At 26.1% G+C, this 63,522-nt stretch overlaps 2 protein-coding genes across 2 annotated transcripts; one reads left to right on the top strand and one right to left on the bottom strand.

Moving 5' to 3' along the window:
• Positions 1-12,438: 12,438 nt before the first annotated feature.
• Positions 12,439-20,872, top strand: LOC107170052 (uncharacterized). The gene is made up of 2 exons (XM_015520059.2): positions 12,439-13,019; positions 19,494-20,872. The coding sequence occupies exons 1-2, from the start codon at positions 12,593-12,595 to the stop codon at positions 19,991-19,993; spliced, it is 927 nt and encodes a 308-aa protein (XP_015375545.1). The 5' UTR covers positions 12,439-12,592; the 3' UTR covers positions 19,994-20,872.
• An 8,136-nt stretch (positions 20,873-29,008) lies between these two features.
• LOC107170051 (uncharacterized) lies at positions 29,009-48,952 on the bottom strand. The gene is made up of 5 exons (XM_015520058.2): positions 48,848-48,952; positions 32,267-32,432; positions 30,292-30,405; positions 29,303-29,387; positions 29,009-29,230 (listed from the first exon to the last, which is right to left on the bottom strand). The coding sequence occupies exons 2-5, from the start codon at positions 32,406-32,408 to the stop codon at positions 29,149-29,151; spliced, it is 423 nt and encodes a 140-aa protein (XP_015375544.1). The 5' UTR covers positions 32,409-32,432; positions 48,848-48,952; the 3' UTR covers positions 29,009-29,148.
• Positions 48,953-63,522: the final 14,570 nt, after the last annotated feature.

Here is a 63,522-nt window from a genome sequence, read left to right as displayed (position 1 = left end):
GGTACGCATATATTGTAAGAACTGCTAGTCATGGTTTGAACAAGATTGGTTGTAATATATTAAACACATATTTAGCATATATAATTTATTATAATATATAGTCTGTAAACTTGAAGTCAAATCTAGTATATGTTTTTATTGTCTTTATTACAATTATTATGATGTTATCATCATTATTTTTGGGAAACAGTTATTTATAAATATAAGTTTAATTTAATTTAATTTAATTTTAATTTAATTTTAAATGATCGTGATGTTTGCTACCTAGTATTTTAATTTGCATATACGTTTACGTAATCATTGTAACGATTATCTATGGTAGGTATCTAATATAGCATTTGAGATCTGTAGAATTTATTTTTGGTTTTAAAAACAACTGCAGTTTAAATATAAAAAATAATTGACTGTTGAGTCACATTTCAAAATCAACTATAATATTTATCTTATCTTAGTGTAATGGTCATCAGATCTATTTGTCCTGGCCAAGATCCGGTTTATACATTTAAACGACATGTTCTATTCACTAGTCATTGTTTTCGTACGGAAATATTTGTGCTGTAAGTTATGATTTGTAAACCCCACATATTTATATTGAGATCGATTTCACTTTTATAGTTTATGCTAGATAGGGGACATGGAAGATATTATGTTTAGGTGGGATCATCTTATTATTGTACAATACACTCTACTCATCTACGTAGGTCGTGACACAAAAACAAGTTATTATAAAATTGGAAAATAAATTAGAAAGCTTCAAAGGAAGATTATAAGGTAATATGTCTCAGAAATGTATACTGCTATACATGTGCGCCGAAGATACTATGTATTGAAAATATTACCAATCTAAAAAAAAATGTTATTATTGATTGTACGCTTAATATAATATAAGCTAATCATACATATTTATATATAAATAGTATGATTTTCGCATACGAAATTGGTAGATTATAATGTTTCTAGGCGTTTTCAGTAGCAAATAATATAGTAAACATTTCAATAAGAAAAAGGAAACTATTCAAAAGAAATCAACACTAACACAAGCGCTAATCGTGTTTGCTGTAATGTAGGTGTACAAAAATTAATTATGCTCGATATTTTACCGATATCATTGTCGTCGATAATGTGATATCGGGTGGTGTGTAGCATTCGAGGTGGATAGTATAATAGTGTTGAATTACTCACCTCAACAGTATAACACGATAATACGGTATATTATTTTAAATAAATTCCAACACCAGGGTAAGCTTTTAGAATTCCGACAACTAACGATTATTTAAAAATGTAATATTTTTCTTAACCGTTATACTTAAACTATTAAAACCATAACTAGTTTACGAGTGAGACGCACATGCATATTATATAGATGGTGCAGAACACGTTTATATTAAATTTACCGGAACTATATAAACATAATATAATTTTTGAAATTTTTATAGGTGGTTCTTGGTGAGCTAGAAAAAATTACCCATTCAAATCAAATAACGTTTGAGTAACTGTTTATTTATAAATCTTTACGTGTGAATTATGATGTTATACCTATATTTTAATGACATACCTAGGAAATTTTTTTTAAATTTATTGATAACAATTAATAGTGTATTGTACCGTTATAGTTATTGGGTATTCATTTGATTACCATAGAAATAAATAAATCTCAGCTTTTTAGCTGCAAATCAAAGATTTTTGATTTTGTACACGCATGCGTATTATTTTTAAATTAAAATGATAATAAATTATTAAAATAATTCAAATTTTTTATGGTAAAAATTAATTTCTAACAATTGTAACCATCATAATATGTATTCATTTTTAATGCTCGTCCACAATAAAAAATTCATCTACATCAAAATATTGATAACTAAATATCTACCTAATAGGTACTTAAGTAATGAAGAAATCGATTATATTCACTAACTATAGTAAATAACGGGTTAAACAAGTTATTAAAATATTGATATAGTAATGCATGTATCATAGGAATTCTTAACATTAAATATTTTCTTTAAACAGTTTTTTTCTCACTAATTACTAACGCAGAAATCATAGTTTTTTGAGATAGGTTAACATTTTAAACAATTTTAGTTTTTAATACCAAATCCAAAAATTATTTTAATTAAAAACCCAAATTGAACTAATAGAAAATATAACGACGAAAGTTTCAAATTAATAATATATTAAAAGTTCAATTTTTATTTATTACTAAATCTGCAATAGTTAAGTAATGTATTTCTTACTTTAAAATTCAGACGTATCTTAACAATTTTATTCGAAAAATATTTAGTTTAGTTAGGAGGTCACATATCCCAAAAACCATAGTTAAAAAGCATTTTAACCATTTGAATCTTTGCTTGAGTAGTTATCGGCACATGCTGTTTACATATATTTTTATGATTTTAAACAGGGTAATTAACTGATTAATCATGAATAATTACATTTTATACACTATATTTACTATATTTACATGCTAATTTTAATCATTAGAGTACTATACTATTGTCTATTAATATCTAAATTTTATTTCTTATCTCCCTACATAGGCGTGCGCACGGGGCGAGCCGGGTGAGCCCCGGCTCGACCGGAATCTTTTAAGGGGCATATAATAACATAATTTCAAATGTATGTAGGTATATATAAATATTTAATTATGACAAAATGCTCGAGGAGATCATTACAACTTGACGATTTTATTTGTCGTAATAGTAAAATAAAATTAGAAATATTTGTGTACCATTAAATCGATTTTATTGATTTATTCATTTAACAAAAACACTGTGCAAAGTAATATGTACTATGGTCTATGACTAGCGAGTTAGCTGGTTGGTTAGCTTAGTTAACTCGTTAACTGTAAAATTAGTTCAATCTGTAGCAGGAATGATTCGTCTAGAGTTTACACCTAAAATTATTTCAATTCTATCAACATTTGCTAATATCCCCGAAGAAGATGTTAGTATCTGAGATAAAGCTTTTAAAATATTTACCTGCTACCGATGGTAAACCGAATAGTAACACTAATAATGAATCAATTCATGAATGGCTAGAATATATGAAAGCAAATAATTACATAAAATCATTTAATGGATTTTTTACTCTACTGAAATTATTCAGTGTAATACCAGTTACAAGTTGTTCCTGTGAACGGGTATTTTCTAAATTAACAATAGTAAAAAATAAGTTAAGGAGTACTATACATCAAGACCGACTTAATAGTTTATTATTAATATTTACTGAACAAAAACTAACATCTATAGTATTAATATTGACATGGTCATTGATAAATTCAACAAAATTAATGGAAATAGGAGAATTAATTTATAATTCTTAAAATATTGAATGTAATAACTAATAAAGTAATAACACATTGTAATATATGTAATATATACAATATATGTAATATAATATTATGTATGTACAATTTTTTGTTCATTAAACCAAGTTTTTTTTTTTTAATTTTTAGGTATTTTGTTTTCTTCATAATATTTTATTTTAAAAAAAATATGTCTAGAAATTAGCTTATTAATGTTGAGTGCACGTACATTGTACGCCGTACAACTTGATTTTATTTACTCAGTTTTTAATTTACAATTATAGTATAAATTAATGGGTTTTAAATATATATATATAGGGGCACTGTCCAAGTATTGGGGCATTAATTGTTACTAGGCTCGACCGGAAATTGAAGTCTGCGCACGCCTATGTCTCCCTAGCAATGAATTCTGCAATAATTTGGTTCTAGGTCGCTTTGTACGGTCGAGCATTAAAAGTGCGAAACGCGGACACTTTGTACGGTCGGGTAAAAAGGTATATTGCAGAACCGCGGACACTTTGTACTATTATATACATAAAGTATATATATTATAAATATAAGTTATATACCTCAGTAGTAAGTATGTATAATATTATAAATTATAACGTAAATTATTAAAATATAAAAATTAAAAATTAAAAGTAAATTGTTTCATCGTATGTTAATAATGATCAAAATAATCAAATAATCAATAATATTATTATAAATCTTAATTGTATTATAATATTAGATATCAGTTTTAAAGCAAATTAAAAATGGCTGTAATACGATTGCGCGCGGTCCTTATCAACGGTACCTTTTTAGGTGTACGATTGCGCTTGCTAAATTATTTTTGCTTCTAAGCAACGTTGCCAAATATACAGATTATAGGTGCATGGTAAATATCCGAACTTTTTAGGTAGATTAAGTGTGAATATAAAGTATCTGTTATTTTTTGTAACTATTTGTACTATTTTTAACTTTTTGTACTATTTTTGACTGATTAATTGACACGTGATGCCACGTTTATAATGTTATTAGAAATAAATACAATAACAACATATACGACAAATAACAAATTTTTTTATAATTTTTTAATAATGATAATTATTTTAAATTTTAATAATAAATCGGCAACGTCGCATCCAATTTCACGCGCAATCGTACACTTTTGAATAGTCAAAAGCATGTTCTTTGTTATTCCGGCACCGTGCGCAATCGTATGCCCAAAAAGGTAAAACGCGCGCAATCGTACTCCACCGTTAAAAATGTGTACAATATAAATATGTCATAATGACAAATAAAATATAAAAATGAAAAAAAATCATTAAAAACTACATGCATAGTACCTATAATATGGAAATATCTCAAAATGACAAGTAAAGTATAATATTGACAAAAATTTTAAAAAACTACATAATATTGTATAGTATAATAGTATGAAAATATGTCAAAATGGTATCAAGCTTAGATAAAAAGTGCACATACATAATTATTTAATATTAAGGGTTTAATAAATCAATTTTAGAATAATTCGTCAAAATGAATTTGATTTGTACTTCCTTTGTTGTTAATTGCGCATTGCTTCATCTCAGTTTTCGCGTTGTTAACGGCACAGAATGTTAGTTCATCCAATGGTTTTGGGTCGTGTTGATGTGATACAAATTTAGTAAATACGGTATACTAAAAAAAATATATATATATATATATTTAAGTTAAATTCATATTATTTGACGTTCACAAATAATAATACAATCGTAATTTATATACAAATAGTACCTATAATATTTATAATAAATATTTTTGTATAACAACAACTATGATATATCTACACAGTTAAGAAATAAAAATAAAATATTTATATATGAGGTACTTACTGGTTCTATAAGATTTGTAGAAATTTTTCCTACACACGTGATGACTGAACATTTCCATCTTATATCATTCAAATTTTTTCTTAATACCGTATATTCAAAACGATCTTTAACAAGTTTTGGTCTTAATTTACTGGAATTTGTTGTTGCCATCGTGAAGATTTCGGTAGTGACAGTGTCTTAGTGAAATGCATTTCAACGATAAACGCAAATGATAAGTATTTAACGTAGATATCGCGATTGTGAAATATACATAATGATAGACTATTATCGATGTATATGTACCCATGAGATTCCCCAGATTATATAAAATGTATTTATAACATTTTTAGTAAAATTTTTCATATATAATATATAGTATTATTTACTTGCTAACTTAGGTATATAACTTATATTTATAATATATATACTTTATGTATATAATAGTACAAAGTGTCCGCGTTCTGCAATGTACCTTGTTACCCGACCGTACAAAGTGTCCGCGTTCTGCAATGTACCTTTTTACCAGACCGTACAAAGTGTCCGCGTTGTACATTTTGAACAATGGACCGTACAAAGTGACCGTTTGTCATATAATTTATAACATTTTAATTGCGTGTGATGATTTTTGTTACCTGGTAAATTCCTTGGATCAAGTAAGCGATGAGTTGATTTAATATATAATTGCATAAATGTTGTGACTGTATGTATGTGTTTAAAAACCACACAAAAACTAAGGTCCTAACAACACCTTTAGAACACATAGAGTCTAAGATTTTTGTGCATATGTATAATATTTGGGTCTATGTAAAATTTAAACTAGTTGAGTCCATATTCAAACTAACTGAGTCCTACCAGACTCGGGAAAGTTAATAAGAAAAATATTTCGGGTACGCTTAACGCTTGAGCTTAAATACCCTTAGATAGGTTTTTTATTCATTTTCAAATGATCATAATATTATACATAAATATAATAATATGTTGTATTAATAAGATGTTTAAAATAGTAAGCTAATTAATGTTATGGTTTACTTATACAAAAGATTCAGAAAAACCTAAGCGATAAACTTGGTATATACCGTGTGTTCAATTTTAAAGGTAACAGGAAATATTTCGATCGTGTGACCTTGAATTTGATTCGGGGTTTTTATACTGCATATAGGACTTATAAATACATATTTTTTTAATAAATTCAAATTTTTAATTTTTTTTTATCAGCGCATGCGCAGTAAAATAAAAATTTCTTAAATAGCAACCACTACTTTGGAGACCGGATTTCGATTTCTTTATTTTTTCTGAACAACTTTGATCTTTACAGTTTGTTGATATCTTCAAAATTGCCATTTTTATGACGGTCGGAAGTTTTAAAATAGTTAATTCGTAAATATCGCATTTTTCAACGGTCTATCTTAATTTATAGGTATTTATAGGTATTATTATAACAGTTTATTTTTATTAAAACTACTAAATTATCTACTACTATTATCTTAATTTGTTTTTAATAGTATTAAGATAGACCGTTGAAAAATGCGATATTTACGAATTAACTATTTTAAAACTTCCGACCGTCATAAAAATGGCAATTTTGAAGATATCAACAAACTGTAAAGATCAAAGTTGTTCAGAAAAAATAAAGAAATCGAAATCCGGTCTCCAAAGTAGTGGTTGCTATTTAAGAAATTTTTATTTTACTGCGCATGCGCTGATAAAAAAAAATTAAAAATTTGAATTTATTAAAAAAATATGTATTTATAAGTCCTATATGCAGTATAAAAACCCCGAATCAAATTCAAGGTCACACGATCGAAATATTTCCTGTTACCTTTAAAATTGAACACACGCGGTATATTTAAATCTAGGTATTTTTTTGTTTGTGACAACTATACTTTTTCTCTCATTTACTTTTTTTTCTTTGGATATTATAGCATAATTTTTTCTGGTTAGATTCTATTAATGTACTGACTCAGGTTCAACAATGTTGGTATTGCTGTTTCAACCAGAACTATAGAAATCCATTATTAGCTTATACAAAATAAAAATAAAATTACGTGGACTCAATTGACACATTTTACTTTTCTAAAGTATGAACTCAATTAATATATATTATATTTTCCTCGTTCAGTGATGGAACTCAGTAATTATACACCGGCTTATAAAATAATAATAGATTGATTAGGTTTGGGTACCTAACGATTAGATACTTTGGATACCTACTGTTTAAAATAAATATTTAAATTAATTATTATGAATTCAGAGGTATATTAGACATAAGCGTAGATAGGTATCTGTATATACCTACCTTGCATCGCGTGTTACAACTTAAGATTAGGTAGTCAATACAACATAGCAAGTGTTTCGATATCTTTATAATTACAGTAATAAAGAAAACTTTCCTTTTTATCATGAATACAATTTGAATAAATCAAATATGTTCTACCAAATAATTATAACGTTTAACAATTATGATAAAAATATTGGTAGGTACCGGGTACCCATTCATTATTTTAAACTATTACAAAATGATCTCTCCAATAATTAATGACCTCAAAAAGATACAATTGTATAATTTGATACATGATGCTATCGATTTTCCTAATTCAGCATATTAAGTTATATTAAATAATATTTTCAATCCCTGTCAAAACATAATTAGATAATAATAGATTTACTAGGTACCATTATCATCATAGCTATTAATATTACAAGTTATTACTATAGCAATCATAGCTTAATACAATTTATATTCAAATAGTCATAATAACGTGGACATGAAAGTAGTGATTGTAATAACGATCAGCAATAAGCCAATAATTTACAATATTATTGAAGTTGGAGATGTCATATTATGATATGGCATGAACCTTTATTAAATCATCGAACTTAACACTACATTTATACAACGATGAAAATTACATACAATAATTATTATAGATTAACTAATTGCAGATATAAAATATAAATTATAAAAAAATATCATTTTTAAAGTACCTATGGTTATTATGTCTATATGAATTTATAAATTATAAATGTTAATTACCTATGAATTATTTGTATATCCATCACCAATGTACCAATACAATTAATATTTTGATACCTTTATAATTTAATATTATGTGCATGATGTCTGTTAACTAGTATGTGAACTGTTTTTAAAACAACAAATATGAACAATAACAACGCACAAAAATCGATTCATAATAGTATGTACATAATCATAATTCATACCTGAACCTATTACAATTATATAATATTGTAAAACCTAAAAATAGATTAATTAATTTATTATTATTATTATTTTGTTCCAAAAATACTACTATATTACTATAATAATATTTACTGTTACTACAAGAACCTGAATCTTATGAAAAAAATTGGTACTCGGACTGGAAAATTAGAAATCTTCATGTAGATTTTTTCACTGTTAGGCTTATTTTTCAAAAACTTTTAATTGTATCTAGTTCTTGTCAAATGTAAAAATGTTGTTTTCGGAATATAATTTATTCCACTTCACCAAAAAGACTCAATTAAGTAAAGTATGAGTGATAGTCTGGATAGTTCATCAAAAGTTACTATGTTCATGAAACACAACAAGTTAGGTAGTTAATAAAATATTTATTTTTTGATAACTTAATTAATACAATTTTATTTTATTCTAATAAATGAAAAATTTATTTGTATTCATATGAATTCTATTAATAACAAATCATAATATTAATTTATTACATTGTATTATATTATCACATATCAACGTTTAATTTTTTTGGTGACTTATTCAAAATTATTTACGGCCCTATAATGGTTAAAAAATAAAAATACACCAGTATTTAACTAATATGTATTATGTCAAATTCTAAATAGGTATAGTATATATCATATAGTAGGGGTGGTGAACCCACGACGCGTGTGCCAGTAATGGCCAGTTTATCAAATTTCAATGGCACCCGAAAAATTAAAATTTCGAAAACGTATGCTATTCCTAAAATGTTGCTTGTAAAATATTCAAAGAAATAAATTATAAAAATTTTAAAAATTATAATATTTCTTTGTAAAAATGTAAAACTGATTAAGTATGTTACTATATATTATCACTATATTAATTATGTTCTATTTAGTGTTTACAAACTTTAGGCGCGTGGAAAATAGCCAAACCTTTGATTGCAAACATTTGGCACTAGACCCAAAAAAGGCTCGCCACCCCTGGATATACACTATTGTCTGTTATTCATTGAGGTTGCATATGACTCAATATGAGGAAGGGACGTAATGCTCGAGTACTCCCTCCCCTAATATTGTCACCTGTCGGTATTTATATATATCGTTTCACGTAGGTATATTTAATTTTTTATCATATTTAGTTGGAGTCCTCCTTCTCCCGTGTATGATGTGTTAATATATAATAGCTTAAACAATTAGTATGTAAATAAAATTGTATTTAAACAGGTGCACAGTTTCACAACACTAACTTTTATAAATAAATATAATTAACATAATATTTTTGATATCATAAATGCACCTTTAAATCATATGCAAATTATACATTAGCAAAAACTAAGGATGGTCTATAACAGAGTGGTCCTACCCACGGCCCTCAAAGACTTTTTTTTCGTTGACTCCAAAAATCGCACATTTTTAATTTCGACCCCAAAAAGGTTATACTTACCTAGATTAGATATACTTAATAGTTTATTAAAAAAAAAATGTATTTACAAGTATTCAAATTAAAAAAAGCGGGTAAGTCGTGTATGTCGCTCTGCTGTACAGTATATAGGTTACAGGTAGGTTACTGTAATGGATGGAATTAAATTTGAATCCAATTATATTATATCATTGTATACAAAAAACGATTCTGAGCGGAGAGTCTAGGATATATTATAGATTATTAAAAATTACCAAATATTAGATTTAAAAAGATAAATTTTTATGAATTTCTAGCTTAAAATAATCTGCGAATTTTTGTGATTTTTACGTATGATGTCAAAATTCAAACATTGAATGCTTGTAAAAAAAATTGTGACTATGTATTTTTAATATTTTTCAACTGCTATTGTAACAATATGTTAGAAGCCTAGTATTATTATATATACTTATATATTATTATATAATATGTATTATTATTTTTATCGATGATAATTCAAAAAAAACTAATAATAATGGTCGAAAATTTCATGTGCCTTTAAATAGTTCAACTTAAGTTTGAAAATTGCATGGTGGATAGAATATACTTATATAAATTTAATATTTGGTGAAAATTTCATGCATCTATGGTCATTTGTTTTAACGTTACATCAAAAACCAAAATCGATTTTGTCGAAAACTGCAGGATTGTGCGTAAAATTTCCCGTTTTCCCCTTAATTTTTAGTTTGTTTATCCCGATTATTTAGAAAAATATTAAGAATTTTTTACTTTTGACTCCTCAAAGTACCAACTAGATTCACTTTCTGATCGAAGGAGGTACTAAAGTCGAAAATCGAAGCACTTTTACTGCCCCTAAACGTGATGACAGACATAAAAAAAAACACACACACATCATTGTAAAATCAATACATTCCTCGCTCCACTCAAAATCTAAAAATGTAAAAATGTATTAAAACAAAAATATGCATATTATATACAAATATTCTCAAAATTAAAAATTATAAAAATGCATTTAAACAAAAATTTAAAAATGTAAAGCGTGTACAATTTTTAAAGTTTAAATGGCTGAAATATATTACCGAAATTTTTAAAAAATTTCAAACGATCTCCACCTAACACCGCCAAACCACATTTCCACTATTACACACTCTAAATTGTCGAATATTAACCACTTGCCCCCTTTATTACTCTCAATTATTTTAAAATGCATTATTATGTCTAATTAAAAATATTTAAATAATTTAATAACACTGCAAAAAACCACTAAATACCTATCGGTAAGCACTGTATATGTATACTGTATACACAAGAGACAAGACCGACTAATAAAATAATAACTAGTGGTGACAAAAATCTTAAAACGTGTTGGCATGATTATTACAATAAATCTTAAAATCTTATCTCATCTTATCCGTTAGTTAGCACTAAAGATAATGTGCGGTTTTAACCACTATAAGTTTGGCGTATTTTGTTATATAATGACCGAAAAAGTGTGCGGTTTTTGGATGCAACTTCCCCCCCCCCCCCCTAACAATTTTAGATCACATTAATATAAAAAACTCGCAATATGATCGTATACAATTTATACGATCATATTACGAATTTATAAGGGCGCCCGGGAATTGGGCCACATTTTAACTACCTAACTGTTTCATATAAAATATTTATTTACATTTTAATACCCGTAGATAGGGCCATAAAAGTATAGCACACAAATATACTATTAATATGAATATTATAATTTTTTTTTTTTTTTATTATTAAAAAAAGGCCTCGGCTTCTAGGCCATTGGCTACTACAGATTTATGGAGTTACATTGGAATAAAGTTGCTTAATATTAATATACAATTATTTTATAGATGGTTGATTAAATTAGAATTGATTATGAATAAAATCGTGTTCTGGATGTTGGCTAGCTGAAGGGCTTTGGCGAGAATGGATGGTGCTCCTGCTTCCCGTTTTTCTAGAATATTATAATAATCTAACCAAGGTGATCAAATAATGTTAACACATTTTCTTTTATTTATTCTTGTTTTTCTCGATCACTATAAAAAATGCTGAAAGTTTTCAATTTTAACTTCTCATATATAAGAATCACCTATAAAAATTAAACCTCCATCGAAGTTTATGATCAGAACACTTTTTTACCAGAAAAGTTGAGAAGTTCAAGTTATACAAATATTCTCAAATATCTCGACGAAACGTTTGAAATTATAAGACTACTAAAAAAAAACATCTTATCGATTTTCAAGCCCCCCCCCCCCCCCCCAATGAAAATCCCTTGGTACGCCACTGAATATCTTCTATATACACTGCTGTGACGTCTTTGACGGCCGGAGAGACCTGCTCTTTAATAACATCATGCGCGTGTAATATAATAATAATATGGTAGTATAATATTACACCTAAAAAAATAAAATCTGTACACACGGAAAACGAAGCCGCCCGAAACGTGTTGGGTAGGTTTACCGCGGGTGGCGGCGGTGGCTATTGCGCATTTTCTGATAATCTAGTACCGGTATCGTGCGCGCGCGCGCGCGCTTTTCTACCGCGCGCGTGAGCTACTTCCGCGAAACTGGTCACGTCCGGACCGGGCTGCCCGTCGGCGGCGCGGCGGCGGCGCGGCGGCGGCGACTGTGCTTCTATAAAGTCACCGGACATCCATTCACAATCATTCATTGCACCGTTCATCGTCGGGGACCGCGGCCGTGCACACACGTCGTTCCACGCCGAACGAACGCCACACGCGCACATCATATTATCAAAATATTGTTTACCTACATCACCGCGACACTGCACACCGTTCGCCTGTCCACCACGATGGTCAAGTACGCAGCAGCGTTAGTGTTGGCGGTCACCGTCACCGCGGCTCTTGCGGCCGAACAGACAGTGCTGTCCACTGAACAGCCACAGCAGAACGGCGCCGACGGCGACGTGTCCTGGACCGAAGTGATCGCGTGCTACAAGAAGCCGCAAGCGGCCATCGGATGCCTGGAATCGCGCATGAGCCGCGCCATGAAGTCGATGCGCGACACGGCCGTCGGACTGGCCCACAGCGACCCGGAAACCGCGGCCGAGGACGTAGCTGGCGTCGGCAATCTGGTCCAACAGATCGGCGATTTCATCACGTACGGCATTTCCAGTTACTTCCATGGCGGTGACGGCGGCGGCGGTGGTGACGTTGATGAAACTTCAGCGCCTTCCACCGGCGGGTCACCTGTCAACGCGCCGAACGACCTCGACGAAGGTGAGTTGTCTTCTATATATACGTCTTACATTACATTATTATCATTATTATTATTATTATTATTATTATTATCGTATAACACACTCACCTATACCCACTCGTAATTGCCCACACCATTTGCCGAATAGGTAATATATATTATTTCACTGTCTCGATTCGACTCGTATGTCAAACACCACGATAGTACTCAACCATCGATCACATATTATATTATAGAATAGGTATTTAGTATTTACAGCCCGTCGGTAATAGGTAATTTCGATTTTTTCACTCGTGGTCCAACAGGTGTTGATTATACTTGCGGATATCAATAGTTTTCATATATAGACAGTATGACGCTCATAATAATATGTTTTTTATAGATACCGCAAAATTTATTTACTACGATTTTAAAATGTTTTTTACTTTTTTATGATAAATGTCGACATTGAATTACAGTTTTTGCTGACTTTTCGACTGTCATGGCCGTATTCCGACCGTATTTACACCAAACTATGTACCTTACTGTCCAATTATTATTACGATATTATTATCTTACCCACACTCAATTTGGTGGCCAGTTTGTAAAAGGATTGTTTTAGGCACAAACTGGACATGAATCATGTAATCGCGAGTTTAACGTCAAAACAGAACATTTGAATAGGTGCATTATTATATTCAGATGTCACGCCGACGTCAACAATATTAATTACTACCCATTTTCTCTCATTTGTTCATTAAAATATACATAGGTAGGTACAATCGTTCGTTTAAATCTTTATCGTTATGTATGTAGGTATACTAGGTAGTTGATATTCAATTCGAAACTATAGTCGCGGATAATTCGCAACAAATATTTTTATTTTATTACGAATAATTTAATTATTATCGTCGCTAATACAAAATACGTTTTATAATTAATATACATTTCTAAAACTCAATAAACTAGGAAATTCAAACGTACCCATCACGTTGAAAGCAGCTCTCGGAGCCTCCATGCACGGGTTCTCAAATTCTTAAAAAAAACCAATCTCTATAATAAAATCTAAAAAAAAAAATTGTGTATACTAATTGTGACTGATATATTAATGCTGATATAAAAAAATTAAAAAATAATATATAATATAATTCAAAAGTTTTTAATTAAAAAAAAAAAAAAAAACAATTATTATTATAATATCTTATTTGGATTTGGGACATCAGCATAATGTTATATATTTCATATGTATCTTTAAACAATGAAGACATCGATCCTCTTACAATAATAACGTATGAATGAAGAATTATTTTTTACTACCTATATAGTTAAGTACTATCATGAATTACGAGCTTATGATTCATACAATAACAATACCTACCTACATTATGTTTACATTACGCTACACCATAACAGCTATTAAAAGTTACTATTAACTAAACGATAATAATAAATATATTATTTATGTACCGGCCATCATGTGTGTGTACCTATAGTAAATACAATTTTTCATTTGGCCTGTGGCGCCTTCAGATGAAATAGTGTTTTATTGCCTATTAAGATATTATTAGATATTAAACTAACATGAAATATTTACTTTTTGAACCAATCTAATGAAATAAGATGAAATTTGAAATTCGTGATACAGTTACCGTAAATTCAATTATGCTGCATAATGACTAATGAGTTATACATGACAATCCGATAAATACAATTTCATTAATTATTGCATAATCTGCAGCTGTTAGAATAAACACTATTAAATATTAAAAAACTTGAAATTATAGTTCGTACATATTAGGTTGTTTTTTTTGAAACATTCTATCCAAAGACTATATGCATAATATGATTTATGAACACAATAATTGAAATTGGCAATTAATGAATAACGATTTTTAATTAATGTTACATTTGGTGCAGTTATAAAAATATCATAGTAAATAAAACTGTAACCAATAATATTCAAACACCAATTAAAAATAATTGTTGATACATTATTCAGCTAGAAATTGAGAATTACAATTTTCATCACGGTCATTGTTTCTCTGTAATGAATAAAAGAAAACATACAATGTACATTTCTTAACTCATCAGTCATCACCTACTTTTTATTGGTATTCTTCCATTCATCTTGTAACAATAACTATTTATAACCGAATAATAAAAATGAATAAAATACACACAGAATAGGTATAGGACATAATATCAGTTGTTGTGAATTGCACATACGATCACTTATAATTATGTGTATACCAACGAGAGCATAGTTGTAGAAATGGATATATTGATACACGTGGGAGTGACATTGATCGGAGCCCGATCGAACAATACTTACAATCATTCTCTATAGGTAGTGAAATAACATTTTTTTTAAATTGGCTCGTGTCTTGTCATCACTCATGACACTCATCTAGACACAATTACTGATCTACGATTGAGTTTTCCATTTTTTGTTTGTTCGATGTTTGTCCACGGGTTTTATTAAAAATATATATTTATATTTTTATCTTTGCGAAGTGAAAACATTCACGTATTGTTCACTCCGAATGAAAATCTATGGGTACATACCTAACTCATGTTTAAATAATCACACGAACGATAATGGTCCACAAGGCCACCGGAACACAGATACCTGAACACATATTAAATGCACATAATATTATATTTTATACACCATGCCCGCCTTCGTGAATATGATGATACTCTGTGCCTTATAGACTTTCACCGCAGTTGTTAACACCTCTTGTCTAGTCACGTGTTTATTATACGATTTCTCGAAAGAGATTCTATAAAAACAATTGAATAATATCTGACGACCAGAGCCGGATTGGTTAGGCGAGCTACCGAGAAAATCTCGGTGGATCGCTTAAAGTTAGGGCCGGTAGTGTCAGAGTGTGGGTGAAAATAAATACATGTTAGAATAAGTAAATAAGTTTGTATCGGTTTTAGACGTAATAAACCAATAAAAAATAATAGAGACCCAAATTTTGGGACAGTGAATATGTAAATGGGCCGCTTAGAAGTGAAAATCTCGATGGGCTGATGTATACCAATCCGGCCCTGCTGACGACAGTTGTTTTCTGCCACCAAAGGCTATAATGACCGGCATACATTTTTCACCGCTGCCCACAAGTGAATTTCTTGTGAACAAAACGTACATGCTTAACCTAGATTATTTTTTTACACTCATTTTTTCCAGAGAATAATATTAATAATCAATAGTGGACAATTGTATGTATAGGTATTGTATTTAACTACTGAAATTCGTGTGAATAATTTCATGTGGCCTTTGAGTCGGATTTCTTTAATATTATGTAGGTACCTATCCCATTGGTTATTAATTATTGGTCGTTAGCTAGCATTTTCATCGCGGACATCGTACTTTGAAACATTATAATACTGTTAATTTTTGTGGGTGGTTGGATTTTTTCAAAATTTACCAACAAACCAGTTTCCAAAAGTGTTACGGATGAGGACAAATAATAAGACGCAAATATTCGGAGAAAGAATATTATTAATGTTAGTCCCGAGATGTCAAACCAGTTTGTTCGATCCTAAAAAAATATGTTAATTTATGTATATGTTTCACCGTTGAGACTGGGACACTTAAAATACCGTAGTCGGAAACTAGTTGGACTACTACAGTGCGTGTTAAAGAGTTCCCATATTTGTACGAGTATTTAATCACACAATGAGTGAATCCGTATAGACGTCATGGAAATTCTATCAATGCTATTAATATATTTTTGATTTGCCGACCACGATACTCAAACCGGATGTTCGTATATTTATAAATTATAACGTACCTACATAATTATATGTACAAAAAAAACTTAAAAAAAAAAAAATTAAAACGTCCAGGTAGAAAGTTTGATATGTGTTGTATTTTATTAAATTGTAACGAAGGAGGTGTCTATACTGGTATAATGGTTACCTACGTGTCCTTAGCTTACCGTCTATAACTTGAACAACTCACAGCAACAATTATGTTCGATTAATAATAATATTAAAGAGATCTGCATAGAACTCGTTTACAAAATAAACCGGTCGTTCCCATAACAATTTATGCACTCCAAAACGTAATGTTTCAAAAACCGTTAATGGTTTTAACGGGAATTAGCAATTTAATACTGCTATAAAATTAGTTATGTGGATTAACAGTTAATGCTGCATCGACGAGTTATAGGATGTTTATTATTCATTATTTCATTAGGTATATTCAAATAACATATCACATGCAATGAAAATATGTAACGTACCTATTATAAAACATTATCACATATCGTGTAGACTGTAGGTTAGTGGTGCGTTCAGTATAAGTATGATTTTTCGTATTAAAATATAATTTTCACGTGTTGTTACTTGTTTTTATTTCATGATAACTGGTATATTGTGTATGAAACATAGTGTGTGTTTAATGTCGAATCTTTTTATTTAATGCAATTGTTTATAATATGTTTATGATGGTTGAAAATTACTATTCCATGCGAATCTTATATTTATTTCGACGTGTTACCAACATTTTTATAAATGCGTTGGGTGCTTAATAATTTCACAAAATTATATAGAGCGTAAAATATAAAAGTGAATTGATCATATTTTGACTTTAACTTTTTGTTTGATATTTTCCATACACCTACTTTCATAGCACTCATAAATTACTACATTTAAAAATTAATCATTTACCTACACATATTTTAACATTATAAATTATCGCGTGAATTGTTCGTTTTTTTACTTGATATTGAGTTCTGATAAAGGAAACAATAATCCGATGAGATTGAAACAAACTCATATCCAAAACATACTATCATTAACAAGCCATACATGAATAATAAATAATCTAAGGGTTTAAAAAATATAATAATAACACGGCAATGTGTCAATAAAAATTATGTAGGGAAATTATTTTGTTACTTTTTTGAAGTGCATTCAAGTTCATAAGTGTAAAGTATTATTACATTTTAGTATATTGTAGTATTCAAATAGTCACAAGAGAAATCTTGAACAAAAAAACAGATTGAATAAGATGTACTTGACATTTTTTTTAAAATAAAGTATAGAATGTCGACTGTCTCCTCTACATAATCTCACTAGTAGAAGTTTGTGTGAATTTCTGTCGGACTATGTAGGCTGTAGGCATTAGGTACCCCTTTAATGTTAAATTATGTCAACCGGATTTTTCCATACCGGTAATCAATTATAATTTATAGCATCTAGTTTTAATCGCCTGAATTTTAGTACCTCTGAAATAAACCAGTTTTAAACACAAATATATTATACGCACTAAATAAGATTGTCGGATTTATCTTTGTTAGGCACTAGATATCTATTTTCAGTAATTTACCTCTTCTTTTAGATAAAGTCTAAAAACATGACTTATATAGGTAGCAAAAGCAAAAATTGAAATTGAAATACTATAAGTTGTATAATATATATTTTTCTATAAAAAATCTACTTGAAAATATTTATAAGTTTATCAGTTTTTTTATAACTCGACAAATATAAATTTTATATCTACGATTTTTTAATTTCTAAAATCTATTTCAATCGATTTAATTGTTGCATTTTAAATCAATATAATGATTTAACATAAAATATAGCTAGGTACGTACATGATATATTTTAATCTATATTAAGTTATTGGATTAAACCAGTTTAAACACCACTGAAAGTACCTAGGTATTTAAATTTTAAATTTAATAATTACCTAATAATTTCACTTATGCAGTTATGCGCACTTATTTAAATATTTTTCATAATTATTGACCAAAAACCAATAATTTACATTCGTTAATTATTATGATAACCATAATTAATGCTGATAATATTAAATTTCTCTCAAAAATAACAAATTTAGAACATTTCTTATTTAAATATTTAAACGTTATTAAAATCAAAATCAAATACTCTTTGGTTTATTTATCTATCAGCAGTTAGTTAATTACTGTTTTCGTACCTGTACAAATGAAAATTCACTTACCCCATTGAACACTCATCCTGCTTTATATGCATATATAGATAATTGGAAACATGGACATGAAAGAAATAGATGTGCAAGGTTAATGCCACTGTCAAGGGTATAATTTCCATAACCAAGTGATTATTTATTCCAGTGTTTTTATTATACTTGATTATATGTAGGCCAACTAGGTTCAAATCAACATGTCTTCGACTTGGGAACCGGTTGTAAATAAAGATAGATTGAAATCAGCCGACAATAAATTAATTAAACTAGGTCACATATCCGTCGTGCCGTTTGAAAGCAGCCGTTTTTTTTTCGATCAACGACCTAAGCTCTCCAACAAGATTAAGACAATCTTGTCTCGAATGTTTCCGTTTTCTGTGCATTCCTGTAACTATTCCAGTTTTCTTCTTCTGTAATATCAGAGATGCATTTAAATTAAATTTACTGAATGCAGAACGATTAAATTAATAGATTTATTGATTTTTTTAAAATTAATTTTAACTCAGATAAAAAATAAAATAGATGCTTAATTTAAACTTTTTTTTTGCAGGCAGAGGACATCATAAGAAAAAGAAGATCCAAAAGGAAATCAAGAAATTCGTGTTGAAGGTGTTGTTTGGTATCTATCTGTTCAAACAAAAGATCAAGATGATCATCATGACAATCCAATCGATATTGATGAGCAAGTTCTTGATCATCGCAATGATCTACGCCATTTCCAACACTTTCAAGATTTGGTACGATATCAAGTGGAGTAAGCAAGGTCACCACGACAAAGTTGTGTACTACGAGAATGCTCACCACCAACACCACTATGAGCCACCAGAGCACGGAGAGTATGATGACCATCACGACCATCACGGTTGGGGAAGTAACATTTGGGGTAGGAGTATTGTGGCCACCGAGCCTTCTGTGATGGAATCATCCAACGGTGGTTCACCTGGTTCTCAAGATGGCATTAGCCGTTATATCAGACGAGTGTCCAGGACAGCACAACCCCAGGCTGCAGCACAATCTATGGCCTATGGAGGTCAAATTCCAAGTCAATGAACACCCACGCTTTCTAATATATCTTCACCCTAACCAAAACTATAGAAAATATTAGGATTTTTTTAAATTTTTTATGTCTCTATTTTTCCAACTATTACATTATTTGTGAACTTGAAAGAGTGACGAGTGTAATACAATTTACAATTTAATATGTATTCGTCCGAAGCTAATTATTCAAATGAGCCGATCACGGGAATCGGCAATTTCATAGACAAACTCTATCGTCTGATTATATACAAATCAAAAGACGTCATGAGAAAACATTCTTATTCTGTGGAAAGTAGTTTTCCTGTAATTCCTAAACTAGGCCATAATATAATTATCATTAACTCATAACATATGCACTCCTTATATTTACTATATATTATACTTTTATTTAATTAGGATCATAATCGTCCTTAATAAAATAAATTTAGTATTATATATAGTTTGACAACTCATTAGTCTGGTCAGTTAGATTATATTTAATAATTAATTTGAAACTATTATAGTGTTTAGTGTAAAAGACTTCTGTTTGTTTACTTAATTTAAACTAATATATTTCACTTAAATTAATGTTTAGAAAAAAAGTTAGTTTGTCGTTTATATGATAATCATGAATGTCACAAATATAACAAGCATGGCACAAACGGAATAAAACCTGACATAAGACATTGCTCAATATTTTTGGTTTCAATAACGATAGTTTAATGTCAATCAATGTATTAATTTAATTTATATATCAAAAGGATGATGTTAAAATACAAATTATTGTTCAGAATAATATTATGCATTCATATATACTTATTGTATTATTTATTTATTTATTTATTAATTTATTTAAAAATATTTATTATATTATTTTTTTTTTATATTGTAAAATAAAAGTTTTCATCCGAATCGTTTTGTTTTAGCCTACTATTTACTTCAAATAGATATTAGAATATACATTGGTATTTTATACGTATTATGATATTCAATAACAGTTAGGATACTGTAAAAAAATTAAGCGTCTACAAAAATAGATACTAGATATCAATATCTGCAATTTTTAATACCTAACCTAACCTTGAGGTGCTGATATGTTGTGTGACCGTTGAACAAATATTTCAACCACGAGGAAAATTAAGAAATAACAAAAATTCAACTTATAGGTGTACGTGAAAAAATGAAAAGTGATTTTATTAAAATTTGTGAATTTTGAAAGAATCACAAAATTACAGCGATCTCAAAAGCGTTATAATATTATATTTTTCAATATTTAAACCACTGCAAAATGTACGAGTATTATTAATAACTAACGCAATTTCAGAGCTTTGGTACGATTTGTTAATATAGTTAGCAATTTTAAAATTTTGTTTTCTCTCATTTTAACCATGGTATGTATGATTTGCTTACAAAACTTGCAGATTTGCGTATGAATCGTATGATGCTATAATGAAATAAAATTTAAAATAAAAAAAATCGTCTTTATATTTTGATAGATAGTAGGTACCTTATACCTATACAAAAGTTAAGATGTTGATGTATTTGGGTCTCTAAAAACTCCAAAAAATTAATTGAATATAATAAAAAGTAAATTATTCTAAAATCTTTATCACGGGAATTTATTTATTTATGTCTTATGGACTGAGTTCTTTTTTATACCTACATAAATAAAAATATACAGTTTTTATTTACATTTATAACATAATATTCCTAAACACTATTCATCTTTTGAATAATTTTCATTCCTTTTGAAACTAAATTGGTGTCTAATTGGTGCAACAATTATATTTTACAGATAAGTGATAAGGATAACACATTCTTTCCTTCCTTCCTTGGGTATTGTCAGCCACTAGGATAACACATAGATAGATTAGATAATACGTCCTTCAAATAAAGTTGAAATTAATTTTAAGTGGAACCTAAAATGTTCAATTTTGACTCAAACTATATATTTAGTCAACAACGATTATTTTACATAGTATGAATCTGAATATAGTTTCAAGTCTCAATACAGATATAGGCAAAACAATTCACAGATTAATGGCTGTTGTGATGTTGTATATTAAGAAAAGTATTATAGGTAAGTAAATAATGTATAAACTTTAATTATACAGTTAATCACAAACAGACAATTAAAGAAAGCATGCTTGAATCAAATAATCTTCTATATAGGTAGTAGTTTTCATGTTACCTCGTGTAAGTCTTATGCGATACCAACACTAGCTAATGGTTTATACGTTTTATATGTTTACGGTTTATATGTTTATCAATTATCATTATATCAAAAGGTAGCAAATAGAATATGATACAATATTGGCATAGAAAATTCCTATAGAAAATAAAATATTATTTTAAGTAAATTAGTCATCAGTCATCAGATGCGTTTCATTTTGTAGTACCCAATGTCACTTAGTGCAGTACTTATGTCGTGACAGCTTATAACAGGGGTTGAAAATTATTAGAATTCCACGGCTAAAAATTACCTTTTTGTTCTTCGAGCGTACCATGAAATTATTATATATTATTTAACCAAAATATATATATAAATGTAATATGAATATTTTAATTTTTGCATAGCATCAAAACTTTTCGTGTGCCATGGATTTGCCATCCCTTGTCAGTAGGCTGATAGGTATAGATACCATTACAAATATATCTGTCAAATGTATGCATTGAATATCACAGTGCAATATGTAGCATTGATATGTCTATTTTTTAATACAACTGTACCAATATCATTTAAAAGTATCTTCTCCCGTTACATGCAATTAACAATACTGTTACCTATAGTGATATATATATTTTTACTTCGGTATAAATGTGGAGTGTATAAACGTTTTCCTACAGTTTTTATTCTTTGAGTTGTTTTCAAAATATTTTAAACGAATTACTTTTTGTGAGTTATTATTACTATAAATTAATTGAAAAGAAATTTATTTTAGAACTAACCTAGTTCTTATACAATACCATAAGTCTTAACTATTTATATAACTGATAAATATGTTTTATTTACTATTTAAATTTTAAGTTCATAGCCATTTAATTCCTAATTAAAAAATAAACATTTAATTAAAATACCAACTGTGCATCAATAAAAATTAACTAGGTATATTAAAAAAATAGAAGAACATTTTTAGAAAATATCAATGAGAAAAAAAAATATTCAATCTTAAATTTTTGTTGCTACCTATAAATTGTAGCACGTATAATAATATGTATTCATGTCTTTTCATCGATGTGATAAACACTATGGATAGTTTGTTATTACTGTGTAATGAAATTAAACATAGCAATAAACCTATTTGTGATCATACTGGTGTAATAGGAAAATGCTCTTAAAATATAGCTATACCAGGTACCGTTTGGTTACCTATTGGACTTTCTGGAAACGTATAGCTGGTTGTGTTCATTAACTATATGATAACTTTACTGGAATGCTCACCCGCCATAAGACCAATGTAAACATAACCGAGATAGCCTGTTAGAAAAAGACAGCAGATAAGAATGGTGTTGCTATCTCTTTTTATCACACTATCAATACGACACTGTTTACCAATAAATAATAATAATATCGTTCGTTTAACGTTTTGTTCTTTGTTCTAAACTTTTGTGCATGTTCAATACATTTAAATTTGAATTGAGCTTGATTTATTTTATAATTAATAATTATTTTTATTGTATGCTTTTATTTCAACATTACTGCTTATTTATACTCTTATTTTTTTTTAAACTTATTTATCATAATCTAATATTGTAAATTTTTGATGTATGGTTTTATTTTTATTACCTATGCTTTAATGGTTGTATGAATGCTTTTAAATGTAATAAATCAATTATAATATTTTGCTATGGTTCCTTATACAATTGAATATTTTGCTAGTTTATTTTATGTAAAATATTTTTATTAATATATAGTTTTATTGTCATTACAGGAAAAATATCTAGCTGAAGTCAACTCAACATAAGTTACCAAGTTAATAACTTACACATTATATAACTTCAAGGTTATGACTATAGTTAAAGTATCTACAATTTCTTATAGTATCTTTAAATAATTATTTATTTTAGGGAATTTTGGCCAAGATGTATAACAAAAATCTATTGAAGATTCTAGTTTACCTACTGGATCTTTCCAGTAGTAATCGTAGCTAGATTATACATATACAATTTTAAATTAAGTTAGGAAATAGTAAGAACAATAATTGAGGTAAGTTGTAGGTACAGCTTCAGATAAGTAGTGTAAGTAACTTTTCTTTCAATTATGTATAATATTATAAATACAATGTTTTTATTTTAATAAAAATCAGATTTTCGTCATTTTATATGCTTATAGTTATGAATTAAAACCGTCTAACTTTAGATTTAAAACTTAATATTTTATTCCCAACATTTAACATACAATTCCCTAAAACTTCCTTTACATTTGTATGACAAATGGACACTAAGTCCACAAGAAAAGCATGCTTCTTTCAATACTTGTTATAGGTATTATAAATTATAAATTATAATTATTTATATTCTATCAATGTAATCATAAATATTTTGTGGAAGTTAAAAAATAAAATATAAAGATACCAAATTTTAAGAACCAAACTAAAGTCTAAAAAAATATCGCGGACCGTGGTAAATTAATTTAAGATATTAGCGCAATGTGTAAGACAAAGATAGTAACACCATTAGTATGTCCCATCTCGTTCTAACATTCCGTTTAGGGCAACACTGCTTGGTGAGCATTCCAGGTATCATATAGTTCAATGGTTGTGTTATATTAATAATAATGTGATAAGTAAATTAAAAAAACATTCACCACTAACAAAATTAAAAATTAAATTCGACAAAAATTTCGTTTTTAAAAGGTAATTTTTCGAAAATATGTTTACTAGTTTTTGAGAAAATCATTATGTGAAAATTCAGGTTTTAGAACTTTTATAGATGCTCAATGTTTAACTATCAAAGTTGAAAATATCCACAAAAGCAGCTTATTTAGTCTGTTATTTTTTTTTGTTAATCTTAACTAAAATATTATATCGACTAAGAACAAGACTTGCATAATATTAGATACATGTTCAACATAATATTAATGTTACATGCCATTTCCCATCCTTTATTTTACTCGTAGTGCTAAACTGTAATACCTACATTATTCTTACTTATTTTAAACATATTGCATATAATTGTATGTTATCATTTTTTAAGAATTTGTCTCACATAATTCAAATTTCGTAATATATTATTACTCTACAGAAATATAATATGCATCTTTCTTTAAATGGGGGAAAAATTAAAACTGTTTTTAATACGATTATAATAGTAATTATTTTAATTATATACATTTAATGTAATATTACATAAAATTGTGTTAAAATTTGCAGTGGCCGTTTTCGATATCGGTACAAAAAATTATTTATATTAATTTTCAGGTGTTGTTTCCTATGTATCCGGGTATTTTAAAGGTGTAAATTATTGTAATTATTAAAATTATGGCTACGAGTGACATCACCGAATGTGTTTTGTACAGGACGACACGGTAAGTCCATTACTATATATTTTGCACTTATAATTTGATGTATTAGATGTATTGGATATTTGTAAAGTAAGTTATTGAGTTATGTATACCACATAGTCTACATAGATAGGTACCTAGAGATAAATCTAACGTTTTTACAGGAGATCTTGAAATTCAATGCACTGCAAACCGAAAAATTATAATTCCTACGTATTTTATTGGTAATATAACCCAATCAATAGATAAACCTAACTAAAAAACTAAAAATGTTTCAGTTTTAAATTTCTAACCCTGTAATTATGGCTTGGTACCAGTTTGTCGAATAAAGTAAACTAGATATAAGTTAAAAAACAGACTGTGGTCTGTGGGCAAGTGGGTATTGTGCTCTACTGTAGGTACAGTGTAGGTGTTGAGTGAGTTACTGTAATGGATCGATGTGTTAGATTTTAATTCAATGATAGATATGTATATTTTTATTATTATTATATTTTATATATACAGCGAAACCTTCAAATACCGGACACTCTCGGTCACCAAAATGTTGAACGTTAATCACTGACCGCTATTCGGAGGTTTCAGAATGTAGAAAATTTGTAGGTAGTTGGTTCTTAAGAAAACATCCGCTATCAGGAAGTATCCACTATAGTAATATATTAGGATTAACACAGGTTTTTCTGTATAATATATGAAAAAAGATTCTGAGCGAAGACGGTCTGTCAACCTGTCGTCTATATCAAGCATAACTATATTTCATGATATTGCTATAAAATTAACTTATTTCAGTATTATACGGTAAATTGATTTAATTTTTTCCTAAAACATTCCATTTATTACATTAAATATTAATTAATATTTAATTATTATCATAATGTATTATTATTGTATATTTATATTTGTATCATATTATATTATTGTTTTTGACTTTTGAGTGAATAGGTAGACAGCTATCTACTGTAGAACGGTGGTACATAGATTCAAAGTGTGAATAAGTATTAGCTTAAAATTAATTTTAATATTTTGAAATGTCATTGCATATGTTCAAATTTATGATAGTTATAATTTAAATGTCACCACGAATAACGTTTTTAAATTACAACGAAATAATTAACATTATATTCGTTAAAAAATCTAATTTTGTCCAAATATGAACTTAAATAGTAAAAAAAACTGTGTTTATATCAGATTTTTTAGATTTTTTTGTTACAAACTTACAATAATAACTACATACTTAGAAATCTTGTTTTAAAATATCGATTTAAACTATAACAATTGAAAATTGTACACATTTTTAACTAAATGAATTGCATTATTTCACTACTAAACAATAGTAATAATACTATAAGTCAAATTAATTTTTGCCGAAAAGTTACATTTGAAAATGTCATTTTTGTGTGTATTAAATATAGTTACTATTGTTTGGTTAAAATCTCAATAAAAAAAATATATATATAGTTTATATACTTTAAAAGTTACAAGTACTCACGAATAATATTTTTGAATTACAAAAAAAAATAAAATCTTAATATTCTTCGTTTAAATATCTAATTTCATACAAATTTGAACTTAAAATACATATATCTATAACTGATTTATATATTTTTATTAGATTTTTTCGATTACAGTTTCTACTTAAGAAAACCTTGTATAAATTTTCAATCCTTAGTAACAGAAAATGATAAAATAAAAATTTGTTGAAAATTGTAGATGTCGTTTATTAATTACAGCAAAATAAGAAAATCGTTCATAAAGAAATCGTAAACATTTTAACTTAATCGCTTGAAAAAAAAAAATTTTAATTTTTGGTATATTTTTATTTTATTTTTGAAAGTAGAAATATTTTATAAAGAATCTGGTATGTATTTTCAAATGACAGCTATGAAAAGAAAATTTCTTATGAATTTCTAACTACTAAATCATTTGTTAATCTTCACGATTTTGACGAAATCGTCAACTTCAGACGCTCAAAAAAAACTTGTTGGGAATTTACACTTAAACAACTTTTATTCAAATTTTAGGTTTCTTAATGGTTATAATATAAACATATTGTAAAATTTTGTAAAGTGGCTATAATTACCCCCAAAAACTCAAAATCATTTTTTTCAGAAATTAGTATTACATTAATTTCAATTTATTCTAAATTTTGTTTAGTTTCCCAACACTTTTGAAAACCAATAGAATTTTTTTATTTTAACTTCCCCCCCCCCCTCATCCAAAAAAGAACCAACAAGATTCGTTTTTCTTACTGAATATAATATCTATCTGATGCTGATGTAGACACACACACACACTCACGCAAACATAAATATTACATTTCAGAATATTAACGGTAGTTAATCGTAAAAATCTAACGGTATAGAGTTGGGGATTTTCCGCAAAGTGGTGCAAAGCAAACGGTACGCGTAGTGCGCTCTAGCTGTCATGCTCGTGATTCGTTTCGGTTTCACTTTGAAGTTAAAGTAAGTTTTTTAAATTTAATTTAATCCTTAAAAATATTTCTTTTAATTAAATGAGCCGCTATTATAATAAAGTACCTATTATAAGTTTATAATCAAATCTTTTTATATTTTAATATTTTTAAGAGCAACATAATATTTAAAACAACTCTTGAAATAATATGTTGTAGGTACCTAAAGTTTTCTGACTTATTATTAATTATTTGAAAAAATATCGTAATAATAAATAATTTACTAAATCTAAACTCTATTAAAAACAATGAAGAAGGAATTAAGTAGGTAATTTCTTAAGCATACCTTACGTATTATTCACTATACACAGCGCCTTAAATCATTGTTTTGGTGGCTTTACTTGTAACGTAAAAAGAAACAATATTAGATTTTCTAGATTACGATAATTTTTAAGAACCAATTAATTATACTAATAGCTTATAAAATCAAGCTGTAACAAGTTTAACACATGTTTTCTTGCTATCCTTTAATTATTTAATTCTGATTTCATTGTCGTGTAATATTTTCCCAAATATCAGTTATCAGTGTATCTCACTCATGTTAAAGTTTTATAAATAACAAAAAAAGAACAATATAAATAGGTACTTAAATTATAATATAATTTAGGTATTTTAATCACTTTCAAAAATAAATAAAAATTACAGATTACATGTATATTATTTAAGATAAGTTGCTAGCGTATTCTGATCCTACCTACGACAATGTTTGTTATTGATTTTATTAGAGTTAAAAAAAATTATATTTTAATTGTATTTAAATATATTTACAAAATAAAATGCTACTTTTGAATTCCTATACTTCAACAATTGCTTTTTATGAAATTTGAAAGAAAAAAAACAATGTTCCACTCCATATACTCCACATTCCTAAATTATATTGGAAATCGTCAATGTCTACTAATTAATGTTTGAATACATTATAATTTAAAATTATCAATATTTGCAATCATATTATAGGAAATACTTTTTTTTGTTATATTAGTGTAGTATACTATTATGATACTTATTTATGTATTTACGATGTTTTCAATTATAAAATCAATAGGACTCGCTAAAAAAATGAATACAACATAAAATATTCTAGTAAAATGAAATGTTATTAATTCACAAAATAATTTTATTACAATAAAATTGCTTAAAGTTCTAGTCATAATAATATTGAAATCAATTATTAAATGTATATTTAAACTAAGCTATTGATAAAAATCACTAACAGTTTTAAATGATTATGTTGTTGTCGGGCTTCATCTGAGTTCTATCGTTGACATAATTTATACTCGAGCATGCTGCAGGTTGGATTCTGTAAAAAAAATTTTTTTTCTTATCTATATTTACGAAACATATTTTACCAATATAAATTAATTATATTTACCTTCTACAACGAAGTAAATTAGGTAATCCTGTAAAATCACAATATATACCATAGGACGGCAAACAAAGTGTAAAATAGTAAGGATCTGTAAAAAATTATATAAACTAAATTTTAGCTTTAAAAATTTTAAACTTTTTTCGAATGTATTTCAATATATTTAAAAGATATACTATATTTCTATAGGATATTAATTTCTCTAGTAATAAAACTTGAATATTTTTTTCGAATAAAATGAATAGTGTTCAATTTAAAATAATATTTTTATAAAATATTAAAAATTACTAAAAACATTTTAATTTTTAATTTAAGATGGACAATATAATTTTAAAGCTTGTACCAAATATGCAAAAAACTAATAAGATAAGAAATGTTAACTACAAAATAATGTTTTTGATTTAAATGAATTCGATCAAAATGTTTGAACAGACAGTTATAAAAAAAAATTTTAATATGCATTTTAACTTTTTGATTCACATAAAAACATGTTATAGGCAATTTTCAAATATTCAACAATATTATCAATAAAAATCGAAAAAAATAGAAGATTTCAAATCCTCTAAAAAAAAATTTAAATATAAATAAAAAAATAATAATTAATAACATGCTTTAAAAAAATTAATATAATATTTTCCTAATGATTTAATTTTAAATTTTTTTTAAAAATTAAACTAATTAAAAGAAACTAAAGAAGTAATATGATGATAATTCATTTTTTTGAAGTTATAGTATCAAATTTTACTTCACAATTTTATGTCATGTAAAGTTGAGCTTTCAATTTTTTTTAATTAAAAATTTGTTTTATTTTCGTTTATAAAATTATATATTGATTTGAATGAAAAAAATATTGATATGATTTGAAATGAAATATTTTTACTTAATATTATGTTAATATTACACATCAATAAATTATTTTATAGATAATATAATATATAGTTATTTATTAATTGAATAAATTAAGAAATGCATAAAAATGTATACAAATATTTTACCTGTAATTGTGTTAGTACTTCTTTTACCGTACCTTGATATGTAAAAACCTCTTTCTATCCTAGGTGGTACATTGTCCACTGATCGTGTTTTTACCATGTCAGCATAACGAATATCTTAAAATATTACAAATTCATTTTAATTTGGATATTATTTATTTTTATATTTAACAAATATAGGTAATAATTATTTATTGAAATGAAAAAATGTGAACATATTATGGGTAAGGATTATGAGTTGTTAACCATTGATCAATATTTCTTAATGGAAATGTACCTAATGTAATTTTATTTAATACAAATTTAAAAATAATTCCACGATATAAACAATAGTCATGATAATAATAAATACACCGAATATGTAAAAAGAAAACGGTTTTAATATATTTCTAAGATTGTATGTGCACGTATCACGTATGCCTAGTCTTATGCTGTTCTTGATATTTCAAGAAAATATTTCAATTTTGTCAATCAACAATAGCTGCAATGTATTTTGTTGTTTATGTTTTAAAATGTAAATAAATAATACATTTAGGCGTTATTGATTATTTTGATGGTTTTTTTTTATATTTTTCAAGATTGTAAAACATTTTTCCTCGTGAACGTAAATAATAAATTGTACCAAAATTATTTTCATATTAATAACTAGTACAATAGTAAAGGTACACAGTGCTCAAATATAGTGTTGAATAGTAGTATAGCCTCTTATAGTAATATTTTTATACCTTTATTAATAATATGCAATACACGCTAATCACCGTTTTTATACAAAAAATTAACCAGGCGATAACAATACCTATATCTAATGTTATTAAGTATTAAATCTTCTAAAAAAAGTATCATCATTATACAGTAAGTTTTCATTACATTACTTTTTAAACTATAAAAGTATATTTATTTTTTAAGACACTTTTGGATTTTTTTTTCTTATTATTTAGAGTATTCTAAAAATAGAACCCGGCCGCAATGACAAACGTATTACGAACTACCTTACCATTAAATTTAAAAAACAAAACTTCAAAACTTTAAAACAAATCTTATTACAACTATATATTTAATTTAAGTTCTAGTAGTTCAACAAATGGCTACTTCCGGAAAGCTACTAAGATATTATTTAGGTAACTATGTGGAAACTCCGCCCTGCATCTCACCGATCGGACAGTTCTAAAATTATACAGAAGACAAGGAAAAATTCCGTGAATTCTCCCACGAACATCTTTCCTCCTCTGTCATTAAACTTCAAAATACCCGAGGCCAAAACTCAATATACCTACGAGTAGTAAAAGTGTAAACTGTATTCACACCAGCCCACTTTCAACATCCTTGACAGCAATCTCAGTTCCCGAAATCAGATCATATTTAAAACTAAAGAGTAAAGATCAGATCAGATGTAGTATAGCCAATATTCTTATAGGTCCTGTATTATGCATAACACAATAAAATTAAAAAATATTGTACGTATCCCAATTCTCTTAATTCTTATGCAACAGTTATTTACTCCTGCTGTCAGCGAATGGTTCTCATTATCCTCTTGAGCTACTTTTTTAATCATACATAGTCTCAACAGATATCTATGTATATATTGGATCAAATTGATTATAAAAGAGTAGATATTCCTATTGCCTAACAAGAAAATATATTTAGATGAAGTTGTCTTCAAATCTAGTACATTTTAACAGATTTAATAAGCGCAATATTACAGCATAGAACTTAATGTGAAATTAAAATTATTTAACCAATTCCCTAATTTGAATCATTATTGATTGAACACAAAACACAACTATTAAATTCATCAAAGCGAAGAGTGAACTCATGAATTATGTTTACACATTAACATTCATCATAAAGGTATAGGTAACTATATGATTATATGAACCTACTTACCTACTTCATATCTACCTATTTTATACTTATATACTACCTACCAATCACTACGTTATATCATCACATTAATATATGAGTTTTAAACTGTTTGTACCTGGTATATGCTCATCGTGTCTTTTACCAAAACGACCACCGGTTTGAAAGAACTTATCTGATGCTGTCGTGTTATCTGGCATTATTAGCAAAAATGTCGAACCAACAATGCATAGCACCATTATCGTTACGCTCATCGTCATTTTATCAACGTCACAAAATTGTTTCTAGAAAAAAATTTCACAAATAGCTAAATTATTTTTAGATAATATTAAAGTATAACAGGTGCAAATAATATCAACAGATTTATAAAGTATCTATATAGAAGAGTACATTTTAAAATCATGAAATATTTCAAATAAACATTAAACAAAATTAGTTTTTTTTTTTTTAAATACAATATTTAACGTAGTTATATTATGAACATTTTAGAACAAATTATTTAATCTATACATAAATAGTTGGACAACAATGTAACACGTAAAAAATTCGAACCCCTTGAATGTAAAATTCACTGTGTACAGTCTCACATGCAAGATGCAACAAGCTATACACTCTTTTAGAGTACCTTGCTAGATGTTAGTAAAAAATATATTCCAAGACAAAAACACTTAAAAATATATTTACAAAGAAAACAAAACAATGTTGTTAATCCGAGAAATTTCAATGTTAGTGAAAATTATAAAAGAACATTATCGATAATCTTATATAATATATGTGTGCTGTGTATGATTGTGTATCGCAAAAAGTATATTTAATCCAGAGCTGAGTGAAGGAGTTATCTATTTAATTATGATGCTCATATCATTTTTTAAAAATATTTTTACGTTTTTAGTGTGTGGTAAAATACCTGAAAAAATACATAGGTACAGAAAGTTTACGAAAACAAAGTGATAATTCCCGGAATTATTATTTAAAAAAAGGAAATTAGAACAAAGTTATTAATGGATAGGTAAGTATATCAATACATTTATAATAAGTGATTTTAAAATTGAATGATAATTCTCTAAATTAGTGTAATTATAATAATCTAGGATAAATTATTACAAAAGTATTCTAAGTAATCATTTGAACATTTTACATTTAGTATGATATCATGGGTAGATTCTTACCTAAGTTATAGTGGTAAACGGAAAACTTGTATGGTTTTTATAAAATAAATGTGGATTAGGTTACTGGTACGATCCCCAATAGTACATGAAAAAAATAATAAAATATGAACGATTATTATTCTAACAAGATGAAGCGACAATGTGGATTGAAAATGCTTTACAAGATAAAGATACAGAACAAATGTGGAAACGAAAATAAAGAAATTAAAATAGGACAATTTTTAAATAATATAGCGAAGTGTTTGAAATATTTATTACTGTTTGTAAATTAGATATTATATTGTATATTGTTTATTTATTTTACCTACATACTTTGTATATATAGCTACTTTGTATAATATACTTATTTGTGTTTTTTGTTCATTTCAATTGCTAACTTTATTTTTTTTTTTAAACGTATTTTTTTAGATTTAACTTATTGACGATGTTAATTTATTAAAACTATATAAACAATTAAATTTTGAAGAGTACCAGTATTCCGCGTTATTTATTTATTTTGTTATAAATTCCAAATACCGTACCAATATTCCGACAAGCAGTTATAGTATGGTAGGTATATATTTAAAAATAACTAAATTACCTACTTATACGAAAATAAGTAAAAACCTTATAATATAGACATAGAGTGTTAGTAATTAGTTTTATAAAATGTACTATAATAGTATGATGTTGATATTAAACATGGTTTAATATCTTTAAAAACTTAAATTAGTACGTAATATATTACTTCTATTTCTACACATAATACATATATTATAGACATTTTTGTTTATAAGTTATCACTTTGATGTTTAAAGTTTAATTAGTTTTCATTAAATAAATTTAAAAGTTTGTAATAAATTTAATTATTTGTTTTTAAAAACTAAAACGTACTATAGATAAGTTAGGTATATTTTTTTTTATTGATCTTTATAGCTTCGGCGACATGGGCCATTAGCTTTATATTAGGTATATTTCTCAATGTACCTAAGTGTCATATTATAAAATTGAAGTTATGATAAATATTATATATTTTGTAAAATACAGTAAGTTATAGTATTCTGATGGCAATTATAGTTATGTATAAGTATAATGCCTATGAATGGTATATTTTTATTTGTTAGGTAATAAGTTACTCTTGATTCATCAAGTATTGATAAATACTAATGTGTTAATGATAACGAAATCATACTGCTGGAAATTATCTTGATAGGTAGATAATCAGAAGATTATCAAATGAAAATTATATTGGTGTGAATTTACCAATAATTGCTACAGTTTTTAAAAGATCAATATTTTTTATGGAAAATCATGGTTATTTTACGATTGTAGTATACCTATTTTTGTATGAGTAGGTACTAGATATCTGTCAAAGTGGCAACACTTATTAAATTCACTGTGACAAGTATGTATAGTTTCTATATGGATTTTGTAAAACAACTTATTTATTAACTACCTACTATAGAAATATTCACGGTTTAAGATATATATTAAACCGTGGAAATATTAGAAATAATAAAAGTTAAATAATTAATTGTTTCTTATTTACATTAAATTCTAATTGTGGTTTAATTTGTCTGATTAAAGACTTAGATTCATGAATGTATTAAGGATTTTGAAATTAATTAATTAATTTCAGCCATATCGCCCATATCAATTACAATTAAATGATTACAATAAACTACATTAATAAAGTTGATGCATTTACCCAGGGTCATATAAGCACATGGGCATTCGGGACCCAAATAGTATAGTACCTATAAAATCCGGGACCCAATTAGTATAGTAACTTTAAAAATCTGCCACCCAACTTGTATAATACCTGCGATTAGCCCCTAGTACTCGGGACCCAACTCGGATGCCCCGGATAAATTATACTTATAGCCGGTATATTGGCGGAAACGGGAATCGAACCAGATAGTCACTGTGTCTAGGAGCTTCGAACATTTCGAGGTCTCGAATTTTGCAACATTTTATGTTTATTTTAATTGCTATTATTACAAATTAATTACAATCTGTAAATTTTAACTCAACAAGTAAAATATTATGTGTACAAGAATTTACAGTCAGAAATAACTTGTCTATATTTTACATCAATGTCCATTACTTATCGTAGTTTGTAATTCGTAAAAATAAAAATCACATTGGATTAATGTCACTAGCGTAAAATTAGGTATTTATGGTGTAATTTATTATGGTGAATGAAACCCCGATTACTGTTTAGAGTATTTTACGATCTATTTCTGAACAGGATATCTAATTTATACTAATAATTTGATTGAAATCATAGATTATATAGGTAATATAGGGTTTTTTTTTTAAATGTCTTTTAGTAATATAGTCTCAAAACCATTTAAACATAATTTGAATTTTTATTTTTTCATTTTAAATCGAATACAAAGTCAAATAATAATGAAATATAAGACCCACATGTCAAACCCTCAAAAACACTATCCTCTACACACATTTTTGCGATAGGCGAATTTACTCTAAGATAATTCAAAAATCATAAAAACGATTTTAGATGAAAGCGTTGTATTTATATTGTACGTGAGTCTGATAGAGAAAACAAATACTGAGCCTTCTTAACATAATTATTAATAATATTTCTAACTAATGCCTAAAGGTTGCACAGTTTTTATTTTTACTTTTTTTAAATTAATTTTATATTTTTTAAATTATAATTACTTATCATATAAATTTGGTTCTTTATGCCGAGTTAAGAAAATCGTTAATCGTAAAAATCACAAAATTACGGACCACATATTAAAAATTCACGGCTGAAGTTATTAGGGGCAACCCACTCTAAGGACGATACAGTATACGCTACGACCAGTGGTGCATCCAGGGAGGTTAAGAGGGCTTCTGTCCATAATTGGCGCCATGTTATACTCATGTTATAATAATAGTCATAAAAGAAAACATGATATTTCTGAAAACGGTTTTGCAGAAACATTTTGCGTATTATCAACTATTTGTTAAGATTATTTAAGTTACAGGATATAAAAAAACCTAGTATAAGGTAACGGATATAAAATTCTAATTTACTTTGTTTTGTCCTTCCCGCACCATTGAAAAATCCTAAGTTTGCCGCTGCTATGGCCTACGAATGATAATTTCGATAAATATGTGATGACTGATGAGTCTATAGCTGGACAATAACTTCAAACACCGTAGTGCGAGTTCGAATGCTAAGTATCTATGATACAAAGTATTTTGCATATTATAATATTTATAATAAATCATTATATGCATATGGCATTATTATTTATTACATGAAATAATTCAGATTTTGACTTTGTTCAAAAGGATATACAATGATACATATACGTATTTATACTATCTACTTTGATTATATAGCTGAAAAATAATTCGTGAACAGCATAAATTAGGATTATAATCATCTTTTCGTTTAAATAATTGGTTTAAATTTACAAGTATACATCCCACTTTATATAGGTTTCAAAGTCAATATTTTACACACAATGCGAAACGTGTCTACAAAACATAGGTTGGTACAGTACCTCTACTTTGAAAAATCGAAATCTCAAATCTGTATTTTAGTATGTAGGTAATCAATAATTATTTAACTAATACATTTTATGAGTGTAATTTTCGTCTTATATAGTATCACAGCTATATCAATTTGTAAAAGGAATAAATATAACTATTTTTAAGTCAGCAGATTCAACTTTTATGTATATTGAATATTTATATTTTATACTTAAATCAAGGTATAATTTTTCCGTACTTTTATAGCAAATTAAGCCGATAACTTATTTTTTTTGAAGATCAAGTAAGTTTTCTCATGGGACATTATTTTATAAAAAAATATACATTGTATAAAAATAAATAAACATTTCACTCACAATATTAAAGTAACTATTATTAATAACTAATAGTAGCCAGGTAGAAACTAGGAACTTATTAATTTAACCTACTATAAATTCAATCATATCTAATATAAGCATATGTCTGTAAAACACACATACATATATATATATATGTTAGTGGTAATGTATGTAATACGTTATTTTATTAAATAACTAGTTATTCTATAAAATTCCTAAATATGTTCGTTAATATATAAATTACACTGTTTTACTAGTATGAAATTTATATCATTAGGTAGATGACCGGGACTGGATTAGATAACATACAAAATCTGTTACCGTTGTTGTTTTATTAATAAAAATAATAAAATAAGATAGTATTGAACCACACCATTTGGCATAGACTAGACTTATTCATGTGACAGTGTACCGCAATTTAATTTATGCACAGAAAAGTTTATTACGCTTAATGACGTTCCAGATGTAGATATTTGCCTTCGAAAAGCATCCGAATCCCAATCAATTGGTAATGGACAAGGGCTGTTTAAATGTACATGCCAACAAAAGTGTACCACAAAACGGTGCATATGTTTAAAAAATAATTTTTTTTGTAATTCTAAATGCCACCCAAAAAGTTCCTGTACTAATAAATAAATTATAAATTAAAAAAAAAATATATATACAAATACATTGACGTGAAAAAAAAATCAATATTAATATTTTATATAATAATGTAAGGTGTGTTTGACTTATACTAACATTTGATTTTTTAATTTGTAAATTGATTAAGATTTTAATAATTATTCTAATAAATTGATGTGAAATAAATTAATATTAATATTTTATATAATATTGCAAGGTTTGTTTGACTTAATACTATAACATTTGATTTTTTTTGTAATTTGTAATTTAATTATAACTTTTATTCAATAATAGTTTTAAATACATTAACTAAACCCTTATTGTTAGTTTATAAAATATCTAGTTGGTATGTACAATAACTAGTTGAAGTATATATTTATGGATTCATTCAATACATTAACTGAAAGTACCCGTAATTCTATAAAATAACTAGTTATTCTATAGAATTACGGAATTTCATACATTAACGCTAACATATATATATATATATATATATATGGGTGTGTTTTACAGACATATGCTTATATTAGATATGATTGAATTTATTTTATACAATCAACATTTATTCATTTGATAATCATTCATTTTAAGTAGGTATCAATGCAACACAATTTATTAAAAAAAGGTTAAAAATAGATTTTAGGCCTCTAGGAAATGGATGGATAAAATTATTATTTGCTACACCTGAAAAAACTGTATTGTGGGTAATTGATCACATGATAAACTAAAAACATATTATATGCCATATTAACGAACAGTTTGTAGAGCTTGAAAAAAAATGTTGGTTTCAAAATATAGATTTATTGTAAATTATAATTACCAATCTCAATATCTCATTAAAGATATGAATGCATTATCAAATGATATCATGTAACTGTTACAGTGAACCATAAATACCTACGTTGTTCGATTTCTTAAATTAGTTGGGCTGTGACCTATTTTCTACCAAAAGATACTGTTTACAAAAGGCCTGCCGTATAATTAGGAGTAAGGTGTCATCATAATTACAAGGATGTCATGTTTATACCAGAACAAACTCTCAAATGACAACAATGTGTAACGGTTTAGAGGTCAAAATGTAATTTCATCTCAACAATTGAATGAAAATCTAAATATCACGTCAGCTTAATAGAAAATGTTTCAACATATGTGTAAATTATACGATATATTTTCATAAAAAATAAAAGTCCATAGAAGTCTGCTGTGCAGTAGGTTTTGAGTCATGTAACACACTTGACGCTTCGTCATTATTAATGGGTTACTGCAATAGATGTGTTAAATTTGAATTCAATGATAGATCATTAATAAAGACGAAAAACGATTCTGACTTGAGATTCAGAAAAGATATCGTTATTTTACGTTTAATTTTACAATTTTATCAAAATATGAACTTCAAACGCTTATTGAAAGTAATGTAGCTTTACACTATAAATTTGTTTTTTAAATTATTCTGGTATAAAAACTTATGAGCAATCTTGACATCGAGTATTCAACATTCAAGGGTTAGTTATTAAAATCATATTCTATTCTACTAAAATAATTTTAACAACTTTGGAAAGCATAACAAATATAATCAAAATTCTAATCTCAAACCCTTAAAAATAAAAAATGAGGTTAGGTTACCTCCGTTAGGGATTTACCCATTGCGATATCTCCCAAAATAATGGTGATATCGAAATTCTGATTTTGTAAAAAGATTCACAAGGATAAGAACTACAATTATTTCATATTTTAATTTATTTTAATGTTTTGGTAGAAAAGCTAAAAAATATATTTTTTTATTTAATTATTTCCAAAAAAATTAAAGGTAACCATTTTGTAGAGTTCATTTTTCTGAAAATATTGACGTTTCAAAATTTTATTTTCATTAATTTCTGATTTTTAATATTTTTTTTTAGTTTTGAGAAAAATTGCGAATTATTTAACACCGTAATGTTATCAAACATGTGACCATGCGCATTCCCATACGGCCTAATAGTTAAAATCATATTTATTGCTTCAAAATTAGAAAAAATATTAAATATCAAGAAATTAATGAAAATAAAATTTTGAAACGTCAACATTTTCAGAAAACTAAACTCTACAAAATGGCTATCTTTACTTGATTTTGGAAATTATTAAATAAAAAAAATATATTTTTTAATTTTTCGCAAAAACATAAACCTAATATAAATTAAAAAATAAAATAATATCCCTGTGAATCGTGTTACAAAACCAGAATTTTGATATCTCCATTATTTCGTGAGATATCGAAATGGGTAAATCTGCAGTATATATGTATTTGTAAAGAATTATTGTGGATTTACCCTTAATTTTTATATTCCTCTAATAACTCATTTAAGAATTAAATTTTTCAGTTTTTTAACAGAATGAAAATTCTTTTATCGACAACTATTGAAAACAACTGTTGTGTAAAAGAGTAAAGTTAGGTAAGTTCAAAGTTGTGTAGCCAAAATTAGCTCAAAGAAAGTCAAAATATTTTGTAGATAAGAGTATGAAAAATTCTAAGAATTTTTTTATTTTTACCTCCAAAAATCTACTACTATATTCACTTTTTTACCAGAAAATATATTGAAGTTAAAAATCAGAGTATTATACTATTTACGTACACTTACGCAAAAAAAAACATTGGTACATTGTTAATATAATACAACATTGCAAGATCATAGATTTATCGCTCAGCTCAGAATCTAAAAGTCAAGTGTCTATAATTTAATTATTAAATTCAAAATTTATATTGATATTATAAAATATAAAATAGGTACCTATAACCGGTATATTTAATTTTGGATTCCGAGCTGAGCGATGAATGTATTAATTTCAGATTTGCAATGCTTTGTTTACAAATCACACACAATAACCAAAATCAAAATACAGATAATAATTATTCGAGTCATATTAGTAAAAATTATTTTTTGAAGTATTAAATAATTTATAAGTTCTAGAATTAAAAAATATTAGGTATTTCTTCTTATGTGAATTGGAAGGGGATATGTATTATTGTATTATATATATATTGATTGATTTTAGAATACAACTCTATGACAAAGGCTGATTTTCTGTGGACTCGCTCAGATTTATTTTGCATTGATTAAAAAAAAAAATAGCTATACAAAATTCTAATAATAAACCTATTTTATATTATCAATAGTGCATAATATTATGTTAATTTAAAAATGGTTAATGAAATAATAATATTTCTGTTTGCTAATTTTTATTACCCCCGAACTTCCCTAGTTCGTTCATTAGAACATTTTTAGATTCTGAGTGGAGCGATGAGAAATGTATTGATTTTACATGATGACATACATGATGTGTGTATTAAAAAAATTTTTTTTTTTTGTGTCTGTCATCACGTTTTGGGACAGTAAAAATGCTTCGATTTTTGACTTCAGTACCTCGTTCGATCAGAAGGTGAATCTAGTTGGTACTTTGGGGGGTCAAAAGTAAAAAATTCTTAATATTTTTCTAAATAATCGGGATAAACAAACTACAAATTAAGGGGAAAACGGGAAATTTTACGCACAATCAGTTTTCGACAAAATAGATTTTGGTTTTTGACGTAACTTTAAAACAAATTACCATAGCATAGATATATGAAATTTTCACCAAATTTTTATACAAGTATATTCTATCCATCATGCAATTTTAAAAAAAATCGACTTAAGTTAAACTATTTATAGGCATATGCAATTTTCGATCATTATTAGTTTTTTTTAAATTAATATCGATAAAAATGTATTTGTTGGGTAATAACATATTTTTACAATAGCAGTTGAAAAATAAAAGAAATGCATAGTCACAATTTTTTTTATAAGCATTCAAAGTTTGAATTTTGACAACATACGTAAAAATCACGAAAATTCGTAAAAAATCCTGAGTTAGAAATTCATACAAATTTCTTCTTTTTAAATCTAAGGTTTGAAAATTTTTAATAATCTATAATATATCCTAGACAGATAAAACGTTTGCGCTTAGAATCGTTTTTCGTATACAATGAAATAATATCATTGGATTCAAATTTAATTCCATCTATTACAGTAACCCACTTGTAACCTACTGCATGTACAGCAGAGTGACATCCACGACTTGCTCACTTTTTTTTGTACATAAAAGCAAAACAGTAGCTGAACCTCGAGTTATTTTACTTTAAAACTTCAAACTTTAAAAATCATATGTGTTAATTCCAGTCCTGTAATGTATTTGAGTAAAAGTATTCAAATACTTTTTTAAGTATTGAATAACTTTTTAAATACTTTCAGCATGAAGTATTTTGAATGATATTTTAAATACTTTTTTAAGTATTATTGTATTAAGTACTTGTTTACATTGAATACTTTGGTTTTTTATTTCGAACATTTTTTTTTTTTTTTTTTTTTTCATTAAATTCAATACTCCGCTGCCAAGCAGTGCTTCGTTGGAGCGGGAATTTAGTGTGGTGGAGCAACCATGACCAAAAAGAGAAGCAGCATGACCGATGAACATTTTGAAAACATGATGTTCTTAAAATGTAACAAACATTTATTCAATAAATAATAAATAAAATAAAAATTATTATAAACTTACAATGTGTCTATATTACGATAAATCATTAGAAACCTACTTTAAAAACCAAAAGTATTTGAAAAGTATTCCAAATACTTTTTAAAAGTATTCTTTACAGGACTGGTTAATTCACCACTCTATGCCGAAATCCGTTTTATCCTAGTTATAAAATTTATCAAATACCTGGTATTTGATATCATCAATTATCATATATTATAACTTCATACTTCTAAGATAAAGCGAATGTACAAAAAGAATAGCAAAATAATGAATGTGCTAATATTTTGTTTTATGCATTATAATATTTATTCTTATTTTATTAAAAACGGTCACTTCTCTCAGACTTAAAAATATTTAATATAACTTTAAAAAATATTTCATTTATATTAAGCCAAGTTTTTTGTTTTTAATAGGTAATCAATGATACAAGATAAAATAATTTAAAACGTGTACTGTAAATTCCTATATACTAATTGGTATAAATATTTAGACATTACTATTTTAAACTAATGTTTTTTATTTCTTATATGTAAATAAGTTCTTATATTAATTGAATAAGTTGTAAGAAATATCACTTTAATTGGATATTATCAATCCGTGTTTCCAACCACTAAAGTTTTAATTAATGTACAACACACAAAAAAAAGATTTTTTTACTCTATATGTTATTATAGAAAACTAAATTACCCACACTCTATAGTAAATTCAATTGTATTTTTTTATTTCAAATATTTATTTGGGCGAGAATTATTACTGAATACAAAAATTAAGAAAGAATAAGTTATTGTATGTTCAAAAATAACATGATTTAAAAATATAAGACGATATTTACTTCGAAAATTTTAATCAAGATCTAAATTATGATGGTAGATAATATATATCTATAGTGTATTTTAGAAAAATAACCTGTTATTATATCAGCTGTTACTAGATTAATTAAAGTCAACATTATTTTGGTTTGTATTTTTGATTATGCTGAACTATAAAAATGTTAGTCTATAAACGAAAATTCGTTCGAACAAAAATAAAAATAAATATTGAGTAAAATACGTACCACTTAATGTTTTGCAAGATATTTTTCAAAGTTAAATTTGGTTTTAATAATATGATTGACCTTTAAAAAACAAATAATATCCAAAAACAAAAAAAATTATCAAGGTACTTTAAGTGTTGCTAAGTTAAATCACAATACAAAAACCGTATACTAAATGATATGAAGATTATTTTTATCAAACTCAATAAACGTAAAGTTGCACATAAATAAAGGATTACTTAATACTTAATATTTAATAGAAAAAACAAAATAGTGTTTAACATATTTTCTTAAATTACAAAATGATAAGACTAAAATTATTTGATACAAATTGTTATTTAATGTGCGAATACCGAATTTCATAAACATTTAAATATCAGACTTTCATAAAAATTAACTGTAAATTTAGGCTCAATTTTTTTAATTTTCAGTACCATTAACAACTTACGAGAAACCTGTTATAAAACAATAAAACCTCGCTGTGACGGAATCGCTTAGTGAATCTAATTGTTGCATTGGGGAGGTAAAATTTTTAAATTTCCATTAGTGTTTAAAAATATAGAGAAAACCAAAAAAAAACCTAAGGAAAAACGGGAAATTTTTCACGATATTGGTTTAACTATTAAACAAATTACCGTAGATACATGGAATTTTCACTAAATGTGTAAATTGGAATTTTCTATACATAATAAAATTTTCAAAATATTAAAAATCTTTTTAAGTTACCTATTCATAGACATTTGAAATTTTTTTTAATTTTTAGTTTTTTTTTACAAATCTTAATACAATTTTATTCGTTAGAAATCCATATAATTACTAATTTTAATAGTTAAGGCTTGAGAATTCACAACCTATCGATATTAAAATCAAAAATTAAAAACTATTCTTAAATATATATATATATATATATATATATAATATATTCATTTTGTACTATTACAAGCATACTACGCCTGTAGTAAATTTGAATATGATTAAAGTTTTTTTTAGTTTCTTTTAATTATAGGTATTACTCAGTATCAGATTCATATTTAGTTTGAAGGTGAGTTATAGTTTCTAAATAAAATAAAACAAATTCCATACATAAGTAATGCGTATAATTGAATTCCAATGCACAATAAACTTTTTATTCAAAGGTAGGTAATTGAAATATAAAACCATGCATTTTTTATTCGATACAGTAGAAATTGGTTACAACGAGTTTCAAGGGTAGTATAGTAAGTAGTTTTTTGTAAGCTTGAAGTTCTTCAAACTAAAAGAAATACTTTTATGAGACATTTTAGTCGGTGGGTTTCTTGTTTTATGACATTTAAAGTATAAAGTATAATGATAAAATAATTTAGCTGGTAAAAAAATTTTTTTTCTCATAAATTGATATTTTTATTACATTCAAATAACTTTATACATTCCAAGTTGTCTTATTTACATAATACAAAATACTCAAATTTTAATTTAAACATTTTATTTTATAGAATTTGAAGATTTTTAAAATTAATTATGTGTTGTATTATTATTAGTATTTATTTTAGTTATCTAATAGGTAGTAGTAAGTAGAATTATAATTTATAACCTATATGGCTGTATATACTATAGGTAATTTATGGGTTAACAAGGTAGGTACCTACTACGTAATACTGATAATTTTAAAAGGTAAATGATATTGTAAATATATATTTTCTGTATATTTTTAGGTATAAAACTACACGGAATTATTTTTATATATTTAAAGTTTAAATATTGGTATAAATCTTAAACGAACTTTGAAAAATATGTACCTGATTCTAATGAAATTCTAAAATTCGTATCAGTTTTAGGTGCGTATAACTGTAATTTTTCCGTAAATTTACCATAAATTCATTACTTGTATAATAATTTTATTTTTCAATCTCTTATCGGGTATTAAATATCCAGCAACAAATTTTACCTCTTGTATAATATTTACGCTAATTAACTACCATCTACATTAATAATATGTTTAATTATTAATTATTAATTTAGTTACTTGGGTATACCTATGCTTCTATAACTTAATGACGCACGAGCATTGAAATTGATTGTTAAGAACTAAGTTTTTTTTATCTAATGAAACACGTGAATTTCTATGATTAAGTCGTCTACTTTAATATCACTCGTATAGCGCATTATTAGATTTTTTTAAGTTTGATTTGTTATTTTTGTGAGCATATTATGAGTTTAATTTACTATGTGTTTGAAACGTTAAGTTTTTTTTTTTTATTATTGATCAAAATACATCGAAAACTAGGCCATTAGTAAAAGAAATTTTTTTTTTAGGTTACATTTTTAGTATTTTAAGTATTTAAATTTCCTACATTAAATTAAATTTTACAATTCTGTTTTTTTTTTTAAGAATAAAATTAAGTTTTTTACATCCTGTGGGTTTGGTCCAAGTGCTTGACAGATTTTTTCGGAGATGTGAAATTGATTTCGATACTGGTTGTATTTTTGACATAAACGTTAAGTTTATTTGTTACTTATTTAATATTTGTAATTCGATGTTTATAAATAATATTTAATCAGATTAATATTTTTCTTAGTTTATGTAACTATTGAAGATAATTATTATGTAATTAATCTAAAATAACTTTATCAGTCCCATGGAAATTGTTCTTAATTGACTTCATAAAATAAATTATGATACACCTTTAATACTGCATTTGTCAAGTGTTAACTATACTATAATATTGTCTAAATTCGATAATCAAAATATATATTTGAATACGATTATTTATTCTCTCAGAGAGAGTTCGAGTAAATTAACATGATTCTTACGAAATATGAATAAGGTGCAGTACGAAAATAAGTATTTAATATGAATACAGCTAGCTTACTAGCTATAGCATAATTTTGGCCCCACTCAAAAGATGCATAGACCCTTGTAAATAATTTCTATTCTCGCTAATAACATATCTTTAGAGCTCGGTATTTGATAATAAATGATTCAAATCGCAAGCTATCATGCTATTAATAAGGTGAGCAAGTTTCCGGTTATATTTTCTTTTAGATTATCCTACAACAAGTAAAGGGTAAAATTTAATCTTTCTTTATGTTCTTTAATACACGAACCTGTGTTCTAGAAACAATAGGTACTAGTTATTAATAAATAATTTTACAGTATTAAATTTTTTCATACCAATAAATATTATTGTCTCATTGTAAAAAAATAATAAATACTAACAATATCATATACGTTTTATTTTAATGATATTACTTACATGATACTAGTTATATGCGTTATGCGTAACACGTATTTTAAGCAATTTAAACTTTATATAATATATAATAATGAAAACACCAACATTTTACGGTGAATATTCATAATTTAAAGATAAATAAATCTACTTTCATTTAAAACGATGATTATAATTTACTATAGCGATTCTATAGTATAATTATAAATACTAAAAATTAATTCATAATTTCATTGATTTTTTTCTACTTCATTGTAAAAATTTTTTTTTAATAATATTCTACATTGTTGTGGGACTATATAATTATATATTAGTAAAAACTATACAACATTTACGCTTTATTGTGGTATTTAATTACAATGAAATATTATTTTATTTTTATAATTTATTGAATATAGTTGTTAATATACTAATAAAATTATAGCGATTAAAATGGCTTTAAAGGCCTATTTATAAGCTCTATTATAACAAGCCTACGTACATGTCCATATTTGTAATCTGTTTTACAGTATAACACTTCAACAATCCCTAACCAATCCCTGTGCTATCGATGTTAATCTTTATTTATTGATAAAATGGAAATTCAAATCTACCACATTGTACCTAAATTATTAACACAATCTACTATGGCTATATTATGAAAGAACTGACATTTATTTTTATTATTATCATTGTTATTGTTTATTATTATTTTTAACATTTAATAAAAACTACTAACAAACTAAGTTATTTCCCTTGTTTACTGATTAATCTCGACCAGAAAAATTCACATAAATTGACAATCGAATTAAAATGGTTGAGTAATTTAAATGTTATTAAGTTATTAATTAAATAGGACTTTAATATATATTATAAATATATAATCTGTATATATTAGGATATATAGAAATATATGTATTTTAATGATAACGTATAATTAATATTTTTATAGTGTTTTATAAAATACATTAATATAGGTACTATAAAAAATAAACTTTTTACTTTTTAATTTAGATAACATTTTTTTCAAATATTCTCTATAAAGTCTAGTTTTGTCAAATAAACAATTACCAACTAATATCCACCACAATTTTTAACTATTCGAACATATTTTAATTTTACCATACTTAATTACTAAGTTACAAAAATTAAATGTTTTTAATTTACTTTTTTTTTATATCTCGATAAGATTAAAATAATATGATTTAAAGATACAAATTATATTAAATTTGTTTTGTAAAAAAAAAAATAATTGTTTGTCTTAGGTTGTACCTACATTGTGATTTGTAAGTAATATATAGATTTTATATCAATCTATCTAAAATCATCTAACTTTTAATATAAATAAAATTGGTTTACAATATATTAAATAAATTTCATCATAATACTGTTATAATATCGTAGGTACAACAATACCTTGTTTTTTCTGTGCTTACTTTCAGTCGAATTTCTTTACTTCATTTAACAAGGTACTCTGATTAAACTACTCTGTATTTGCTTACTAGTCATTTTCTTCATTATTGTCGCTGAGCAAAATCATAAAATTCCTATTTCAGAACCAAATACTAGATAATCCCACTTCTCCTTTTACTTCGTATTTATAATGTTCACTCCTCAGAAACATTATAAATAACGATTTCTAAACTTTCAAAAGATTAAAATTTAATTGATTACTAATAGGTACGGCTAATAGGTACCTTAGTAATTGTACTAAATATATTTTTTTTTAATTACCTAATTTTTAGAAATATTTAAAAAAATGTATTTTAACATTAAAAGTTATTACTAGTTTAAAGATTGTATTTAGATTATTCTTACCGTTATACATTTAAATAACTTACGTACCTATGTCTATTATATATTATCATAACAATAAATTTGTTAAAATACTAATTTAAAATATTATATTTTTACATGTAAACTTTTTATAGATACAATATTGAATATTCTCCAGCATAATACAGAAACAATTCATTCATCAAAGTGCCAATATGCCAACATCAATTGCATTAATATTATATTATAATATAAAGTTTTCTCACCGATACTTATTCATTATATTATTTTTGAAATACATAAATTAAATATATTTTAATCTATTTTCATTTAGTAGGTACCTACTTGGTATAGAAAAATGTATAAAATATTATGCATGTAATAATATGCTATTACAGTTTCTCTTATTTTTCCGCCTTAAGTATTAACATAAAAATATATAACAATTATACTAACAAAGGGAAAATATATAACATAGAAAAAATAAAAACATAGTTTATAAAATATTAACATATACGTGTGTATTGTACTTACATTCAGCAGGGACGGTTTGTAGTGATGGCCAAGTACAGAATAGGACACTAGCGGCACTATGTGAAGCTTTTTATACGCACCACTGGTCCCTGCGCCATGGATGAAACTTGGTAAAATCGTGTCTCTCCCTCACACCCACCGACACACCCATCTCACCCCGCATAAATCTCATGATTCTTTTGCTGCATGTATTTTGTTCGGTTATACGTTTTTATTTTAATCCACTTAATCCAATTTTTTTTTTTTGCCTTTGTACTTTCTAAAATGATAAATCGAATACCAATTACGGAGAAGATAAAATACCATATATTGCGCGTGTATATGATCGACTTTCGTGTTCTATACATGGTAAATAAACAACCCAAGTTCTTCTTTATAGTGATCTTAGGTATGTAAAGGTATTTTAATTTCTATTGTAGGTATTCATCTTTATTGGATTCTCGCAGTATTTTATTTTATAGATGGGTTATAGTTTGTGAGAAAATAATTTTTATAACAACATTATTGTTTAATATAGGTATGTTTGACTAGGTTTATTATATTATAATATTTTATTATTAAGATATTAGTAGAGTTTGGAATTTGAAGGAAAATGTTTTTATCTCTTTTTTTAAATGCGATCGAAAGGCAATTCTTATACACACATGTGTTTTGTACCATCTCTTTATAAATGGATAAACATATTATTTTCGTTTTTCCATGTTGGACGTTGGTAAATGTATTTTTATACATATTTTAAATAAATTCCTTTTTATATTTTTTGATATTTTGTGTTAAATTCACAATTTTAATTTTTCACGTAGTTACGGTACAAATCAAGAAGAGTTTGAGATGACGATAAATTGAAAACTAGTAAACTGCTGTTGGTAAATGCTGTTAATTTCAATGGTCATTGAAAGGTAATTTTCAAAATTGAAGAATATTTTAAATCTAAACATCTACGTATTTTGAAGGCAGATTTTCAAAATACGGTTGTACATTTTTTTCCAACACAAAATAATTAATTAGTAGAAACATATAGGTAACAAATTGATTGTTATAATATGTAGTTTTTTTGGACATACCTTTTATTCCTGTTTGAACCAGTGGCGTATTTACGGGAGGGGGGATCAAGGGGATCAATCCCCCCCCATGGGGCCCATAGACTGTATACACACAATTAATTATAGTCGTTACTCGTTATAATTTTACGATTATTATTTAAAATATTATGATTATTATTTTTTTATTTTATCGATAATTGATTAAATTTGCAAGAATAAAACCGCCGCGGCCGAGCGCTGCTAGTCAGACGGGCTAGATTTTTATTATTCCCAATAGAAAATAACGTTTTATGCTTGCAGACTGCAGTTCAGTCTTGTAAAATTGTTAAGAATTCAAATAAATGTAATAATATGAATATGTATTCAAATACTTTTTTTAGATTTTGAGCGGAGCGATGATGAATGTATTGATTTTACAATGATGTGTGTTTTTTTTATTTTTTTGTGTCTGTCATCACGTTTTAGGATAGTAAAAATGCTTAGATTTTTTCCAACAGTATCTTTTCTGATAGGAAAATGAACCTATATGGTACTTTGGGGGTCAAAAGTAGTTTCCCAGTAGTTTTCAAAAGCGCCGTGCAAAACAAATGAAATATTAAGGAAAAACGGGAATTTTTACGCAAACCCAATTTTGGTCAAAATCGATTTCGGTTTTTGGTGTAATTCTAAAAAAAATGTCCGTAGATACATGAAATTTTTACTGGTTGTTTATATTAACACTTTCTATATTTGATACAATTTTCAAAATATTTTGACTTCTTTTGAGCTGTTCACGGATATACTTAATTTCCAACTTTTTTAGGTTTTTTTTTTTTGAATGTCAATAAAACTTTATTTGTTGGGTAAAAAAGCTTGAAAATTTAATACGATGCTTCTTATATATTATTACAATAGTGGTTGAAAAATATTAAAAATCTTTAGTCACGGTTTTTTTTTATAACCATTTAAAGTTCAAATCTTGACAAAATACGAAAAAAACACGAAAATTAGCAAATTATTTTGAGTTAGAAATCCATAAAAATTTTGTTTTTGAATCTAAGATTTGAAAAATTAATATAAGACTCTTCATAAGTATGCCTAATTTTATATAAAAAAAAATCTCTACCGGAAAGCCAAATTAAATTTCTATGAGCATTTGAAGTTCATATTTGTATCTTGTATTGTAATAACATGGCTAACATGATTTTGGTTTAATAAAACATTTAATCTCAAGTAATGTGTTGTGTATTATAATTTTGGCAAACGTAGAAAGTATATTTAATATTAATAAGCTTTTATAATTCCTGGAAACTTGGGGGGGCGCGGGCGTAGCCCCCTCAAGTTAGTAATTATTATAAAAATGCATATCCCCCCCATGACAAAAACCTAAATACGCCACTGGTTTGAACCTATGACTTCACGGAAACTGCTTTCTCATTACCTCTGAGTTTTTACCGTGTCTTCCCACGTCGACGAAACCCAATTTGCCAACACCCCAGTTCGCCACCTCTCAATTCGCCGACACCCCATTTCGCCGACTATTTTTTACATGTTCCCAATTTGCCGATTCCCAATCCACCGAATATAAATATTATATAAAAAAAATAAACATTATATTATTTTACTAGGTATATGATAAAAGTCATCATAATTTAAAGTTCTTGAAAAAAAAAAATACATTATATTATTATACTAGTTATATAATAAAAGTCAATATAAATTAAAATAAAAAATTATAAACAAAAATTATTGTATGTATTTATGATATTTTATTATATCTAGTCCAAAAATGAAATTTCTTTTGATTCCAATCTAAAATAAAGTACAAAATAACTTATTAACAATCCTACGTGTAAAAATTAACCATTTTATAATATTTACCTATCCTTTGCATTTGCTAATCTTTCTTCAAAATTATTGACTACTGAATAAATCATGATTTTTTTCTGATTTTATTTTAAACCATTCCATTTTAATTTTTAACTGGCTAACTATTAAATTTTGAACTTAACAGTACACATGGCTGGAACGAACTAAATTCACCAATCTGTACTCCCTATGGATTTTATATTTGGGAAATCATTGAACTTATCGACAACATACTGTGTTATCGCTGTCATAACATCCGTTTTTGATAAAAATTATTGTCACCTGTCGGCGAATCGAGAAAATTGAAACTATTTTATAATTTGTGGGCAAACCAAGATGTCGGCAAAATAGACTGTCGGCGAAATGGAAATGGTTTTAAAATATTTTAAAACTGGTATATTTGTCGGCAAACCGAGTTATGAAGGTATGAACCGTTTTTACATACCTATATAATCGGAAACTTATTACCTGTTAATTTCTTTTACATATGATGAAATGCCTCTTTTTACTTTGTTCACATTTAGAGTGCATTTTAATTATTTATATATTGCCTCAAGTTCCAAATCCTATATTTTAATAATAATTTCAACGATAATAAAAGTTAAGATTTACAACTTTTATAGAAAATTATCATATTTTACAGACAATCAAAATGTAAAAAGAACTATGGAAAAAATCATGAAATTTACGGCGTTTTGTTATATAATAATATGTTATACAGTATGCATAATAATATAATATATTTTACATAAATATTAATACATTTACTATAGGTACTTATTAATATTTTAACAAATTTGATCTTGATTATTTTTTTGTGACAAGTATTAATTAACAAAATAAGTTAAAACAAGTTAAATAATTAATATTAGTTCATCTTCAATAATAGAATTATGTTTATAATCGCCAATTATTTATATATCTGTTAATTGTTATACAATGATGATATATCAGAGAAATATACAACGATTTTCTTCAAAATGAAACTAGATTATAGATTATTATTATTTCTGTAGAGAATTTTAAAATTTGATTTTTTTATATCATTTCCAATTATTGAAAAATCTACAAATATAACAAAAAAATCGTACTACCTTTAATATATTTATATTTACCTATATAATATTTTATATTTATTAGCTTTTGTCATAACTAAACCATCACAATCATCGTTCAATGCTCAATATTGTATTTACATTAATGGACTGCAAGTTTGAATTGCTCTATTTATATTTATATAAGTAACTAGTGTTGACTATTGAGTTTTATTTGAGTCAAATTTTTATCGTTAATTAGTGTAAGAACATGGAATTCAATACAAAGTTACTCGCATTTACTCACTACACATATATTTATCTAGTATTTAAACTGAAATTCACATAACTATGATATGCGGGTAGTTTTTTCTTACTTGGAAAAAATCTTATTTCAATAAAAAAGTTTACCCTGAGCACTTCTTATTTTACCTACAGTCTTACAGCAATTATTATTTTAGTTTCCAGTAGGTAGGTATTTAATATTTAATATCATAATATGTCCATACTTCATGTGCGTACCTAATGAATCTCATATTTTTTTAAGTTGTTGACATTTATTTAACATCTTTTAAATTTTTACCAAACAAAATAAAATCTTTTTATTACTTATATACATTTTAAGGGTATTATACTATTACGTAAATGTTGTGACATACATTCTGTGGTGCATAGATTTATAATCAGCCATATTTCCCGTATTACGTCATATACTCATATGTGGGTGGTAATAGTGTAATGCACACAATAATATTAGTTTATTAGGTACTTACAAAATCACTGAATTACACAACGACCGAGCTTATTTGTATGCCACCAAGCACTATCGATTTATATCTACATTTATGTATAGGATTAACAAAATATAATAATTTGTTAACAATATATACTTTTATTTTTTACAAAGTTAAAATTGCAAGATTACGGGTATTCATTTACCAAGCAATTCCTCTCTCTCCCCTTAACAATGAGTTAATTTAAATTCTGATTTTAGAAATTAGTATGTTACCTATTTAAAGTTAACGACTATATTTTAAATTGTTTAGATTTTTTTTAACTTGTCCTGAGATGCTACCAATTTGATTTTTTCAAATGAAAATCATCTTTTATCCTGTTAAATTGTTAAACAGGTGTTCAGATGTATTTATAACTAAATTGAAATTCAAACGAGTTTTTTAGCTTTATCTACTAAGAATGATAAGTCCATACTCAATGACTACTCATAGGTTTCGAAGATATGGGCTATGATGATTTGAAAATTATATTACATATCTATTCAATATTAATCCATATATTTTATATTTTTGTAAGACCATATTTAAGAACTGTCACACTTAGCATATAAATTTCAACAATTCTCCTAATTTCGATTTAGATAGGTAGATACATCAACATTTTCAAAAAGTGCTATAACAGTTTACAGTAAAACGGCTGATTGTCATTTGAGAAAAAATGTTTGTACATTTATGTACTTATATAACTTAAAGATGGTTACTTAAGACTATTATTATATAAGCGCCAAAAAAATATAAAAATACATATAATTTGTGCCAAAATTAATGGGCGCTTGTATACTCTACCGATGGCCAACTCTCTCGGGTCTACTTTGTGTTACCTGAAGAAGAGTATAATAAGCTTCTAAACTCTCTCTCGAGTTGTTATATTTTCGTTTGAACGTTATAATAGTATCATTATACAGAATATGGACAGTAAAGTCAAGTATATAAATTATAGTAAATAATAAAAAAAAAACTATTGTTCATTCAAGTATAATCTTAACATGAGACAGTTTACATGTTTTAAAAATCAGGAGATTTCTACCACCCAAATTAATAGGGCATAAGTGCCATTATAAAATTTTAACTAATGTTTTATAAATATATATGAAACAAACGTCAAATATATTACAAATAGCTATAGGTAAATCATTTGCATCAATAATGTATTAATATTCAAAATCCATGATAATACAAAACCCATATGTACCGATAACCTACCATGACATTTTAAACTGCATTAAGTTTTATCTTAAATTAACATGTTGATGTTTTACATTGACTTCCATTTTACAACCATTGTCAGAAAAAATGATTATGAAAATTCAAATGAATCATATTATATAAATAATATAATAATTTAATTTAATTTATACGACATAGTTAATTGATAATGACATACATTTCGTCAACTTGAAAATAAAACAATGTGTGTAGTGAATACCTATTTAAAGTTTTTGCTCGTTTAGAGGCATAAAGCGCAGAACTCGTGTCCCTAGCAGCTAAGTACATTGCACGCGCACTGCTATCATAAAGCCACAAAAATATATTCTTCAATTATAGATAAAAGTCATTACGCGAAATTGGCTAATTGTTGTATAGATAATATTGTTGGTTAAATGTATATAACACTCAGATTTCTCACTTCACCTTAACATTTATATTCCAGAACGAGCATTGTTAATTATAAATAGGTACGTGTTTAAAATTATTGAAAGGCATTTTTGGTATAGCGGGGTTGTAACCGCACTCTAAGTTTAATTTTAACTTTAAATTCATAATTTTAAAATTTAATTTGGGAAACTTATTTAAAAACAAAAAACTGTTTCTAATACTTAATACCACTCAGTATCGTAACTAGAGGTTGGCAAATGGGCCCTTGCCAAGGGCGCATTTGAGTTAAATTAAAATTAGTTTTTTTTTTATAACACTATTTTTTCTCATAAATTATTTGAAGTTTTATAAAAATCAAGCGTAAATGTGTAATTCACAAAAATTATAACATAGGTACTGGATTAGTGTTTACTGTTTTTACATTTATATATTATATTATATAGGTACTTATATACCTATATTTTATTTTAGTTTGTATGAAACGTAGATTCAAAGTAATGATTACCACACACGATCGGTTACAAAATTTTAATATTATTGATAATGATTTATTATAATATTTTATATTATACAAGGTGTGACAGGTCTATTTGACTAATGCTATAACTTTTTTCTATTCAATATTCTTAAGTTTTTTTTTTTTTTTTTTGTAATTATTTCTAGAGTTCTGTCTTCTGTGTTATAATGTTATGTTAAAATGTTAAAATGTGTTATATTTTATTTTTTTACAATTGAAATTAAATAATTTAAATTTATATTCAAAATCTATTAAATTATTTTTCTTACAAATCAAGATAGCTATTTTATAAATAAGTATTTAAGTTTTGGCTTTAAAACTTTTAATTTGGTTACGCCATTGATTTTTAAGCAATTTTAAAAGTTTGTTAAAATTCAAATATTTTTTTGTTAATCAGTGTTTTGTTTCATTAAAAGGTTGGTAATCAATAATAAATACATATATTTTATCATTATTTAACATGACCATGTGATACATACCACCACAATTAATCAATTAGACCTGTAACCTGTTACACTCTGTATAAAATTACATGGTTATAATTCTATGTTATAGTTGTATTTTTGGTTTAGGCACGCGAATTCAAGGGCGGCGGACTCCGGTCAGCCCGAGAAGAACAGGAAGAAGCCAAGTAAAACTTGTAATGTAATTAATATTTGATAATGTCAATAAACGATGGCGGCGCCGCGGAAGCAATGCGAAAGCAGATCCCGCGGCGTCGTCGGTTAAAACAGAAAAAAAAAAAAAAAAAAAAAAAGTTGTATTTTTGGTTTATTTTTATTGTTTTTGTAAATTGAGACCTACATAATATTAACCATCTATTATAACTCATTAACTATAAAGACTCAATTATTAAAAATATATCGTAGTATTTTGATTAACACGTAAGAATATGATATTCTTATATTTATATAAAAACTATACGTATAAAATAAATCAAAAATAAGTGCCAAAATAAAATTCGCCAAGGTTGCCACGAAGGATAGTTACGGAACTGATACCACTATATATATATATATATATATATATATTATACATATATTTTACCTGAAATCTAGGTACATGTATATATTTTTACATAATATGTATACAAAGTGATATAATTAACGTAAGACACTCTTCTTTATTTCAGAAATCACTGGAATTGTAGAAAAAACATAGACAGTTTCTTTTACACAATTCTAATTTAATACAAATCAATGCTTTTGGAAAAAAATAAATATTTTTTATTATTATTTTCATTTTTTAAGTTTTAGTCTTTTGAAATACAAAATACAATTTTAATTTAATATTCCTGCCCAGAAAATATTTGGATATTTCAATCTATAAAAATAAAAATTTCACGCAAATAGTTTATTAGGTATATAATTTTACATATGGATAGGTACTAACAGGGCTGTTCTGACAATTAGCGAGTCTCAGGTCAGAGTAAAATTGGGGGGCCTAAAATGTCATTATCGTCAGTTTCTCCTTTATAAAGGGCCATTGGCGCATAAAGGCTTAAAAAATATAGTATCTTCTACCTACTAAAATATGAATAAGTAAATAAATTAACAGCACAATTTATCATATACCTAATAATATACACTTAAGTAATAATATTGATAAAATAAGTTGATAAATATAGTAAATTGATATAAAAATGTATTTTAAATTAAGCTTCGTTATTTTATATTTTAGTTGCTATCTTAATTATGATAATTTTTTGACGACTTTTTTAAAGAAGGTTGATAAACGGTATATTTTACATATTTATATCAATAAAAATTACTTCACAGTAAAAACTCTCACACTTCATTAATCTATAGAATTTTGAATTTCTTTTGTATTAGAAAAATTAGAACTTTTTTGGTCTGATCTAATTCTGAATTTTCATTTTACTTTAAATAGTGCAAAAAAAATACGTTTTTAAAATAACAAATATTATGCATTATTCAAATGAATAATTTAGCTTCTAAAATTATTATAATTTTGAAAATCGGGTTTTGATTCTACCAACAAAATGTTCTCTTGTTTTATAACAAATATTTATGAAATAAGAAACTAAAAAAATTTCATATTTCAAATGTCAATAAATAACTTAAAGAGAGATATCTTGAAAATGTTATCAAGTATAGAAATTCATAAAATAAACATATGGTGTAAATTTAAAGTTTCTACAGTAGTACCTACGTTTTTGGATAACAATATAATAAGAATATTGGTACAAGATAAATCGAGTGAATATCCATTGTAAAAATTTGAAATTAAAACGCTCATAAAAATTTAATTTGTATTTCATGCCGTAGACGGTTGTTTAATTGATAAAAGTAGAAAATTATGAAGAATCTAGTATTGAATTTTAAAATCTTAGATTTAAAAAATAAATTTTCATAAATTTCTAACTCAAAATAATTTGCAATTTTTCATGATTTTTGCATATTTTGTCGAAATTCAAACTTTATAGGTATGTTTAAAATACAGGGTGATTTTTTAAGCATGCTCGCCCCATTTTTATGCTTAAATTATGCATAAATTCAAATTTTGATTTTTGGAATATTTAAGTGTAGTTAGAGGCGATATTTTTGAGTACTTAGATTTTTCACAACTTTTAAGGAGTATCCTGTAGCGATACCAACTTTGGTTTTTCAAATGACAACCTATATGTTTTAAAGCAAAATGTGATTCAGATAATTTTTCTGAAAATTTTGACATATTGCAATCAAAATTCGAACGAAAACTTTCAGAGTTATTCTACTTGAAATACTAAGGAATAAGGATAAAAATCTAAGTCATACTTAAATGCCTACGTTGTAAATGGATACACGTACATATTTCGCATTTGTGCTATTGTACACTATTGTTCGGTATTTTATTATAAGTAGGTTTACCTATGCAATACAAATATTAACGTTGCCTATAAGGTATACCTAGGTAACATGGATAAAATAAAAAGGATATTATTTTATTCATATTTTCTTTTCTTTTGAAAATTGTCAGATGCAATATTTGGCCATTTAGTAATAAGAAGTGATTATTAACAAATATTTTATTTTCATATTGTATACCAAATTATAATTATCGTATCCATTTACAACGTAGGCATTTAAGTATTAGACTTTTATCCTTATTCCTTAGTATTTCAAGTAGAATAACTCTGGAAGTTTTCGTTCGAATTTTGATTGCAATATGTCAAAATTTTCAGAAAAATTATCTGAATCACATTTTGCTTTAAAACATATAGGTTGTCATTTGAAAAACCAAAGTTGGTATCGCTACAGGATACTCCTTAAAAGTTGTGAAAAATCTAAGTACTCAAAAATATCGCCTTTAACTACACTTAAATATTCCAAAAATCAAAATTTGAATATATGCATAATTTAAGCATAAAAATGGGGCGAGAATGCTTAAAAAATCACCCTGTATATGATTTTGTATTTTTAATATTTTTCAATTTCCATTAAATTATTAGAAGCCTTGTATTACATTTTCAAGCTTTTTTAACCAACGAATAAAATTTTATTGACAATTATAGACAAAAAAAACTAAAAAAAAAAATTGAAAACTATAAGTATCCGTTTACAGCTTAAAATAACTAAAAATATTTTTAAAATTTTACAGTGTATATCAAATGCTGATATAAACTTTCAGTGAAAATTGCATGTATATATGGTAAGGCATTTTAGAGTTTTTTTTTTACTTTTAATCTCAGTAAATTACACATATTATATTTTATAATATGAGTGACATTGTTGTTCGTAATATTTTGAAGCCACAACGTATATTCAGAGATTTCTAATGTGAAACGCCTTCTCATTGTTTTATATTTTTACCGCCTCATATGGTATTCCACTCATTTACTTATCGTATACTCATGTGTACAGATTGTAAATTTTTACTATAAACAAATGATTAAAAAAAATCTTGTAACTTTTTCTCATTGCGTATTTTATTATTAATTATAGGTAGTTACATTTTTACACAATGAAGTAAAATATCAAAATATTTTATTGATTTTAAGATATTTTTAGCTGAAATATATACTTAGTATTCTACAGACTTTATTGATATTGACTTATAAGTGAACAATAGCTAGATAGTTATATACGTATTAATTGAAAGTGATATAAAAATATATCTGCTCGCCTACCGAGTTAACATCGATTGATAGTACAATAGAACATTTTAAAACATTAATACTGACAATTATTTTATATTTGTATCTAAATAAATAAAAAATATTAATAATTCACGTAAAACCGTTTAAACTTAACCAAGACAGTAAAAACTAAAAAGAAACACTAATTGTAAAATGCCAATGAAAATAAAACGCGTGATAATATTTAAGTCATTTAAGGACTTAAATCACTTTCTCGTGCTATGTAATTAATGTATGTGTATAGAAAACTAGTTTGTTCATAAGTTTATTCACAGGATAGCAATGGTATTGACTATTGAATGATGCAATTCTTGGAATAATGTGACAATTTTCTTACATTTAAGTATTAGATTACCAATATTTACTAGCTATTTGTAAGTTCAAAAAGTACAATACTATTTTATTTCAATTTTTTAATTTTTTTTGGAATTAGAGCTGTCGTTAGTTTCGTACTTAAATTTAAATATCCGGAGTATATTGTTTGGATATTATAGTACAAAAATATTAAACATTCATTTTTATTAAAATTAATTATATTTTATTTTAGAAAATGTGTATATTATTGATTCTTTTAGATGCTAATTGAAGCGAGAAATTTATTAGTTTTGCAATGATCAAATGATGTGTAGTTTTTGTTTTTGTTTTTGTTTTTGTGTCCATCGTCATATTTTAGAAGAACATGAAAATACTTCAATTATCAAATTTGAGAGTACCTAGTTCCTGGTATCAGAAAATTAGATCTAATTGGAACTTTAAAAGATCAACAGTAAAAATGTATTTAAAATTTACTTTTTTAATAATTGGAAAAAACTAACAAACCATAAAAGACAAAAATCTATGAAACATTTTTCTGTGTATTCTGACCTTTTGAAACATATAACAAACTTTCATTAACCATATTGATATTTTCTATACGATAATTTTGAGATAATTTTCAAAATATTTTAACTTTTTTTGAGCTATTTTACATATAGGTACTCTAAATTGTAAACTATTTTTAGTTAGTTGTTTCTTTCTATTTAGGTCGATACAGTTTTCATTTCTAAGTCAAAAAGCCTTATCATTTTAATATAAAGCCCCCTTCCCCCAAAAATAAAATTTTAAGTGATTTTATTTCAATTCATATGAACAGCAGAGTTTGAAACATTGCATTATTACTTAAAAGATAATACATTATGATTTTTTACACCCGATAAGATTTTCAAAAGAAACTTTCTATTTTTAAGCTGTTTTAAAAATGAATAGATTCATTCTGATCATTAATCAATGGTCATTGGTTGGTAACGAATAATAATTTATAAGTTGATGAGTTGTACGTGATTTGTATAGTAAAAGTAATATTATATTATGCGTCATTTTTAGAAAAATTAGTTTAATCTGCCATATTTTTAATATAGAAATAAAATACTTATAGTTATTTAAATAAATATTATAAAATATTATTAGACGTTCACACGCCGTTTCCTCTTAGAGACAATTTTCGTACAATCATTTGTCATTGAATTCAAATTTAACACATCCTACTAAGTGCAGATCATATTTACCTACCTACTCGTATTTAATCAATAACGAAAAACAACACACAAAACCAGTTACTGTAGGTATATCTATATAACAGGACAAGTTCTCATTTTTTTTTTTTTTTTCATTAAATTTATTTTCTAAAACATACCAAATATGTAATGCATTTCAAGTTAGTATTTTTAATTTTATAACTAAAATATTAATCTTCTTATTAAATAACAGTACCTATCAAGGCCGCCCGCATAAATTTTTCTCGAAAAAATAATACACTTACCAAATATTCTGTTTTTTATATAACATCGTAAAAAAAATTATTTATTTATTAAATTATAGTAAGTATATGCATGTATAATATTATGTTGTTGTAATAAATAAGCCTGAATAACAAAAAATGAAAATAAATAATTAATAATAAATAATTCATGACTCATTATTGATTATTATCGACAAATAAAAATTGAACACGCCGTGGTTCTATGCAGAAAAGCTTAATTGTATATGTCAGATTGTTGACTTTTTAAAATATCACTATGAATGTACATAAGTGCTAAGCAATTCAAGTGGAGTTGTATGATACTACTGCGAAGCCAAATTTTCAATTTTTTAAGGGAGCCATAATATAAAGCAATAACAAAAATATCTAAGAAGAAGCACTTTAAAAGCAGATTAATAAATGATACATACTTAAATTAGAGTATTTATTTACATCATCCATTAACCTCAAAAAATATCATCACTCTTAAATCTATCATTAGTAATATGTTTTATGAGTTTTTTAATATGTTCAATGTTCATTAATACATTTAGTACATCACAATTAACTTCTTGTAAAATGTTTGTAACAGGTTCTATGATTGCAGAATATTATTTTGCAATTATTTTAAGGCAAATAATAAATTGTGAAGTAGTTAGATACTCTCTAACTCTCTAAAAGATTCATAGCGTTTAAAGATGTGTCTTTATTTTTATTTATTTTAAGGTATTCTAATGGTTCAACGATCAAAAGAAAATTTTCTTAGCGCTTTATGCTTTATGTGATTCAGACCTCCTGGTGACACATAATTTAATAAGAATCAAGAGCAGCTGATTGGCGTAAAGAACTTTCTTTAAAGAAATTAATTGTTTCTTTTATCACACCAATGACATTGCGCATACTTGGAATGGGAATTCATTTCATTTAAAACTAAATTTAGACGATGACTAGCATCATGGACGAAGACTGCTTTTTTAAGTAAATCTTTTATTATCTTTTGGACATCACTTATATAAACAGGCATAGTACTCGCACCATCGTATCCTTGATCAACTAGCTTATTCAAATCAACCCCCAACTTTCCAAACTTGATAATATTTTATAAGTTATGCTTTCAGCATCTAATTTATCTAAAGCAATAAATCCAACAAAATCTTTTTTCAAACCAGATGACTATTTTCATAAAATACACATCTTAAACAAATGACAAATTGATATTTGACTGTTTCTTATTTAGCTATGAAACAAAACAATATCTCGCCACGAGAACAATTATATAATATATAAATATAAGAGACAAATTTTTACTTTATTTAGAGGATTCATTTTTATTAAACTGCATACAATTTTAATTAAATATTTCAAAACAGAAAATTTTCTAAGTGTTACAATTCATGAAAATGTAATTCAAAATGAGTATAGTTAACTGATTAGGTATAAATATTTTATATAACTATTTAAGTAAGTAGTATCACTGGACATTCAGGAGAAAGCGTCACCTTACTATATATACCTTACTAGTACATCCCATAATAATATAATATAAAAGTTTATAATTTTTATATTTTGATAAAAAACAAAATTAGGAATTTAAAGTGACGATTAACAAAGTTTTGGACAAATATTTTACGGAATATCAATAAGCAGAGTTTGATAAACTTATTTGGAGAGGTTGTAGCCCCTGCTTTTTTTATACTTTTATAGGCGTTACTATTTACATAAATAAAGTATAATATATGCTGAAAAAATTTTGAGTTAAATTTCTTGTAAATATTTCCACGCATTTGTTTTAAACAGCCATACAGGTAGAGGTATATTAATAAGTACCCATATTCATAAAAAGTACAATTTGCGCTTTAATTTAATTAAATATCCCCTTTTATATATTTTCACCAATGGAGATCTACTCACTCCGAACATATAAGCTT

This window comes from Diuraphis noxia, unplaced genomic scaffold (assembly GCF_037042655.1).
Source record: "Diuraphis noxia isolate RWA-SAM2 unplaced genomic scaffold, SU_Dnox_SAM2 contig0001, whole genome shotgun sequence".
Taxonomy (NCBI): Eukaryota; Metazoa; Arthropoda; class Insecta; order Hemiptera; family Aphididae; genus Diuraphis; species Diuraphis noxia.
The sequence above is the reverse complement of the archived record's forward strand: the minus strand, read 5'-3'. Positions and strand labels throughout refer to the sequence as shown.

What these genes read in the sequence shown, in the direction of transcription:
- LOC107170052 (XM_015520059.2), top strand. Translation starts at nt 12,593, where the DNA reads ATGGTCAAGTACGCAGCAGCGTTAGTGTTGGCGGTCACCGTCACCGCG. An exon ending in GCCGAACGACCTCGACGAAG is followed by an intron (nt 13,020 to 19,493) that starts GTGAGTTGTCTT and finishes TTTTTTTTGCAG; the next exon opens with GCAGAGGACATCATAAGAAA.
- LOC107170051 (XM_015520058.2), bottom strand. Translation starts at nt 32,408, where the DNA reads ATGACGATGAGCGTAACGATAATGGTGCTATGCATTGTTGGTTCGACA. An exon ending in ACACGATGAGCATATACCAG is followed by an intron (nt 30,406 to 32,266) that starts GTACAAACAGTT and finishes TAATATTTTAAG; the next exon opens with ATATTCGTTATGCTGACATG. An exon ending in AATTTACTTCGTTGTAGAAG is followed by an intron (nt 29,231 to 29,302) that starts GTAAATATAATT and finishes TTTTTTTTACAG; the next exon opens with AATCCAACCTGCAGCATGCT.